Source organism: Cucumis melo, chromosome 3, assembly GCF_025177605.1.
Source record: "Cucumis melo cultivar AY chromosome 3, USDA_Cmelo_AY_1.0, whole genome shotgun sequence".
Lineage (NCBI taxonomy): Eukaryota > Viridiplantae > Streptophyta > Magnoliopsida > Cucurbitales > Cucurbitaceae > Cucumis > Cucumis melo.
The window spans coordinates 2192850-2260798 of NC_066859.1; the positions used below are offsets into that span (position 1 = coordinate 2192850).

The 67949-nt window shown below is 33.0% G+C and overlaps 5 protein-coding genes and 2 long non-coding RNA genes across 12 annotated transcripts; 3 read left to right on the top strand and 4 right to left on the bottom strand.

The window, feature by feature from the left end:
• Positions 1-2159: 2159 nt before the first annotated feature.
• LOC103485509 (serine/threonine protein phosphatase 2A 57 kDa regulatory subunit B' theta isoform-like) lies at positions 2160-7090 on the bottom strand. Its single transcript, XM_008443152.3, has 4 exons — positions 6778-7090; positions 6517-6652; positions 4724-6047; positions 2160-2934 (listed from the first exon to the last, which is right to left on the bottom strand). The coding sequence occupies exons 3-4, from the start codon at positions 5936-5938 to the stop codon at positions 2575-2577; spliced, it is 1575 nt and encodes a 524-aa protein (XP_008441374.1). The 5' UTR covers positions 5939-6047; positions 6517-6652; positions 6778-7090; the 3' UTR covers positions 2160-2574.
• Positions 7091-20921: 13831 nt separating this feature from the next.
• On the top strand, positions 20922-23955 carry LOC103485510 (peptidyl-prolyl cis-trans isomerase FKBP20-1). Of its 4 annotated transcripts, none has more exons than XM_008443154.3 (7): positions 20925-21087; positions 21659-21735; positions 22219-22348; positions 22800-22933; positions 23012-23091; positions 23392-23484; positions 23566-23955. In XM_008443154.3, the coding sequence occupies exons 3-7, from the start codon at positions 22240-22242 to the stop codon at positions 23711-23713; spliced, it is 564 nt and encodes a 187-aa protein (XP_008441376.1). In that variant the 5' UTR covers positions 20925-21087; positions 21659-21735; positions 22219-22239; the 3' UTR covers positions 23714-23955. The 4 variants fall into 4 exon arrangements, with proteins under 4 accessions (XP_008441378.1, XP_008441376.1, XP_008441379.1 ...); XM_008443155.3 differs by lacking the exon at positions 20925-21087 and adding an exon at positions 21131-21228; XM_008443156.3 differs by lacking the exon at positions 21659-21735 and having other exon boundaries at positions 20922-21087.
• Positions 23956-24017: 62 nt separating this feature from the next.
• LOC103485511 (E3 ubiquitin-protein ligase SDIR1) lies at positions 24018-28012 on the bottom strand. Of its 2 annotated transcripts, none has more exons than XM_008443158.3 (9): positions 27705-28012; positions 26544-26670; positions 26376-26430; positions 26231-26283; positions 25899-26127; positions 25178-25292; positions 24974-25019; positions 24612-24737; positions 24018-24358 (listed from the first exon to the last, which is right to left on the bottom strand). In XM_008443158.3, the coding sequence occupies exons 2-9, from the start codon at positions 26622-26624 to the stop codon at positions 24236-24238; spliced, it is 828 nt and encodes a 275-aa protein (XP_008441380.1). In that variant the 5' UTR covers positions 26625-26670; positions 27705-28012; the 3' UTR covers positions 24018-24235. The 2 variants fall into 2 exon arrangements, with proteins under 2 accessions (XP_008441380.1, XP_050937893.1); XM_051081936.1 differs by having other exon boundaries at positions 27192-28000.
• A 1936-nt stretch (positions 28013-29948) lies between these two features.
• Positions 29949-31982, bottom strand: LOC103485512 (aspartic proteinase PCS1). The gene has a single exon (XM_008443159.3). The coding sequence runs from the start codon at positions 31648-31650 to the stop codon at positions 30367-30369; it is 1284 nt and encodes a 427-aa protein (XP_008441381.1). The 5' UTR covers positions 31651-31982; the 3' UTR covers positions 29949-30366.
• A 13981-nt stretch (positions 31983-45963) lies between these two features.
• On the bottom strand, positions 45964-48077 carry LOC103485513 (glycosyltransferase family 92 protein RCOM_0530710-like). 2 transcript variants are annotated; one of them, XM_051081937.1, is made up of 3 exons: positions 47788-48077; positions 47581-47666; positions 45964-47464 (listed from the first exon to the last, which is right to left on the bottom strand). In XM_051081937.1, exons 2-3 carry the CDS (start codon positions 47619-47621, stop codon positions 46114-46116), a joined length of 1392 nt encoding a protein of 463 aa, XP_050937894.1. In that variant the 5' UTR covers positions 47622-47666; positions 47788-48077; the 3' UTR covers positions 45964-46113. The 2 variants fall into 2 exon arrangements, with proteins under 2 accessions (XP_050937894.1, XP_008441382.1); XM_008443160.3 differs by having other exon boundaries at positions 45964-47666.
• An 11089-nt stretch (positions 48078-59166) lies between these two features.
• Positions 59167-59955, top strand: LOC107990512 (uncharacterized). Its single transcript, XR_001762101.2, has 3 exons — positions 59167-59254; positions 59341-59403; positions 59676-59955. It is a non-coding gene; the product is annotated as an uncharacterized LOC107990512 (long non-coding RNA).
• A 2173-nt stretch (positions 59956-62128) lies between these two features.
• LOC127148393 (uncharacterized) lies at positions 62129-66448 on the top strand. Its single transcript, XR_007819356.1, has 3 exons — positions 62129-64611; positions 64688-65090; positions 65263-66448. It is a non-coding gene; the product is annotated as an uncharacterized LOC127148393 (long non-coding RNA).
• The last annotated feature ends 1501 nt before the right edge of the window (positions 66449-67949 follow it).

The window sequence follows — 67949 nt, forward strand, 5'->3', positions numbered from 1 at the left end:
TCATTATTACATTATTTTTCATCTTGTTTTTTTATTCTATGAAAGAAAATTAAATTATATTATCTAAAATTATTTTAGAATATCAACATAAAATAATAAATCCATTAACAACTATATTTTTAAAAAAAAAATTAAGTATAGAGTAAATTAATTGTAGATTTAATTTGGTTGAATTTAATACTTTGTTATTGTATAAAATTATTGAAAGTAATCACACAATTTAAAAAAAAATATATCATCAGTGTAAGTCAAATATGATAATACACCAAAATCCAACCTTACTTATCCTTAATGGTAATGCGAGTGTGAGAGATGGATACTTATAAACTTTGGTTCTACCCAATTAATTCATTTAGCACTTACTCTAATTAAACCTCCTAATTAATGACTAAATTAGTACTTGTATGATTTTGATAATTGCTTTTAGTGCATGTCCAATAAACAACTGAAGTACTAGTGGGTGGATATCAATGTCTAACTAAGTTAGACACATTTCTCATTCTACAACTCAATTTCAATTCTCTCTTATGTTATTTACATCAATCTTGCAAAGCAAACACACAACCCCCCCTTATTAATTAATTGCCTTAACTTTGATAATTAATTACACTAAAACACAATATTTATTTCATGTAGATCCATTCAACCCTACTAATACTATAGTTTTGGTTAGATTTGGATACAATTATAACTCTATTTGGTGGTTGGAAAGGATTCGGCGTTTGCTTCTTCTTCATTATTAATGACACAACACCCAGCCTTCTAATACTACAATGTTAATTATAAATTTATTCCACTGTTATTAACTCAATTTTAGATATTAATTAAGATTGTTGCTAATGTAATTTAGTAGTTACCAACTTAATTTAGTCATTACAAATACTTATTAATTAGGAGTTTGAAATTTAGGACAAGAGCATTGTAAAGTAGCAAGATAGAGATATATAAGATGACTTTGTGAAAATAAGTTGGTTTGAAAAAAAAAATTTGAGTGTTTAAGAGAGAGTTTAAGACGTTGAGTTGGTTATTATAGCGAATGAATATTATAATATACAGGTTACAAAAGTTTGTATTTATGGTGAAAATATTTTAGTCTAAATAAATAATAATAAACACAATAACGAGGAAAAAAAAAGAATTAATAGGAAACAGTAAACATTGTAATAAAAAGGATTTAAATTAATAATATCATAGATAATCATAAGTTAGAATAGTTGGATACAACAAATATTATAACTGGAACCTCAAACAAATATGGGATGGACTATAATACTCTTTCAATTCACCCACTTGTAGTTGGGGCCGATCACACTTTAAGTGATCCTTTACAATTTTAAATAATATATGAAGAATTATCGAAACACCCTTGCACTACTCCTATGCCATAGTCGATGTGCAACCAATTCTAACAACTATTGCTACCGACTAGCTTCATTGCCAATCATTTTCTATGACTATGTGACTATGGACAAGTCACTTCTGCAACCAACTCCAATGAAAATCATTGTCAACTACCAATTGTGACCGTCAACTTTGTCAACCATTTATGTTAATCAAAGTGACATGTAATGTTTAATTGTTGTCTTTAATTTGACATAAGTATAAGTATTTTCAATGTATAGCAAACTAACGACAACTTCTACAACCAAAAGATAAGAATTCAAATCCCGTTAACTAAATTATATTTATAAAAATATAAAATGTTAAATGTTAAAGAAAACTTAAAATAAATAGATAAACCCAATTCCAGGTAGGTTAGATGGTACAACAGTAAACTATAATTATGTTCCAAATATTTTGTAATATTTATTAGAATTTGAACATTTTGATGTACAAAACCCTGATGGCCTAAAAGAAGGAAAAGGAAAAAGGAACTGAATAATGGGTTATCACCTCCCCTAATCATCATCAAGAATCTCACAACCAGATCTGACATAGGTGCCTTTTAAGCAAAGGGATATGAAAAGCCTTCTTCTGTGTTTCTGCCAACATAGTCCAAACTCCATACTAAAACATAAAGGGGCAGATGATAAATATATTATATTTATAATATATATACCTCCCACTTGAATATCCTTTAGATTCTAAGAGTATATATTCTTTGCTCAACCAAATTGAAATCCAAAGGTATCAGAAAGAGACACAAGAAGAAAAAAAAGGAAAGAAAGAAAAAACTTCAATTACAGAAGCAGGAAACTACAAGGGACCATCATCCAGATACTGATGAGCACAATTATGAAAAAATTGAACTTCGTTCTTGCTTTTCACCCATTCAACAACAAAAAAGGAATTTCCCAAGGATACCCGGCTCGGCAAACCCGAATCCTTCTCTCCCAATCACATATACACAGAAAATGCATGCAAAATAGAAAATTTGAGCTTTTATCATGAAATGCATTGCAGCAGCAATGTCAACTTTCTTGACTGCACCTCAATCCAATTTTGTCCAAAATGAGACCATGAATTTAACTGCTGCTGCTGCTGCTTTTGATCCTATGGTGAGGTGATTTATGCCCACATACCCAATTTGGAATATCAAATCTGCTCAACACCCATTTGAAGATCTCTTGTTAGCTAGCCAGATGGTGCTCGTAAGGCTACTTTGGGAGCGACAAGGACCGCTTCGATACTCGCAGCTTTCCTGGCAGCTATCTCTTCTAAACGTTTCCACTTTGCCTCACGCTTCGATTTCATATCCTTCTCTTGTGTCTCCTCTTCTTGAAATTTGAGTAAACACTCGTCAAACAGCTCAGGGTCAGCATCGGAGAAGATCTTTCGGACATTTTGCGTCAAGTTTTGTACGGCCTGGTTCCAGTGATTTCTTGAATTTCTCTCCAGCGCAGGAAATATAATCGGCAAAATGACTTTGCGGTTCTGTTTGATTAGGTTCTCAATGTGATTATTGTTCCACAAAAACAGAGTTCTTTCAGCTACCTGAAAACAAACAACACAAACATGGAACAGTCTAAGACAAGGAATCTAAAATATTGATTTCTTTCTACTTGGAATCAAAAAAATCCTCGGACTATTTTGACAATCAAAATAGTTCCAATAATAGCTATCTTTAAATGGTACTGGCGAGTCCACAAGGATAATCTCACTAATCTAACAAGGATGAATCTCTAGATTCACAGGATATCAAAATATTTGCCAGCAACAATCGCTGTTTCAGAAACGTAGGCAACCACAAGGTGAAGCAAGCTTTGTGCACACTGATCACCTGTCTACCCAAGTCTTAGCCATTTAGAAGGAAGTAAAAGAACCAAGGGAGAAAACTGTAACTGTTATGATGAATATAGTATATATAATAACTCTGTTACTAAAATTAAAGCTTTAAACAAAGCCTTCATTTCTTTTGGTCCTTCAGCCATAATACTTCTTCCATTTTTATCCATAACTTTCAAATCTTTTAGCCCCTACATTTTGAGTAAAAAATTATTTTAAGCACTTTTTGTTTACCAAAATGATAAGTAGATGTCTAGGTAAACATTTCAAACTATACGTAGTAAGCCTTATGTGGAATAAGGCTTACTTTATGATCTCATGCTTCATAATATAAGATTTTTATGATTTTCACACAGTCTACATCATCTTATTTAAGCTCACGTTTTTTCCATTCACACCTTGCAGCTACACTCAGGCTATTGTTCCCTAGAGTACCTTGTGCTTTAGAAGAGATTACCAGGATGAAAAAAATAAACAAGAGTGCAGCTGTGAGCTAGGAGGTACCCCATCGTTTGATTAAGTATGAAATAACTATAGCTCAAGACATATAAATTCAAAACTCGGATCCTGAAGTTCTGAAATATGATATTACAGGTCAACTAGCCAACCAAAGAACCTATCCATATCATAATTTTGTTAATTTCTGTAAAGCCACAACAAACATTCCGTCTCTTAAAAGATCTCTAGTCAATTGAAAATTGGGATAACAATTAAGTAATAATTTGGCCAAGCATATGGAAATCAGCCCAAAAGAAAAGTGCATATTGCACTGTAGAAAATTCTCTCAACTTTTTATATCCATTCATTTATGTATAATAAACACAAATCGATTTTCTGGTTTCTTTTTAAGAATTTTCTGAACATTGGGCCTAAACAAATCTCAAACATTATTTAAACACTCAAAGGAAGTCTAATGCTGACTTTAATTTCAAGCAAAACCATGCCATTCTAGGGAAAAGTAGATCAATCATCATAATTCAAGGAAAAAGGCACTATTGAAGTAGACCTTAAAAAGCCTGTCATGGAATTTAGTCCAAGAAAATATGGAATGATTTAGTGCATTAATTTGTTCTTTGAAAAGCAATTCTAATTACCATTATAGCACACTGATTAAAAAAAATTGCAATAGAATATGCATAAATTTATATAAAGCCCCTTTGACTCAAAAGCATAAATCCACCACTGGATAGGAGACCATGCAAATAATTGAAACAGCATAAAGTTTTTTCGACCTCGGCAACTTTAATAGTCAAGACCATTGTTCTTACACTCAAATCCCAGATATTGGTTAAAAACTAAATGCGTGCAAGTAAAATCGTTTTTGGACAAACTACCAAATTTTAGATGTGCAAAAAATTGAGAGAATAATAATAATAATAATAAGCATCAAATTTTGACTATTTAATACCTATTCTACAACTTCCTAGGGTAGAAACATGTTTGGAATTAAAAACCATCATAAGGCTAAGCAAAAGCAAAATGGATCCACACAGTCTACCTGAAAATGTGAACTGCTCAAGCAACGTCCAATCTGACGAAACAAGGGTACCATGCAACGCTGAAACTCAGCAGGCTGAGTTGCTTCCAACACTTCTTCAAGTTCACCTAAGAACATCACCTCCTTAGAACTATTTGTAATTGGCCAATACTTCAGTAAGCCCCTTATGATTGTATCAGCAAGCTTGCAATCTTTCTCCACAAATTGTGTTATACAGTAAGATAACTGCTGGTGATACATGGGTATGCATTTAGGTTTGTGAAGAGGAATAAGTGCTCGAACCAGAAAAAGTTTATGCTCTTCTTTTAGAGGAAGAGCAAATCCATTGATTATACTTCCCAGAATCTCTAAAAGCTCTGCAATCCCATTATGCTTCTCAGTTTCAAAAACAAATCGATAGAAAATGTTGTTGATTGATTTCCTGATGAATGGTCTATGCACCATAAATTTCCCATAGATGCGGTGCAGAACTGTTTTCAAGTAATCCCTCTCTCTGGGGTCCTCAGAATCAAAAAGATCTAACAGCCTAAGAACAAATGAGTGATCAATGTACCTCTTTGCCAACTTTGCATCTGTTTCAGGTGATGCCACAAACCTGAGCAGAAACTCATAGACAACTTGTAAGTGTGGCCATGCAGGGTCCATTGAGGGTTCCTCTTCTTCAAGATCAAAGGCTTCTAAAGCTTTGTTATCTCGTGATGGAATGGTAGGTGTTCTAAATAAATTTGAGGACACCATCTTTACAATTTCTTGTATGACATTTTCTGACAGCTTTCCATTGGCAGATGCAACATAATCAACAAGTTCTATTAGTGTTTGTCTTTTGATATCTTTTTCCTTTAGATTCTTTGATGGGTCGGTGAAGTCAAACACCACACAACACATGTTCAGCTTTTTAATGAACAAACTCTGCTTCTCAGAATTTGGAACATCTTTGAAACCTGGCAGTGCTTCATAAGAAACTTGCGAGTTACCATTTGACTTTGAATTGAGCCCTTGTGATGGCTTACTTCCATGATTTAGTCCAACACTCAATGTAGAATTGGGGCCAGAAAAAGACCCAGTTCCAGTGTTAGCGTGGTGGTTAGCTGCTAAATCATTACTCCTCAAACTTGTAGAGGCATTCGAAGAAGAGATGGTCGTGCCTGCTCCTTCACGATGCTCAGTTGACTTGGAAGGTTTTCGTGGAAGCCTATTAAGTATTTGTTTAATCATGACTTCAATGGAAAAACAAAAGATTTTCCTTGTTCACTTCAAAACACTCACTAATTCTCAAGTTGCTTCAAGGCAGATACAGCTTCTTTTACATGGAACAATGAACAACCTACAACAAAACAAGAAACTCCCAAATGCAGTCAACCAAATTCCATCTTCAAAAAGATAGAAAGAGAGAATAACCATAAGATTTAACATCATTTCAATAACAATAACAGTGACGCTTAGTCCGACAGTAAATGGTGCAATCAAATGAGGAAAACCTCCTGATTGAGAAACTGAATCTACTCAACACTTCAGTTATAAAATCTTAAAATTTTCGTTTCCTTATTGTCATTGACTTCAAAAAGGAAAAGAAGTAAACAAAAAATGCCTAGTCTACCATCGATGATATAACAGCAAATTTTCTCCTCCGGACTTATACCAAGAAGCCCAGATGACCAGATGCATAGGAAAATCAAATCAAATCAAAGAAAAATATTCAAAGATCGTTTTAAGCAGAATCACAAGACCAAACTCCATAAACATTGACTTCCACCTTGAACCACATAAAGAAGGGAAGGGCAGTAGATAATCACCTCGTTCTCTTCGTCTCTCTCTTCCTCCTCTATTCTCCTTCACTTTATTAAGGTGGAGAAGATAAGCAAGTGGATCAAGATAGAACAAGATCTGGGCATGATCTATTGACCCACGTAAATCTCCAGCAAAAGCAACCTGCAAAATTCCCAAAAAGCAAAGGGATGAAAAAAGTAAGGCACATTCAAAATAGATTCAAAATCAAAAACTGGAAGATGGGGTTTGGGAGAAAAACGGAAAAAGTGGGGTGCTAAGGAACTTACATGTGAGGAAGCAAGATTAAAGAAGAAATTGTGAATTACATATTTAAAGAAGACATGGATGTGGATTTAGGCTGTGAAAGGAAAAACCCAGCTGCGCCTGTAATTAGAAGAAAGAAACAGAGAGACGAAGGATAAAGAAGATGAGAAAACAAGGGAGATTGGAACCCAACCCAGTCAGTAGCAAAAAGGTTAGGTTAGAGAGAACAGCAATCCATGGCTGCTCTTCTGATCGTTGTTCCAATGCTTTGTTTAGCAAAAGAACAGTTTTTTGATAATGCCCTTTCCCATTTTCTTCCTTACTTTCCCTTCCTACTATCTTTGGAATTTCAACCTCAATCTTTTTTTCTTTTCTTTTCTTTTTTTTTTTTTTACTTTTTTTTTTCCTTGTCAAATTTATTCATTTAATGACATATTTCATTTGGGTTTAATTAAACCTTGGAAGAATTTCTTTGTTGAGTTTGAGATTATTACCTTGGCAAAACATAATGGCAGATAGTTGCTTCCCTCTATTTTTGACTAATATCTCTATTCCTCAAAAAAGTTTCATAGAGTTGGGGTGGAAAATGGACACCAAATGCAAACATTTATGAGATAAATTAAGCTCTCCGAAACTAATAAATTAGCCTTACAGGTATATTTGAAAATATATTAATAACAAAGAAAAAAGTTTATGATTTTATTTTGACACTCGTTTGTCTAACTTACACATTCAAAAGAAGAATCAGTAGTTCTTCGAACTTTCATAGTTATCCTTGTGACAAAATTTGGTCAAGAAAATTCATATAACTTTCATGTGTTAGCATCATTGAGGAAAGAATATCAATGTGGTGTTTATCATAGAAACTCGATGCAAGGATTAAAACAAGCTTTTGGGGAAGAAGATTATAACACTTTCATATTAAGAGGATCAACATCAATCTAGGGTTCCTCTTAACAACTTGTTCCAAATTGAGGTTGGTTCGGGTTTCGTCGTGTGAAATAAGGTTGTTGTCCCTGATGGGGAGGATTGGCATCAACCTTGCCTTCGAGGTGAAGGTGAGCCCATAGAGCCTCTCAACCCAACGTCATTTCTCTCCACTTGTCTGCTTTTCTATTAGCTTGTTTGATATACTCTTTTAATCTTGGCATGATTGTTGGATTTCACGTTTACCATTGGTTTTATACCCTTTAAGGCTAGTAACTCTTATCCAAATTAACCATAAATTGTGAGACCCATACCTAAATTAATAGGTTAAATTTTTGGTTAAGTATGAAATGTAGGCGTTTGGATGAAAGAATGAGGAGAGAAATTAATACTTGGCAATGAAGCAAGACTACGCGAATAAGAAGTTGGCAATTGAGTAGTTCGCGAGAAAGGTTATGTGACAAGACTTTTGAAGGTTAAGTGTTAATATGCGATTAAGAATTCTTTGCGAGATGGAAGACTAGGCAAGAAGGAGTAAGAAAATTTCCCTAAGCTTACTTAATGGGTCACGTGTAGGATTTTCAGCTAAGCATGTTTAAGTTAAGCATAAGATTCACACATATACCACTAAGAGTAGGAGCTGGCAAGTTATTGAGGATTTAAGGATGACTAAGCAGATTTAAGACTAGTATAATAGGGGTCTTCAATCTGACTATTAAGAGTTGATTTTCTGAAAGTTTGAAGAGAAAAGCTAAATGTTGAAGTCCTGCTGAAGAAGAAGAAGGAGAGAATCATTTGGAGTCTGAGATTTCAAGTTTGTGAGTGTTTTCTTTCAAAATATTTATATGATAAAAAAAAACTTTTTTATAAAAGTTATTCTGATTTGAAATGATGATTTCAATACAAGTGTTTCCAAAGAGATTTTGAATAAAAGCTTATGTTATGTTTAAAGAATGATATATGTGTTTAAATGATTTATGAAATGATATTCAAATCATTATTTTTCTTCTTACCGATGAGCTAACTGTTATGTGCACATAAAGAGTAAAGGTAGTCATGTATAAAAGATTTGCATGGTGAAATAAGGCGGGACAATGCATAAAAGATGTGTATTATGCTTCAGCATGAGCAACAAGAAACGAATTAGGATATTGTTGGATGCTGGTGATGAGAAGGTCATCTCAGTAGTCTTAACGCGAGATGATGAGTATTTGCATAGAGAATGATTCAGGTTCTTGGCGAAAGGAATGACTATTGACTAATGTGTGGTTATGTGAAATGTATGTTTGTGTAATTTGATTTGTTTATGTGAAAAGATATGTTTAAGCGATTTGATGTGAATAATGATGTTTACGAAAGGTATTTCGCAAAAAAGATTTCTTAAAACCTCACTAAGTCTTGTGACTTATGTTTTAAAGTTTTACCTTTCAAGTGTCAAGCGTTAAGGCCAAAGTAAGGAAAGGTTGAAAAGCTTGCTAGGCGAGAAGAGTTGTCAGACATTTAGCTTTAAAGTTTAAGTGTTGTTTTATGTATTCTTATAAAGTGTTGTAATTTCATAACTTAAGTAATAAAAGTTTGAGTGCGGTTACTTCTGATTATGTTAAGTTTGTATATTGCCCAAGGTATATTTTTTAAAATTAAATCAAGGTAAAAATACTAAAAGCGATTAAGCAGAGCTTAAGGACCTCAAGCTGAGTGTTTTTGCGTTTAACGCGTCAAAGATACTCAAAGTCACATCGCGTCTCGTAAGTGCTTGTAGGACAGGGTGTGACATAAATAGAGATATTTCATTAAAAAAAACAATAAGTTCGGTTCCTTTCATTTTTGTGTTTAATAAATTTCTTTTTGGAAAAATTAAAATAAAAATAATAATTTTGAACTTTGGAAGTTGTATCAACTTTAGACCATGAACTAACAATTATATCGATTTAAATCCTAAACTTTCATAATTATAAAACTCTCCTCCATACTTAGTTTAAAAAAATATTGTGTGAAACATATGATTGTTTGAAATCAAACTTCTAATTTGTTGTAAATGAAAACAATTTTGATATCTTATTAAGATCACATTTTATCTACGTAGACTTATTCAAATGTTAGATTAATAAAACCCACATTTAAAATTGAAGCAAGGACAATTCAAGGTAAACTATAATTGATCAAAGGTTATATTGATTCACATAAAGTTTAGAAACATAACTGATTTATTGATTAGTCTTACGTGATATTATCCAAGAACATAATGGAGTGTGTAAATTAACACACTCACAAAAGTTACCCGTTTAAATTGATACGATTGTTAGTCTATGGTTTAAATTGACAACTCCAACCTTTAACGGCGTAAATCGACAGTCTTCTTTTCTTATTTCATTCCCATCTTGAATTCAGCAAGGGAAGCATGTGGGAGATTAAGAACTTAATTGGAATATTGACTGAGAAAAAGAGTATTTTTTGCCAAATAAAAAAAAAGGAGGCATTTTCATGGAAACGAAATCTATTTAAAATAAAAATATCATGTGTTTGGTTACACGTTCTCAAAAGTGTTTTCAAATATGAGTTTGTGTCATTTTTTATAGACTAGAAGTGTTTACATTAATGTCAAATTACTATATAAAAAAAAAGACTGCTAAACACTAGCTATGAATTAAAAATTTAAAAACAATTGTATTATTGGAGTTGACCACAAGTAATGGTCGCTAAAGTTAGTGGTCGGAGATGGCTGCAATAATCGTAGGTGATGGTTGATGTAGTAGCTTAGCATTGGTGGTCACTAGAAATGGTGAGGGGATTGGTGGTGGTAACTAGTGGTAACCAACAACAACTATGGTGAAATGGTAGAGAAGACCAGCGAGAATATGGAGATTAATTACTAGACACTCGAACATTATTTTTCTAAAAGTTGTATCAAGTGTTACCTTTGCCCTTGGGATTTAGGTTGCAATGGTAATATCAAAAATGATAAAATAATAAAAGATGGAGAAAAAGGAACGAGTAAGCAATGTAAAATGGAAAAAAAAACGGTTTGGGTCATATGTAATCGTAACGAGGAATATTGCATATCTTGGAGTCAATCATAATTGAGCATAATAAAAATGGTAGTTCCACTTTTGATTCTCATTAGCAGTTTAGATAAACAACTCCAAACTTAATTGAGTGAGAACCATATTTGCTTGATTACAATTGTACGTAGCTAAAGAGTAGTTACACTCTTAGTTTAATAAACTTACTTTCTTAAAAGCTACTTTAAGCGAAAAATTAAACAAATCAAGCCTTGTGTTTATAGAAATATTCTTAAGTTATATATATAGTTTCATTTGGGGAACTTTGTCTATCTAACTCATCTATTCAAGAGAAAATTATTTGATTTTTCGAACTTTCGTGATTATCCCAATGCATTTACTCTTTTCAAATTTGTTCCCCCAGAGCATTTTTGTTTCTTGTTATTTCAATAACATGAGTACATCCTAATCATTCAAGTGATACTCAATTTTGATCATAAACTTATATTGAACTAACTAAATATAATAATAATGTGACGCACTCACAAATACTCAATTTCATCAAAAGTACCATAATCTAACGGTCTTCATTAACTATAAATTGTGGTTAGTATTTATATTTAATTAATAATACTATTTTGTCACATGTGCATCCAATTAGATATGCTTATGTTGGACTCAAAATTATCAAAGATCTGTTAGGAAAGTAGTAGTTAAATTTTAAGATCGATAGTATAATCACAGTATCAGTTAAATAATAATAATAATAATGGGAGAGAAGTAAACGAGGGTTGAAATAGTGAAGGTATGATGTTTGGCACGCGTTCGGATTGCTGATTTGGCAAAGTGTAATGATGATTCCTAAACATACATTCATGGAAATTTAGATTTACAAATCTCTTCCTCTTTTCATCCCATAAATATTCACTCCCACTTTTCAAACCTCTATTTATATATATATATATATATATTCTATTTTTCTCTTCAAGTTTGACACTCGTAATTAATGTCAAAAATCAACCAAAATCCCAATGGTTTACCATTCTAACATCAATCTCTAGGGGTGTCTTTTAAAGTGGTTAACAAAACCACTTTTTGTTGTATTTAAAATAATAAACATTGTGGCCATGTGTCTGAGACGACAATGCAGTCGATGAAGTCTTCAAACAAATATTAATTTTAAAATAAAATTAAAAAAAAAAAAAAAAAAAAAAAGAACAGTAGCTAAGCAATTTCTTTTACAGTGGGATCCAAGGCCAAAATAAAATAAATTGTTTCTTAAATAAAATCAATAAAAAAAATTATCTTCAAACCCGTTTAGAAAAAAGTGGCAAAATTTTATATTTTGAGTTGAAATCATTATTTAAAGAAAAATAATTTGAAAAAATAAAATCTTTTTAAAAAAATTATTTAACCACCCATCCCTCCGATTCCCTAAAAAGGAAGGCGGAGAGTATTCCATTCATTAGAAATTTTACTCGAAATTAGAAATTTTTATAATTTCTCAAAATCCATTTTAAATAAATAATTTTTGTTAAAATATTGATTAAATCATTTTTTTTCTTAAATCTAAAATTTACTCCTAAAGAGGTCGTTCACCTTAAAAATTTAGAAATAACGGATTTTAAAATAATTCTAGAATCAATCGCTAGACTTTCTTAAGATAAAAGAAAATAGTAGTTAAAAATAATGATTAGAATACCTTACGAAATGATCGATAATTTTGAACGTTTGAAAATATAAAAATTATAATTTGAAAGCAAAATTTTCTAAAAAAGAGTTTTATGAAAGATTTCAAAATTAGTTAAAGAAAATTAAACTAAAACATTTTTTTTAAAACTCTAAGTAGAAATCAAACAAAACAAACCATAATCAAATATACAATATAGCAAATTTTAAAAAAATAAAAAATAAAATTTTTTAAAATAGAAAATTTGAATATCCATCTCGGACTTCGAATAAATCAACTCCCTCACCGGTGAGAACGGAATCGTAAATATTTCTAAATTTCGTTGTCCGACATTTTTTTAAGAAAAAAGGGTAAAGAGAAAAATACTAAAAAAAATTAAATTACTACTGAGAGCATATAGGTTAGATGGAATAATAAGAATACAAATAAAAATGTATTGTTTATTAAAATAAAATAAAATAGGATTTAAACTAAATAAGCAAAAGGAAAAAATGTAAATTAACATAAAAAAAAAAAAAACTTTTAGACTAACAAATTGTCATATATAACTATAAAGTTTAAAGAAACAATAACAATAAGTTTACTCATAATTATAATAATACTAATAAAAATAGGTTATTTTTCATAAATATAATAAAATATCAAAATATTTGTAGGTGATATAATAAAATAAAGTCCATAAAATCGGTCATTTTTTCAAATATTTTAAGTTTGGCTTTGTCGTTTTTGAATTTTACGAGACTTCAATTTCTTCATTCTTTCTTTCCATCTTCTTCACAGCGGTGGTCTCTCCTTCTCTTCTTATGCAATTATTCTTTTATATGTTTTTGAAACCAGAATCATTGTTCTATAACTATTATTATTCTTTTTCATTATACTTCTAATATTAAATCTTTGTTTTCAATCCATTATCAATCTTGTATTATTTTTTTCAATGTGTCATGGACAAAGATGAACTATATGATCGTCGTTTTCTATAGGGCTTTTCAAAACCATCGTTCATCATGTACTATACAATCGTGTATCATAAACTATATGATCGTGTATTATAAACTATACAATCGTGTATCATAAACTATACGGTCGGGTATCATGATCTATACGATCGTTTACTAAAACTTTTCAGAACCATCGTTTACCATAAACTACTTGATCATGTATTATAAACTATACATGATCATGTAAAAATACACGATCATATATCATGATCGTTTAAAAGAAGAATTACAAGCGTGCGTGTGGTCGGTGTTGATACTACCTATACGATCGTGTATCATTTCCTACACGATCTTATTTAGAAGAATAATTAATTACACGCACGCATGTAACCAATTAATTGCGTGTTAACTAAAGCATTTTTTGTATTTTCCATTGTGGAGCTGTGTATTCTTTTCATTCTCAAAATTGTTCTATATAGTGTAAATATTTTGTCGGTTTTTTATATTTTTTAAAAAACTCCATAAACTTAAAATAAGTAATAATAAACTTTTCCTTATTTCTTTTTCTTCCTCTCTATGTTTTTTAAAAGAGAAGAAAAAATGGTAAAGTTGAGATCATACCTTTTTTTGGGTGGAGGGTAGGTTTTTTTTAAGGAAGAGGGAAAATGTAGAGATTCTCTAACAAAATTTTAATAAAAAATGATGTGTGATTGGTTTTTTTTTTTTAAAAAAAAAAACAATATGTGATTTAGTTTTACCAAAATTGATTAAATTGGTTTTTTCATGAATAAAAGATCTCTTAATTCAAATTTTAAAAATTCCTCCATAAACCATTTTATTTTACCATTTTATAAGAAAAACATTTAAATATTGATTAATAAAAGTTTTATTTTATTTGTATTATTACTTTGTTTTATTTTTGAAAAATAGCCTTCAAGCAATGAAATTAGGTCGGACAAAAATAGATAGCTTCCCACCTAAACCTATGTATATTTAAGAATTCAATATTACTTTAACGTAAATATAATTCTCATGTAACAATGAGAATATACATTTTAAGTTAGTTAAAACAATATTTATTTATACTTTCAAACGGCTATTCGTTCAAACCTTTTAAATTATGAGAGAGCATAATGGAAAGAAAAATTGAGTCAATCAAACAAACATCAATCAGTGGAAGGAGGGGGAGCTCGATATGCACGAATTTTAAGATATAAAAAACCAACCCGTGGTTGATTGAGATGGAAGACGCTTCTCACCCTAAGTTTTTTCCTTTTTCTCCTTTTTTTTTTCTTCTAATTCCCCATAATATAATTCAATATAAAGATCAACATGAAAAATAAAATTAATTAATAATTAATAACTTTAAAAGGTTTGAATTTTAAATAAAACTGATTTCCATTTTAAAAAGAAGGAAAGAAAACAACATAAAGAATAAAAACTCAACAAAACGTAACTAACTAAACGAACAAATAATTGGTTGGTTGACTTTTAGTTTTTTAATAATTGAAATCGATTTACACATTTTTCAAATATGATGCGTTTGGTGGTGGTTTAGTCGAAAAATCAATTTTGACCGACCGCAATTCACCCGTACTTTAACTATACATACTTTTAAAGTACCATGTATTTGAATTTCTTTTTAATAATTAATTAATTACCGTTCACTTATTCAAGTATGTTTTATTTCCTAGTACCACCGGTTAAAAGTGATGAAGATGAACAATATGATAGAACCTATAATTTAGAGACATTACAAACAATTAAATTAAAACCTAAGCAAAGCATTAAAACAATATGTTTCACAATAAATCAAAATTAGTTCTCTATTACAATTTCTTTAAAAAAACAAGATTATGAGCAAAACAGGTCATTCTAAAAATCTCCATCATAAACACTTAAATTTCGACGCGTTGGGAAGTTGTTAAGAGTAGAGATTGCAGTCTTTGACAAAGACTATGGTAGTATTATCTTAAGTGATCAATAATTTGTACACAAGAGAGTCTAATTGATGTGAGTGCCTAAATTAGATATGCACATTGGGTTTTGAAAGATTATGAATATACTTTGTATTGTCTTACTTATATTTTTCATTGATAAAGGTAAACATTTATACAAATTACAAATGAGTGAATATGGTAAAATTATAATAGAATCAATTTACAATAAATGCCTAAATAATGGGAGAGAATTGTGGATCTTGAAATATTTCATAATATCTTCCCTTAAACGGATGACTCAGGTTGAGTTAATAGTATGTCTCGAAGGTGAAGGAATGTAGGAGATAGCTGAAGTGGCTTTATGAGAATATCTGCAAGTTGATTGTTGGAAGAGATGTAACGAATGGAGATGTCTTTGCAAAGAACTTTTTCCCAAATAAAGTGATAATCAATTTCAATATGTTTGGTGCAAGCATGAAAAATTGGATTATGAGCCAGAGGTATAGCGAAAACATTATCACACCATAATGTTGGTGAGGTCTTAAGAGGAACATGGAGATCACATAGAAACTGTCGCATCTAGTAAAGATCGGCAATAGTAGTGGCAAGTGAACGATATTCTACTTCTGTGGAGGAACGGAAGACTGTATATTGCTTTTTAGAAGACCAAGAGATTGGATTAGAATCGAGGAAGGTGATGAAGTCGGAGGTGGAACGTCGATCAAATGTATCACCTGCCCAATCAGAATCACAAAAGGTTTGTAGAGAGAACGAACCTTTGCGAAAGTTTATTCCAAGGGTTGGAGTGCACAGAGATATTTGAGGATGCGTTTGACGGCTGAAAAGTGAATGACAGTTGGCTTATGCATGAATTGACTAACATAATTTACGTATAATGCAATATCAGGACGAGTGAAGGTAAGATATTGTAAGGAACCAACTAGTCTACAATAGAGTGATGGATCATTAAATGGTGGTGCAGTTGTATAAAGATCAAGAGAAGTAGACATCGATGTGGTACAAAATTTGACAAAGGTCATTCCCGATGTGTAAAGGAGATCATTGAGATATTTGGCCTGGTTAACAAATACGCCATCAATGGAGGATTGGATTTCGAAATCAAGAAAGTACTTTAAAGGACCAGTTATATATTTTGAATTCCAAGGCTAATTGGTTTTTTAGAAGAGAAATGTATGAATAGTCAGGTCCAGTGACAATGATGTCATCTACATACAAAAGTAAGTAAGTGAGAGAAGATCCGACTGATCGAATGAATAATGAGGGATCAGCAGTAGACACAACAAAACCCAAAGTAAATAAATAAGATGTAAAGGGTTCAAACCAAGCGCAGGGGACCTGTTTGAGACCATAAAGACTCTTGTGTAGGAGACAAACGTGATTTAGACATGTTTTGTCTTGGAAGCCAGTAGGTTGAGACATGTACGGTGTTTCCTGAAGAATACCATGAAGCAAGGCATTTTTGACATCTAACTAGGTTAAGGACCAATTGTATTAAGTAGCAAGAGCAAGAATGATGCATATGGTAGGTTTCTTAAGAACAAGACTAAATGTTTCATCAAAATCAAAATCTTGTACCTGATGACAACCTTTAGCAACTAGTCACGCCTTGTGACGAGCAATAGAGCCATCAAGATTATATTTTATCCGAAAAACCCATTTACAACCAACAACATTCATAGATGGAAGTTGAGGTACTAGGGATCAGGTACCTTATGCTTGAGGAGCATTGAATTCCTCATGTATCGTAATTCGCCATTCAGGATATTTGGAGGCTTTTGTGTATGATGTGGGAGTTGGAAGAGCAGTTGTAATGTGAAAGGCCTTTGACTTAAAAATACCTTATTTTCCTCGAGTTTGCATAACATGAGTATTTCGGGGAGGAGGTGGATCAGGTAAGTTAGTTGTGGCAACATTTATCTCATTTCCTATATCGACTATAGATGAAACATTCAAAGACTAACAAGTGGCATTAGTATCCATAAAAGATGAGCAAGTAATGTTAACAGTGGAAAGGTGAATAGGTGGGGATTGAATAGGAACAAAATTTAAGGGTGTATGATGCGTATGATATGAAATCTTTAGTAAGGTGAGTAGTATACTTAGATCAGAGATGGAGAAGAGGTGGTGGAATTTTCATAGGGAAAGATTCTTTCCTGAAAGATAACATGTCGTGAAACTATGATTTGTTTGGTTAATGGGTTGTAACAAATATAGTCTTTGAAATTATGAGTCACCTAAAAATACATGTTAGGAGGTTTTTGTTTGTGTTTGGTGTAAGACTTGAGAAGGGGGTAACATGCACATCGAAAAACTTTTAAATGATGCAAATCAGAAATATAACCAAAAAGCATTTCAAATGGTGACAACATTTCAAGTGAGGAAGAGTGCATTCAATTAATAAGAAAAACTGCAGTGGAGAAGGCGTAAGGCCAAAATTCAAGAGGAATAGAGGAATGGAAAATTAGAGAAATTGCAGTTTCAACTATGTGACAATATTTACGTTCGGCGATACCATTTTGTTCAGGAGTATAAGGATATGATTTTTGGTGAAAAGTACCTTTGGAATCAAAAAAGGATTGTAAAGTGGTGTTGCAAAATTCACCACCATTTGATCAATTGTTTTTTATATAATTTTTTAGATATTTGATTTCAATAAGAGGAACAAATTTTTGAACAATAGATGGAACATTAGATTTGTAAGCAATAGGAAAAAGCCAAGTAAATTTGCTAAAATTGTCAATAAAGCTAACATAATATCGATTTCCATTAGAAGAAATTATTGGAGAGGATCCCCATAAATCGCTGTGAACAAATTCAAGTGGTGTAAGATAAGTGATAAAGACATAGGAAAATATAATTTTGTCATTTTTTTCTTTTAAACAACTGATGCAATTGCAAGTAGAAATAGAAGAAGACATAGATAGACTAATGCAAGATAAAATAGAATTAAGAATTTTGGGAGTAGGATGACTAAGACAAAAATGCCATAATGATGAATCCTCCTATTTTGCATGAAAATTAAAAGATTTGGAATGCATAGTAGATGAGGATAAAGTAGAAGTACTGGGAATAGGATAGAGACCATTGATGCTTTCACCGGTATAGAGAGTTCGACTAGTGACTTTAAATATTGAGGAACCAATCAGTATAAAAAATAAAGATACAATTATTGTCAAGACAAAATTTATGAATAGATAATAGATTTGTAGCAAGTTGAGGAGCATGGAGTATTTTGAAAAGATTAAAGGTATGAGAGGGAGTTGAGAGTTTACCAATGTCGGTATTTTCAATATTTAAAGGTTGACAATTTTCCATTGTGACAGTTTTCTCATCATTATAATTATTGGATAGGTTGAGATTTGCCAACTCATTTGTCATGTGAACGTTGCATCTACTGTCACATAACCAAGATTTGTTAGTATTTTCACCAGAGATTTGAGAATTCATAGAGTTTATCACCATTGCTGCTAATTGGGAGGGTGGGTGTCAGCCTTGATATGAGAAATTCATGCGATTATAGTAATCGAGAACCCATATCCTTGTTTTTGACATATTTGACAAAAAAATACGGCCATTAGATCCATAATTTGTTTTAGGCCCATTTGGACCCATGTGAAGGAGAAGACCCAATATGCCATGCTGATTGGGATGGAATGGGCTGAAGTGGGATGGTGGGCGAAATGGGTCATGGTTGCTATAATTGAGTCAAAGTTGATTAGGCTGTATACCAAAGTTATTACTACTTTCTAAGCCACGCGATCCTGAAGCAAAATTTGTCCTACGATTAGAAGAATTTGGGGAAGAATTAGGGGAAGAATTAAAATTAGGGTTACCAGTAGAGTGGAAACGACGTCTTTGTCCGCGGCTGCCGTGATGTTGAGGTGGGTGAAATGCCACCATGGCTATGGGGATGGCTTTAATGGTTGAAGTTTTGGCCATAGTTGTTTCTTCTGAAATGAAAAGGGTGTGAAGTTCTTCAAGGGAGATATTGTCGCTGCGAGTTCAAATAGAGGTATGAAATGCGCTGAAGGCAGCGGAAAGGCCATTGAGAGTGTGAACGAGGATTTCTTCATCTTCAAGAGAGACGAAGGCGATAGCAAGCTTATCGACAAGGGCTTTAATGCGAGAGGTGTATTGATCAATGCTTTTGGAAGGGGTTTTCTTTATGGTATAGATGGCTAACCTTAAATCAAGAATGTTGGATCGGGTATTGAACGAGTAACGTTTCTCTAGAGAAAGCCACAATGCTTTGCAAGAGATTGAGCCGATAACGTGGGCAAGGGCAGAGGATGATAGAGTGGCGTTTATTAAGGTAAAGAGAGCTTAGTAGCGAGATAGCCATTGAAGATACTCGAGATTGATTTCGGAGTTGGTTCCAGAAGTTGAAGAAGGTAAATATTTTGGAGTACAAGGAAGAGTATCATCAATGTGGCCAAAGAGAGAATAGGCTTTGAGGATGGAGGAAACTTGATATTTCCAGAGAACGTATTTTGTAGAATCCAGTCGAATGGGTACGAGGTTGCAGATGTTGGATAACAAAAATAGAGTAGAGGTAGGAATATATGGGTTTGATGAGGATTCGAGAATGGGATTGGAGGTTTCGAGAAGGTCAGATTGGGAGTTAGAGGCGGCCATTGAAGAAATATGTGTGAGGTATGCAAATTATTTTGAGGAATGCTCTGATACCATGAAAGATTCTGAATATATTTTGTATTTCCTTACTTATATTTTCATTGATAAAGGTAAACATTTATACAAATTACAAATGAGTGAATATGACAAAATTACAATAGAATCAATTTACAATAAATGCCTAAATAATGGGAGAGCATTGTGGATCTTGAAATATCTTCTAATAGGTTTCACTCTAATAAAAATTGTAAGCCCATTAAGTAAGGAGTTGACGACACTAGACCGTTTGCTTGTGTAAACATTCTTCACCATTCACACCCGTAGTTAACTGTTGTCTTTGGGGCTTTAACAAGTTACTCACAAAAATAAACACATTGATATCATCTTTCACAAATAGTCAAACAATTGGAGGGTGGTTGGAAAATCTAGAACTTGATTAAAATGGTTAGGGTTTTGTGAACCAAATACCAAAAATGAATTGGAAAGTCATCAAAATGACTTTATTAGGCGGAGTTCTTATGTATGAACCATAAAAAACGAAAACCCTAAAAATTGAAAATTACGAATCTAATAGTTGAACTTCCAATATCAAACTTCAAAACTACTCAAAGTCAATTAATGTCAATTCAAAAGAAGAATTGGAATTGAATTACCTTATCAGTGAAGACCAAGATATAAGGAGAATTGACTCTTGCTCCATGTTCAAACACTAGACAAGAAAGATGATTATACTTACTTGAATATTCTTGCATGAAACCCGGATTCAAGAATTGCAAAAAGATGATTTTTTTTTTTAAAAATTAATACTTAATTTTTTTTTAAGAATTAAAGATTTAATTAAAACCCTTAAAAGAAATTTTTCAAAGACATTTTTTTTTATCATTTAGAAAAAAACAAATTTTTCGTATTAAAGAAATAACCTACATATTCTAAAAGCTTTATGTACTATAAACATTTATTTTGTTATTAAATTTGTTTCAATGTACTTAAACTGCGTCGTATTAAAGCAAAATGTTACACGTACGTTCACACGTGCGGTGTGACATTGGGGTTAAACCATAGACATCGCAATTCTTCCAAACGAGCGCTCAATCCCGCCGCTTATGGCCAACAGCCGCGACGATCCGACCCGCACCCGATATTTCGTCTCAGAATCGGCCCGATTTTTCCCCATTCCCCCTTCTGGGTTCGTGATTTTCCAACTTTTCTTCACTCTAAACTAACTCCATCTTTTCAATCTGGGTTTCTGGGTAGTTGCAAGTTTTCATTTATATAAGTAGTAAGATTATCGAAATGAATGGAGTGGAGTATAGAGCTTTGAAGTTTGGTAAAGGGAAAATTTTCTCTATTTCTTCAAGTTGTTTCTTTTCTTGGTCTTGCATCTTTCTGTGTACTATTATCTTGCTTTTGCATCTGTTACTTGATGCAGGTTGTTTTGCATTTATGTTTATCAAATTACTGTTTGTTCCCCTTCTTTTGATGTTAGGGTTCGATTTTATGAATTATGCTCTCATTTCAATTGTATAATATCAAATTTCCCTCGTTTTGTTTTTGTGAAGTACAGCTTCTGGTTCTGGCACATTGGTTTTCTTTTTCTTTTTTGGTTCTTTTGTTTTTGGTTTTTTTTTTAAAGAATAAGAATTAGGAAAAGTATTTGATTTCTTTCCTTTCTTTCTTGATTTTGGGGCTCTATTATGTGGACTCATTTGGTTTCTTTTCTGTTGGAGACTGATCTTTTTTCACAATTTCAACTGTAGATAAGAAAAAGAAGAAACTCATAGGTGGAAGTAATTCTTGGATCTCAATTTTCAAAAGTAAAGAACCAAAAACTGAGGTACGTTTAAGAACCATTTTGTTTTTGGTTTTGTGCTTTTGAAAATTATTTTCGTTTCCATACGGTTTTTTGGTATATGTTTCCCCCCTTCCTTGAACACGCATTTGAATTTTAAGCAAAATTTCAATTACAAAGTCTAAGTTTTCAAATTTTACTTTTTATTCGTCTTTAAAATTTGACTGGGTTTTTTATTACATGATTTTAAAAGTAGGTAATAAATCAAGAAAGCTAGAGGCAGAGAAGTAATGATTATAAGCTTTGGTTATCAAATAAAGCTTAAGCTTTTGGGTGTCCGTTGTGCGGTTAATATTTAAACAGTTTAGAGTATCAAACACTGAACTTTGTTTGTGGTATGGTTTGGACTGCTTTCCTTGATTGTGTTTGATCTAATAAACTTGAAATGGTTGAAAACAAATGGAGTCTTGCTGTCTTGCTTGAAACGTTGTCTAGTTCTGATAAACTTTGTTTATTTATTTGATCCAGTATATTCACACTTGGTGAGCAATGGGCGATACGATAGACTTAACAGGGAATGGAGGTGTTCTGAAGACGATTGTAAAGCATGCCAAAGCCGACGCTGATGGTCCAACCGATGACCTTCCTCTTGTTGATGGTACTATTTCATTGACATAACATTTACCAACTCTGAGACTGATAGTGTATATCAATAAAATTCAAGAGGAAGACTTGAATAAGTTACCTTTGAGCTTTGGTCTCGAAGTGTGTTTCTGCATGTCTTGCGTGTTTCTGCCTGTCTTGCGAGTAGTCAATGGATAGATAGAAGCTTCCCTCTTTGTCATTTAATTTGAGGTTCTTCCTGTGGGGATATAAGTTATAATTATCTGATTGTTTAATTATGCTTTCGTTCACACTACTACTTTTTGGTTGATTTGTGATTGACGTATTCTTGAGTTCAGATATAGAACAGGTTACCCTGCCTCTCAGTCTTTTTACCAATCTCCATTCATCCCGTTCTGTCCTCTTCACACTTGTTCTGATCCTTTTCTATAAGTTCTTTAAACTTCTTGTTCCTCTTAACTCTTGTCATATGTTGAATCGAGCAGTACATTATGAAGGAACTCTAGCAGAATCTGGCGTAGTATTTGATTCAACTCGCGAAGACAATACTGTTTTCTCTTTTGAGCTTGGAAAAGGATCCGTGATCCAGGCATGGGAAATTGCCGTCAAGACAATGAAGGTAAAAAGAAACTTGCTTTCCAAAGCATTTTAGGCTGTTTTGTTTTCTCATGACTACTGTTCTGTATCGTTCCAATAGGTCGGAGAGGTTGCAAAAATCACATGCAAGCCAGAATATGCTTATGGAGTTGCTGGTTCTCCACCGGACATCCCACCAGAGTAATGTCCTTACTCTTTTTTCTCCTACTTATTATTATAAACGAGACACGGGAGTTGGTAGTGGCTTTATGATAATGTCTTGAATTCATTTCAAGGATACTAATGGTTACTGTATTTAAAATAGTATTCTGCTTTGGCTTGGACTGGACCTTATTTCTCTAGGACATTTTCCTCATGAAGTATGTTGGACATTGCAATTGCCATGGATTCCTTTATTCAAATGGCTTTTTGTAGATTGTATATGTGCTTCTCAATTTTTAGGTGATAAATTCATAACCCACTGTGTCACTCTCGTTGCAGAGCAACTCTTATCTTTGAGGTGGAATTAGTGGCCTGCAAGCCCCGGAAAGGTTCAAGTCTAGGCAGCGTTTCTGAGGAAAGGGCTAGGCTGGAGTAAGTAATCCAGTTCTTCAACGATCCACTCTTTTCAAAAATTTATTTACAATTTTTTTTTTTTTGACATTATTGAATCAGAGAGTTGAAAAGGCAAAGGGAGGCTACTGCTGCATTGAAAGAAGAGGAGAAGAAAAAGAGAGATGAAGCCAAAGCAGCGGCAGCTGCTCGGATGCAAGCCAAGTTAGAGTCCAAAAAGGGCGGAAAGGGGAAGAGCAAAGCAAAATAATTTCATGTTACAGTGTTAAAAGATCAGTTAAACAAAATAAATGAGATAGAAACTTTGGAGTCATGGATTTGTAATACATTTGAATTTGCTAAATACATTTGAATTTGCTGTAGCAAATAGGATGATACAGTGAAATTGAGTCACGTTGCTTAGTATTTTCATTGTATTCTGGATATTAACTAAGCATTTTGCTTGTAATTTCACCGATTAGCTGAGAATAAAAAGACCCTTTTTTACCGCCAGATGATTTTCTTTTTGGTATTTAGCTATAGAGGGTTGGAATAATACATTGAAGACAGTGAAAGAACAAAATTCTCCTCACTCACAATGGTCAGAGACTATATCACAAACGATCAACTTCAAGAATACAATTAATGGCTCGTCAGAAGTTCAAAGATATACAAAACGGCAACTCCAATTTCTGTAATCCCTACCCTAAACCTAATTACACCATGTCTGCCCATATCCTTTGCTTTTAATAAGGCATCAAGCATTGTTTGATAACTTGCTGTGCATCCAGGACTAAACCATATAAGCATCGGTTTCGCCTTGCCCCTGTTCTGACCATCCGGATACTGCTCTGAATTTACAGACAGGGCACGTTCCCTGCTGTCGCAGCCACGGATCTATGCAGTTGGCATGGAACTACAAGATTGAATTCAAATTAAAAGAACTCTTGGAATACCAGCAGTTAGAAGATGTATCAAAATTTGAAGGAAAAGGGAATGCAACTGTAGGACAGAGGCCCCCAAAGAAGACAAAAAGAAAAAGAAGACGAACAAAGCGAAAACACTATATGTAATAATAACAAGAAACCAAATTCCTAAATTCTCAACATGAAAAAATAGTAACCATTTGTTTGGAAGGAAAGGAGACTGCCATAGAGATGGAGATTAACCTGATGTAAACATGGCAAACTACGTATGAGTTCACCAACATTTACTTGCTCCAAGCAAACACTGCATGTGAGTTCATCCTCAGAGGTCTTGGTACTGCCAACTGCATTAACTGAATCTTGTCTCTTCTGCAATCAAAATTAAAAATCAGTATGTACTCAGAAAATTGATAACTAATGAGAAGAGTGTGTGGTATACAAATAATAAGGCTAAAAAACAGGAAAATTTTGGCCTTCTGTCTCTTTCAAGAACTATATTTCCTTCTAAAACGAGCAATTATTGTATTTTAAATTTTGTATACACCATTTAAGGCAAAAAAAGAATCAAACATGTAAGGGAAAAAAAGTAAAACCTAATTAGGTACCTCATTAGATTCTGAAGATGAAGCCTGCTGATTCACAGAGGAGTCGCTGCAGATAATTTAATGAAAAATGAAAACTCAATTTTAGTTTTTGGTGACAAGCTGGAGACATATTTCATCGTTGAAAAGTCTCAGCAAAGAGTATGTATTCTTAAAATAAAACATCAGAAGTCATTCTGGAATGTAGACTAATATGACATTGATTACCTTTGAGGACCAGAAACCTTGTATTTATGAACGGGAAGAGCATTTATTTGTTCCTCACTCATTGAAGGTGTTGTCGGAGCATTGTCAGAATCCAAAGCTCTCAAAGTTTCATAATCTGAAGATTAATGATATGTTTAACATAGCATATCAACAATACATATAGATATGAAATTTAAAAGAGATGATGACGGGGTTTAAAAAAAGTTAGAAATCAGAAAAAGAAACCCAACAAATTTGAAGTTTCATGAAGTACTGTCCTTCCCAACCATACTATCAGAAGCAAGTTCAGGACACTTTCTTTTCAACACTTGACGACGAGTTCAGCAAGTTTTAAAGTTTCATAAAAATCACTGCTTCTATCCTATTTGACTTCATGCATTTACTGAAAGCTTATCATGTCAAGCCGTGCCAAAGAAGTCTGATCAACAAAAGAAAAATTGCCCGAAGAAGTGAATTTCTTGCTTTTTCAGAAACCCACATCAAAATGATTAATTTCAGAATCTTGTCAAAGAAATCCGATTGATAAAGTTTCCCCAAATTTTACCACGATGTGGATATTTACCCCCACATATGCACACAAACACACACAAGAGAGTTTGTGCCACTGAAAAATGTTGCTGAAAAATAGGTGAAAGCAATACACTGAGAATGTAAAAGAATTGTGGCCATGTTTGACAAAATTTGAAGCTACGAACTTGCCATTATTAAATTTGAACCATACCTAGATCGTCGAATTCCCGATCTAGCAGAGCAAGTTGAAGCCTTAACCCTTGTAAACGCCCTCTAGTTGCAAGTGCTATTGATGGTGGCATATGTAACCTTAATTCAGTGTGACCAAGAAGACCACTGGCTGCCATAGCTCTCGCTTGGGCTTGAGCCTGAAGTTGCTGACAAGTTGCGTACATCCTTAATGTTGTAGCCATCAAAAAGACACCAAGCACAAGCCAGAGCTAAATATGCATGTTCAAAGCAAGAAAATGTAAAGATTCATATCAAGGGTGAGAGAGTAAGATCAATATACTACTTATTCACAATGTGGAATATGAAACATACCAGAAAGTTTGGTGACATCTGGTGAGAGTTTAATATCATGAATAGCAAAAGGACTGCAACAAAAGTCAGGGATTTAAAAAAAAGTGCAATAAATCAATATTATCACAGGAAACAGATATCAGCCTGCACATAGGTGAAATAGTACCCGTGACAAGAAAGGCAAGTGAGTTTGAGTTAACAGGACGTGCTGCATGAACCCGCTGAGCAAAAAAAAAAGAAGTAATAAATAAAATTAGAATCATAACCAGAGCAATATCTGGAAATTTCCAAGCATTGGTATTAACAGGTCAATAATACAAAATATTGAGCATACCATTGCACGCCTTTCAGGTATAAATCCAGACAGACCATTTTCAATGTCTGGAACTCTCGTTCCACGGAAGACAAAACTCATGTCCGCAATAGTTGCAACAGCTAGTTGATTTCAGAGTAATGTGAACCTACAGAATGAAAGTCTTATGAATTTATAGCAATAATCTGCAGAACTCGTAGAGAAAGAGGCTCCATTATCTTAATGGACAAACAACCCACATATCCTTACTACAATAACACATCATTCATCATTCTCAGCCCCGATGGATTATTCAATGAACAAGTAACATAAGAAGTGAAGTTTGAAGAATCAAAGACTCATAATAGCCTAAACTTTGACGTTCCTTTAACCATATAAATGTGTAGATGTAATGTCCATGGCTACAATAGACCACCTATATAACAAAAATATAATCATAAATAATTTCAAAGATTTTGAAGTTCTTGTAAGTATTGACATGTTCATACATGGTACATCCATCACATGTGTAATTCAACAAGAAGAGCATGGAATTCCCAATTAATCATTCCTTAGTTGTCAAAATCAATGCCTAAGCCTCATTCATGAGCTAATCATCTGCGTCATACAGATTAGATAACTCAAATTCATTGATTCCTTAAGACAACATAAAAAACAATATATCTAAACCTGAAAACCCTCAAGGAAAGGAACAGCATTGTCTGAAAAGTGAAAAGCTATCCAGAAGTACACAAGACATTTCCCCCGCATTTGGGCATCCAAAGAAACCAAAGGACTGTAAGATGAATGCACTCAAACTCCAAGTGCATACAGACACCCAATATCTAAAAGATCGAGGTCTCCACTAAAATGCAAATTGTCAACTTCGAAATCAGAACTACTGGGTACCAGATCAGCTTCGAATTATTTTCATCTAAATCCCCAATTTTCGACATTCACAGCCAAGTCCCACCGATAATCAAATGTAGCGAAAATATCAATCGATGAACAGATTCAGACAACACAACAATTCTACAGCCGTATAACTATAAGCTCCGATGACAGTTAAACAAGTGAAAAAACAATCAGACAGAATTAAAGAACCCCAGAAACCGAATACGAAGAAACAGTAGGTATAAGAGAACAGGGATCAGCAAATAATCTAACAAGAATGATCATTGTTAAGGGAAATCGGAGACTTACGGAACAAAATCGAGTAAATGGGGTTAACTGTGTAGGTCCAAAAACGACAAGGTTTGCTTTGAATCGAAAAGTTCCGATGATGGGGTCTCTTAAAATTATGTGAAGAACGAAAAAAAAAAAAAAAAAAAAAAAAACACTCGGCTTGGGTGTGGCGACGGAGAAGATGAGGGAGCGAGTCGAGTGAGGGAGGTGACTCGGACGCGTTGAGTTGCTTTAAGACCCGTCTTTGGCTTGGCTTCCAACTATGGCAGGCTTTTGGTAAAAGGAAGGAGTTGAATGATCAAAAACGACGTAGTATTCCGTTGGTTTGGTCAAATTCTAACGCCTCCTGTTTTTTCCTTTGCTAATAATCTCTACACATTTCTAAAGCGTTACCCATCCATCAATGCCTCATATCATTTATACCTAACTATAATTTTCTCAATTTAATCATTCATCTTTATAAAGTTTTCATTTTTAAGAATTATTGAAAAAAATATGTCCTATAATTCCACACATTTGACATTTTTATTTAAGCTTCAAATTGAAAGGTGAAAATTCAACCATCCACTATTAAATAGTAATGAGTTTCTTATCTATTGAATCAAGTTAAGATTTTGCATCATTAGACATATTGATAAAGGTTATTTAGCTTAATTTAGTAAAAACGATTTTTTTTAAAATAAAAAAGTTGACAAACTACTTACAAACAAAACTATTAAAAGACAAAATTAATTACACTTGATTTTTTCTATTTTTACAATTCCCTTAATATAAAATAAGCTTTAACATTTGTGTACATTAATTTAATAAAAAGTAGAATTAATAACTTACTAAACATAAAAATTATATAGATTGAATAGATAAATTGTAGAAAGCAAGGTGAAGTTAATTATGATTGGGTTAAACTTATTTTAGCTACAAATAGTTAATTATTAGTTAGTTGCGGCTATCACCACAAATTAACTTTTTAAAATAGAAAAAGAGATGGTGATTGTTAGGGGTGGTTTGAATGTTTTGTTTGTTCATCCAGACTCACAACTTGGTGAGACTTAAAAGAAAAAATAAACTTATTAAATGGGAGTAAATATAAATAGTGAGGTTGATTGGAAGACATAAATCCTTGTTTGTGGCTTCTTGTTTGTTGGGCATAAAACCCAATAAAGTACAAAGAATTCCCTCAATTATAGGGTCCCATGAAAGACACCCAACACAAATATATTACAATCATCCATTTTTCAAATTTCTTTTCAAACATACAAACACATATATATTTTTTTAATTCACACTCAATTAAATTAATTCCCACTTTTCTATGTTTTCGTTTCCCAAAATATATCTTTCTTTGAAACAACTCTTCTAATAACTATATTAAAAAAAAAAAAAAAAACCTTTGTTTCTTTAGTCACTAAGAATGTCATGTATGTAGTACATTGTATAAAATTAAGTTAATTAAGTTTTTATGAGAGAAGTGATTTGGTGAGAATTCTTAAATTTTAATAAGTTTAAATCAACTTAATAATGAGAAGAATAACACGTCTATTTTACAAAGAGTATGACAATTTTTTTTTTCTTTTTGGTAACATATTTTATGAAGATGGTGTTTTTTAGATTCACTAATCTTGATTGGAAATGAATTTTAAGATACCCATTTGGGTTTTATGAAATGGGTTACCATTTAAGCTTGCAGAGAAAGACAAATGTGATAACAAGAATTTTTTTTTCATTTTTTTATTTGAGCATTGAGTATTGAGAAATAAGTATATAAAAATTGGTATGGAGTAATTATTGTGGGTGTATAATTTTGTCATCCAAACTTGAAGGCTTATTAAAATGACACGTGTGAATTGATTGAGTCTTATTGGTTGACAACTTTTGCATATTTTGCTTTAAAGCAAACCACACACGTGTGTGTGCTGCCTCCTTTTGATTTTCGTCTCACGTGATACTCATACTACTATTTCATCTACCAACTCCCCCCTCCTCAAACTTGGTTTCAAATTTCAACTCAAACTAATATTTTATTCTAAATATTTTTTTTCAATCAAATAATCAAATCAATTATCATGAAGCATCCTAAAATGATTGTGAATTTGTCGATTTAGAATTTTCTTAAACTAACGATGGTCGAACTCCTCTTTTATCTCATATAATTTTTTTTTATCTATTATGTTTGCCATTTAAGAAACGTAAGATACAAATTGAGCTGAGAAGGACGAAATTAAAAGATTAGAGTGACATAAAGTAGGTATAAATTGACTTACATTTAAACTGATTCTTTGCCTCAAAATTTCATTCCAACTCGTTCCAAGGGGGACAAAATGAATAGACTAAAAACGATGAGCTGGCAAAATTAGCAACTTTATCTTTACAAAAAGTCAGAACAGAACTTGTTTTTTTCCTAATTAATAATAAAAAAAATAGCCACTAAATTTAATATATACAATTCAAAAATGTACTAACTCACTGACCCAACACCAAACCCAATAAAAAGAAGAAAAAAAACATCATTAAAAAAAATTTATAGAAAAGGAAGAAAACCCTGACATGTCCACAATGTTGCTCAGAGAATCTCACAGAGCAATAAAAAAGGCCTTTCCCTGTCCGATCAATGGGCCACCCCCTCCCTTAAGGTGGGCCATGGATTGGACAGTCTTTTGTTCTTTTCAATTGGGCCTAATTTTCAAAGGCCCAATCCTAATCTTTGACCTGCCAAGTCACACCTCGTCTCTACAAATCCAACCCTTGATTTCACCAAATCAAATTCCATCCACACGTTTTGTTGATGATGATGCCCGATCACAAAAGCTTCTATTCCTAACAAATCCGAATTCCCAAACGTCAAGCAATAAACCCATTCCTTTCCCTTCATCATTCCCGGTACTTTGTACAGCAAAACCTCTCCACCCACCACCATCTCCGCCCCACGGAACATCAAACTCACCGCTGGCAACTCTGGTAGTTTCCCTCCCGCTGGTACTCTATAGCACAAGTCCATCGCTCCCTGGAAAACAAAGTTTGGATCACCCAGTGGAGCCAAAACCCCTTTTGTTTGCTCTAGAAACTCGTTTCTTAAAGCTGTGTACACTGGTCCGAGAAGAAACGTGAACTGGGTCCCTGAATCTACCATGGTTTGCCCGGCGCCGGTGTGATCTGGTGCGAAGATTGATTTCGGGAGTGGCAGGATTTTGTTTCCTACTCTGATTCCGTCGAGTTGGACTGTGTAGGCGACTCGGTCGAAATATGGTAATGGGGTTGAGATTTGAACTAAAGGTGTGTAGGTTAAATTCCCAAGCCATGAAAGATGTGAATCGCCGAAAAGAAGAACCCCAGAAGAATCACGACCCGATATGCAATAAGAGAATTTGGGTAAGCCCAATTGGGTAACAAACGAGAGTGATCCTCTGTTCATCCCCATCAATCCAGTGGTTTTCGCGTCCTCCTCTGAATTGGAACTGAAACCCGAATCCATACAGCCGAATAAAGTTCCGGGTAAAGCCGATGACCCGATTCGAAAATTGTCTGATGCGAGATTTCCCTCGAGTGAGGACGCATCGGCGTAAGAGACAATGGCGTGGCAGAGCTTTTTCGGGTCGCAGGTAACCGGGTTGGGTAAATCTCGGGTTCGGGTACGGCAAACGGGGGAAGAACAGGGGATTGGTGAGTAAGAAGAAGAAGAAAGTGGGTTAAAAACAGAGGTCAAATTTGGGGATTTCTTGCAGTGAAGCCATGAAAGTTCACTGCCTGTATCAAGAACCATGGTGACTTGTTGAGGAGGAGAACCAACAGTCAAAGAAACGGTCAAAGTGACATTATGATGAAAACTAAGCTTGTTGGAAGGCTGAGAAATCAAACCCATCTGAGTTTGAAGAGGCAAAACCATGGTGGTAGGAGTTGCAGAAAAACAGAGACTCTGTTTCATAGAGAGAGAGACGACGAGGAAGAAGAAAAAGAAGAAGAAGGACATGATTTAGCAAAAGGAATGGAATCTAAAAATCAAAAGAGAAGAGCAAGGAAAAAAGGATTTGGAATGGAATGGTATGGTATGGTATGGGATTTGTTTGTTCGTTGGATTTGGGGAATGAAATAATAAGAGAGGGAAAAACAGTGGGGATTTTGTGGGTCGTTGTTAAATAGTGCGTTTTGAATACGAAAACGTGCATTAAGGAGAAAGGCAAAAATATTGTACGATTAATATAATTTTGGTATTTAAGGCATGTAATTGAGATAATGCAATTATATTTAATTCTTCTACACGAATCACGAGGGATAAGACTCGTGTGGGTTTGAGGGCTGTTTTGATTCGATTTTTGGGTTTCGTAATAATTGTGAAAAAGGAATGCTTTGTTTCTTTTATTATTTCTTTTTTCCTATTTTAATTATATTTTTAAAATTAAGTTAATTTTCAAAATTTAAAGAAAAATGAAATGATTAAAATAAAAACATAAATATAAAAATAGAGAGAAAAAAAAAAAATAGATGCTCATCATAATTTACTTAACTAAGGAAGAAATATATGAATCTAGAAGTTAGATATTTAAATTGAATTTACACCGAAATAAACAAGTTATTGAGTATGATCTTGACATCTAATATGTAGCTAAAGATAAGATTATGACTTAAATGACATTAAATAATTTAATTATGTGTTTGAAGAAATTAATTACTTAGATGTTCAAATTTGCAATTTGCAATCTTATATCGATAACAATAAAATAAATTCTCATAAATAGCAAAAAATAAAAAAAAATATTTATAAAATATAACAATAAAAATGAAATACTTATAAAGTTTGATATTTTGATATTTCGTTATTGCAATTGTTATATTGAAAAAGATTATAATAAAATATGATTAGAAAAAAAAGGGGTATAAAATTTAGAAGTACAATTAGAGTAGAAGTAAAGAAAGAAAAGCGAACAAAAAGAGAAGGTGCATCATGAAGAGTAGTAGAGGGCAACCAAATTTGGCAAAAAGAAAAAAAAGAAAAAAAACTTTATTCCAACCATTATTTCAATTTTCCAGCATGGATGATAGAGAAAATAAATCTTAAATCTAAGAGTAAAAACATTTCATCATAAAAAGAATATAAGTTTATAACTATGGATAATCGACATGTAAAAAAAAAAAATCATAAAAATAATATTTTGATATTTCTATTGATATCAAATTTTAAAGATTGGGTATAAAGTTTTAAGATGTATACATGAAAGATGGTATTAATTTTTAGTTAATGAGTAGATATTAGATATTATTTAAACTCAATTAAACTGAATTAAGTAAAGTGATTTGAATTAAATAATTAGATACAAAGGTGTATATGATGTATTGATTAAAAGGGTGGGTTTGATTGGGAAGTTGAGGTTGATGAGTGATTGGCGGATGCAGCCTACACATATACCTCTCCTCTTAATTATTTTTTGTCCTTTTTTAAACCAATTTGTTATATAATTTTTTCAACTTCTTCTATTTCCCTTTTTCTTTTCTTTTTAGAAAATGAAAAAAAGAAGAAAAAAAAAAGTGTTAAAAGTATTTTTGCGTGGAAATTGAAAATGGGATCCAACTGTTCATTTATTTTAATTTCCATATTGGTGTTTTTCGATGACCAAACTTGTCCTTTACTATCAAACTTACAGCTGGGACACATTTTTTGCTTATTTATTCTCATCAATATATTACCTCCCCCCCTTCTTTTCTTTTCTTTTCTTTTCTTTTCTTTTCTTAATTAAGAAAATAATAAAATACTACGTTTTCATATCTCACTTTCCACTATTTTGTATAAACATTTTGTCTACTACTTAGACATTGATTTTCTTTATTAATCATTTCTCATAAATCTACTCTTAAAAGAAAAGAAAAAAGTTAAAAGTTGATCGCTAAGTTAGAAAAGTAAATGAGGCATTCTATAGTGTTCCCAAATAAGAACTGCATTTGAATTTGGGAGGTGAGGAATGTAGAAGCTACTACTTGTTGGGGAACATCAACTCCCTCATCAACTCTTTCACTCTGCTGCCCCCCTCCCCCCTCCTCTTTTATTTCCTTTTAAGTCATCATTATATCATCTAAAAAGCTAATAAAACATGAAATTTGAATATATGTTGTTTAATCACGGGCGTCCTAGATGAAAGATATTTGAGATAAACTTATCGAAAATAAAATATAAATCATGAGTATTTTTTAATAGTAAAATGAATAAAAAAATATATCAAAATTCGCGGTGTTTATGAATAGAAATGAGTAATTAAGAATAAATAAATTTTAGTTTAGAAATAAATATGGAGGGGAGGAAGATTGGGACACCGTTGAAAGGATAACAATGTTTTATCTTCCAAACTATTGAAATTGATGTATTTAAGCAATCAATTGAGATTTGGTGTTGTTAAAATATCAGAATGAGTTGGGTCAAATTTGTTTTTGTCATTTTAAACAATAAATTCAAAGCATCTATAAGATGATTGATTTTGATATATATATTCATTTATATATGTGTGAAATTAAAGAGGAAACTGAGAAAGCATCCTCCAACCAAATTCAAGAACAACAACATTTTTTCAAAACCACAATTATTAAACGGAAATTAACTTGATATAAAATTAGTTATTATTTGATTGAAATGCAATATAAATAAATAAATAAAAAAAAATAAATTTAAGGGTATATAAAAGAGAAGAAAAATGTGAAAGTGGAATGAATGGGAAAAAAAGAAGAAAAGAAGAAAAGTGGTGTGTTTGAGTTTGTGTTATGTTTTTGGTGGTGCTTTTCCAATTACAACATTACCAAATAAGTTTGTATGCCGCCTGACAAAGTTGAAACTCTTTTTTTCAATTTTAAAAAGTTCTTCTCACCTTCTAATTTTATTATTATTTCAATTTCAAAGCTATTGTCGGTTAATCTATTTTTCTTTTTCTTTTTCTTTTTCTTTTTGTCTTGTATAAAATAATATTGGATCTTTATAACCCCTTTTTATTTTACTCATCTAATTATTTTATTATTTTCAAATATTGGACAGCCTATAAATGTAACTTGTTCTTTAAATATAAATATTAGAAAAATTCTACACTTTTTTCTTTTCATTCTTTAGTATCACCTTTTTGACTTGGTTGGAAGTTTCCTTCAAAAAAAGAAAAAACAGAATTATCTAGGTGCTGCTTAATCTAGGCTATAACAGGAGAAAAATTAATTAGAGGTATTGAAAGTAAAGGTGAAAAGAGAGTGGTCTATAGTATAAGTGAAAAGTTAGTTATATTTGCATGAGAGTCTTTTGCATTAATGCATGAATACATTTATCTTAAGTTTATAATTGTTAGTATCTTTCAAATTGGCTACAAATATTTGGTTAGTTTTCTAGAATGCTGTTAAGCTACATTTTCATAATTCTCCCATCATAATGTTCCTATCTCAGAAGTTGCAAATTCTCTGTAATATTTATCTCTTTATTATTTATTTTATTATGCGATTCGATTGGGTTGGATGTTTTCTTTTTCCAGAGCTTTGTCGATTCTTTATGTAAATTGTTTTCTCGCTCTGTTGTGCTATTTGAACTCGTGTTGCATTTACTGCTAGGGTTGTTGCATATGTTTTGAATTGCTCTTCATTGTTAATTAGCCTATGAGAAGTCTTATATTTGAAGCATTCATCTGTCTACGTATGTAATTGTTGTACTTGTGGGTACACTACAAGAAAATGGAGCATTCCCGACGCCAAAAAAGACGTCGGCATAACGGACGTCGGGAAAAAGGGTATTCCCGACGCAGTTGAGACAGCGCCGGAAGAAGCGTCGGGGAAAACCTTTTTCCCAACGCATACAGCAGGCGTCGGCCACGAGACGTCGGGAAAAGGTTCAATTAATTTTAAAAAACACATTATGCTCGACGCTGTACACAGTGCGTCGGGAAAGGCGTCAGGAATAGGGGGTTTTCCCGACGCACTTTGAGGCGTCGGGAAAACCGTTTAATAAGTGTCGGGAATGACCTTTTTCCCGACGCCATTTGGGGGATTTCCCGACGCGTCGACACGGCGTCGGGAAATCCCTTTTTTATTCGAATAAGTCTGTAATTTACAGAATTGAAAGCCGAGAGGAAAAAAAGAGAGGAAGAGAGGGAAAAAGAGAGGTCGAAGCCGAGAGGAAGAAACCGTTCCGCCGCCGTCCCTCGTCGTCGTCCCTCGCCGCCGTTCCACCGCCGTCTGCCACTTTAGGTAAGTGGAAAATTAAAATTTGTTTAGTTTAAAGTTATGTTTTAGGGTTTTTTTAGGAAAATTGTTTTAGAATGTGTGTATCTTTGTACCTATTGAATACATTTTGAAATGATGTACCTATTAAATACATTTTGAAAGTAATTAAACTTTATGCACAAATGGTGAAAGTCATGTAAATTGTAAGGATTGTATAAGATTGTTTAGAGGGAGAGAGTACTTAATATGCTTTTCACTTTTGGGGTGTGTGTTGAGGGAGGGAATTGTAAGGATTGTAAGGATTGTAAGGGTGAAAGTCATGTAAATTGTAAGGATTGCCTTCCACTTTTGTGGAATGATAAAGAAAGCATCAAGATATTGAAGAAATGTAAAGAAGCAATTCCAAGTAGAGGTGAAGGAGGGAAAAGTAATAATAATAGAGATGGTGTTGGAAAAAGAGTTGGAACAAATAAAGAAATCATCAGTTGAAACTCAACTTTCTTGTGATGTGTTAATGATGACAACTTTCAGTGGTAGAGAAAGGAATGAGAAAGAATGGAACCCTCTTTTCTTATCCAATATGTATAATGTCAAATCTCTATATTGTAACAAAAGATTGTGAAACAATGAGACAACTTTTTGTTTTGTTTTGTTGTTTTTTAATACTCTTTCCCCACTCCTTTAACAATCATGTGGAATTAATATAACAATAGTTGTGGATATGTGTGTTGTTGTTAAAGAAGAAAGAGAATAACCCTTTTTTTATATATAGATATAATAAGTGACTTCACCATCATCTAATCTAAAACTATAACATGCCTTTATTCATTTGAAACTAATTTTAATCGTATAAAAATTGTACTATCCTATATATAAAACATAATGTAAAACATAATGTAACACTCAAATTGTACTAGTCATTATGTCATATCGGCGATCAAATTTTATGGAGACGGACGATATGTTCCTCCAGTTTGAGGACGATTTAGATAACATCGCGGGAGGGTCGTCATCTGTGGGCGACAATACGGGTGAGTCTAAGAATTTTTTTCATTTTAACTTACAAATATTTCATGTTCTTTTTTCTAACTTTATATGTCATTATCGATTTATTGAGCAGAGTCTTCTTCTCAACAAGCGACTCCGACTCCTAGGAGACGTGCGCAGTCTCGACTCTTAGAGTTAGAGCGCCACGTTGCAATAAATGGGTGCATTCCGATGACGATCGCCCCTGGAGCGGAGAAGCCTATTTCTCCATACGCCGTTCACTTCAGTCAGGCGATAGGCGTATGCGTGCGAAAGACATTTCCCGTCCGCTGTCTTAAGTGGGTGGACGTTGGGAGAGAATATATTGAGGTCGTCAAGGGCGATCTCCAGGTAATTAAATGCACTACACATTTATGTATGATTTCATTTGAAACATATCTAACTTTAACCAATCTAATGTGTTATGTTTGTAATGTGTAGCGATTCTTTGTGCTTGATTTCAATGATCAAGCAATGAACAGGTTTGTTGAGCATCAGATGGTCACGACCTTTAAAGAGTTTCAGGTCGACTGTCATAGACATTTCAAAAAGTACAGCGACCCGGAGGAGGCTCGTGCCAACCCACCAAACGCATTGGTTGGACGTGATGAGGATTGGCACTTCCTCTACGACCATTATATCAGACGTGCATTCCAGGTATTTGTCATGATTAATTATGATAACAAGTTTTAATATAAGAAATAAATAATATAAATAAACAGTATAATTGTTTTAATGCAGGAGCAATCATGGACGAACAAGGCTGCTAGACAGAAGCAGCCTTACAATCATAGTAGCGGGTCCAAGTCATTTCTACAACGACAGTATGAACTCGCTGAGAGAAAAGGGGAGCCGGTCGATTGTGTGGAATTGTTCCGGGAAACACACGTTCGAGCTGGGACATTCATGTCGCAGGCCGCCGAGGATGCGCATGTAAGTTTAGCCCTTATTAATTATCCACTTTCATTATATATTTTGCGCATTACCTAACATAGTTTTTAAATTTGTTGCAGAATCAAATGTTGGAACTCCAATCCCAGCCTACCCTAGAGGGTAGTCAGCCACTCTCTGAGGATGAGATATGCGATTAGGTGTTGGGTAGACGACTAGGCTACTCAAAAGGCCTTGGTTGGGGACCCAAGCCGAAGGCCCGCAGAACGGCGAGTGCAAGCAGTTTATCGACATCTTGTTCGCAGTCCACAGAAAAAGAGATTGAATTACAAGCTAAACTTCAAGAAGCTTTGGAACGGATTGAAGTACAAGATAGAAATCACCAAGCATTAGCTTCACAAGTGGAAAGTATGAAAAAAATGATAGAAGAATTTACTCGTACACAACAGGGACCACCACATGATCCCTAGCTCTGCGGTACGTATATGTCTCTATTATTCTTAAGTTTTTGCAAATATATGATTATGTACTAAATTTAGTTATTTTTATATCATTTTTAGGACCGAAGGTGTAGAATGACGCGCATACGCACCTCGTTGGAAGACTTTTTCTTATGTTTATGTTTTTTCTATTTTGAGAACTATATTTATTGTAGTGAACTTATTCGTATTATTAATTTTAATTCTATTTTTTTAATTTGTGTTTGTATATTTCTTAATTTATTTTAATTTATATTCAATTTGTTTTAATTTAATCCAAAACGTCAAAAACTTTTTTTGAGCAATTTGAACATCATTGTGAATGTTTGAGCAAAATATTAAAAGGAAAAAAGTAAAAATAAAATATTAAAAAAATATATAAAAAGGAATTCCCGACGTAACGAAACGTCGGGAAAAAAAACGTCGGGAAAGAGGATTTCCCGACGCCGGAAAGAGGATTTCCCGACGCCGGAAAGTGCGCCGGCATAGTCTGCGTCGGGAAAGAGGCATTCCCGACGCAGGCTATGCCGACGGTTAGTTAGGCGTCGGGAGAGGCTTTTCCGACGCCGCGTTGGTATGGTGTCGGGAAAGCCTCTCCCGACGTATTTCTCCCGACGTTCTTCCCGACGCCGTTTTGTACGTCGGAAAAGGTTATCCCGACGTACTTTTCATTTTCGCCCACGTTTTGTGGCATCGGGAGTACCCCAGTCTCTTGTAGTGGTAGTTTGTTGAATACTGTATGAAATCTGATCATATTTCGCTACTTTAGGGGAGCCTAAAGTCTACTCATTTGAGAAGGGAGTCCTCGTTAACTTAGAGGAACCTAAGTTTCATATGTGAAGGGAGTTTGCAAGTGAATAAGGAAGATAACTTCAAGTGAGAGGAAGTTTCACACATTCAGGGGAAGCTTAAGTCATCTACCACTAGTCAAGAACAAAGAAATTTGTTGGAATGTTTTATGTATATTTTTCAATGCATAATATGAGAGACCAAATATTTATATTACAGATACCCTTTACAATTAGGGCAAAACAATAAGAAGAAGACCATAAACTAGAGGGACACATACATTTTTACAGGCACAAAATCTGCCATAATAACATAAATGTAACAAATAAAGGAATCTAAATACCTTCCTACGCGGTCATCTTGCCTGATAATTTTGTGCACATTAGACTGCTGATTGAGCTATTTTTTACTGTTGACTTGGCTGCTGTTGCTAATGGGCCTTGAAGAGATTGGGGTAGCATACTTACAAGAGGAAAAAGTATGGGTTGAGTTGGAGTTTGGGTCGTGGGTTGAGGTGAAAATTGATGTACAAATGGAAATTCTTCTTCATTAAACTATTCGACTGGTGGAACTCAAGCATCTATATCCTTTGTGATTCAAGCTCGGTCTTAAATAAACACATCAGAATGAAAATTGAACTTGTGAGTTTGATAAGAGCGTAAACATGGAAAGTAAGCACATCCAAATATTTGTAATAATTTAATATCAAGTTGTTTATTAACGCTACAAGAGACGGGGGTACTCCGACGGACAAAAACGTTGCGAAAAGTGAAAAAACGTCGGGAAAGGATATGCCGACGTTTTTCACAGCGTCGAAAATAACGTCGGAAGAAATGAGTCGGGAGAGGCATTCCCGATGCCGTACTAACACGGCGTCGAGAATGCCTCTCTCGACGGACCTTATGCCGACGCATGACGTGGCATCGGGAATGCCTCTTCCGACGTTTTTTTCCGACGTCTTTTGTTCGTCGGGAATTCCTTTTTATATATTTTTTAAATATATATTTTTTAATTTTTTTCCCTAAAATATTTTGCTCAAACATTCACAACAACATTCAGATTGCTCAAATATTTTTCCCGACGTTTTGAATTAAATTAAAACAAATTCAATACAAATTAATAAATTAAGAAATACAAATACAAATTAAAAAAAAAGATTTAAAATTAATAATACAATAAGTTCAAAAAATATTAGTAAGTTTAATACAAAAAATGTAGTTCTCATAATACAAAAAAACGCAAACATAACAAAAAGTCTCCAAACGAGGCGCGTACGCATCATTCTACACCTTCGGTCCTACAATGATATAAAAGTAACTAAGTTTAGTACATATATTCATATGTTCACTGTATGCTATCATTGCAAAAACTTAAGAATAATGGAGACATATATACGTACCGTGGAACATAGCGTCCGTCTTCGTAAAATTATTACGTGGGTATGACGATGACATAATAGCTATAGACATAGAAAACAAACATTCAATAAGCTATTCAACACAAACAGGCTACCATAACTGCAGAATAGCCAAAACAAAATATTAACACACATATTACACTTTCAATTTAAAACATAAACCCCCTTCAACAAGTCGACTTACATACATCGGAGGGCATAGTATGTGTCCCAACATGTATCATTCAATCTAATATCCTCTCAGAATTGGAAGAGCAAGATGTTTCCAAAGAAAAAAATTACTTCGATCTAGCTTGGTGGTTGTGACTTGATTGAGTAATTGATTGACACATGGGTTGGTGATGTTGAGGTTTCCAAGACTTCCATTGGCGTTGGCCATTCCACTCTGGTACCAGATCAAGAACAAAGAAACTTATGAAAATGTTTTCCAGTATATTTTTCACTGTACAATGTGAGAGACCTTTGGTCTTACAAATACCCTTTACAATTAGGGCAAAACAATGAGAAGAAGACGTTAAATAGAGGGACACACGACACATTTTTATAGGCACATAATCTACCATAATAACAGAAATATAACAAATAAAGGAATCTAAATATCTTCCTACGTGGTCATCTTGCCTGATAATTTTTTACACATTGGACTACTGATTAGGCTATTTTTGACTGTTGACTTGGCTGCTATTTCTTCCTTGACACCACTAATAACAACATACTTAGAAGATGTCTAAGTACTAAAGAGAGGAAGTCTTACATCTAAGGAGAGTCAAGCTTTATGATTGTTCCTGTAATCCCAAGAATATTCAAATAAGTACAACGTTGTAATTGCTTGACTCTATTATATTAGTGGATTATCTTTTTCGGGCACTCTGTCCCAAACGTAGGTGCTGTTGTATCATCGAATTACGTTACCAATTCATATGTGTTTCCTTTGTCTCTCTCTCTCTCTCTCTCTATTGTTTTACCACTATCTTTCTACTTGCTAGGACGTGTTGTGTAACAATTGTGTCTTTGAAATATTCATTTTCCAAACGACTAATTTCAATAATGAATGATACCGTATTATTGTAGGGATACGTGGAATGTCGTATTTTTTTTGTTAAACTTTTGTGTTTGGGTTTGAAAACTTGTTACTCAAGAAGAATATGGAGTAAGAAAGAAAAATATAGTTTGTAAAATTAAATACAAAAAGTGTCATGGTTGGATATACTAATAACAACTTTGTGTTTGAGGCAAAACCAAACAACATTTGAGCTAAAAGAATTTGTGTGTACACATAGTAATTAATACCACAACACATGAATATTTCCCCCACCTAGTTTTCTCTTAGCTGAACACATCATATATTCAAATCCAAAGCTTTCATCCTAATTCCCATGCATATGCATATGCATATACATATATATACCCCAAGTTCGCCATTCATGCTTATCCATAAATTTTAATGAATACTATTTCGAAAACAATTTAACTAGGAGCTATACAAATTGTATTGGACGATAGTTGTTTTTTTTTTCTTCTTTTGACTAATTAAAACTTAATGTTGGTTAGACTGGTTAAATAAAAGATATGAATTTAATTATACACAACACATAACTAATTACCAAAATTTCCTGCATTAAATATTCATGATTGTTGTTAGTTAGTGTGAGCCAAACATTAAACAAAAATAAATGAATATATTTTTTCATTAATATTCATATACAATTTGGGTAATTTGAACACTTTGTAATCGAGTAAAAATCATTCTCTTCAAACTAAAAGTAGATCCATACGATACGATGTTGATTAGGACCAAATTTCAATAATATATTATTAGAACACTTTGAAAAACTGTTGTGATTAAAGCTATTTGAAAGTTGAACAACAACGAGAGAGAAGTTTAAATTTAAACTTGGTTAGCCAACTACCCCATGATAACGTGGAAATGGAAAAATCAAACTTATAATGTTAAAAAATCATTCACATACAAAATATAAATAAACAAACAAAACTTAGAAATATTTATATCAAAGTCTCAAAAAAAAAAAAAAAAAAAAAAAAGAAACAAATTAAAACAACATATATCATCATCCCATGAATTGATAAAACACAAAGAACCGATCATTGTCTATACATTCACCAGAATAATCATAATTCATATAAAACAATAATTTTCATAAATAATTATACTTTAGAAGAATAGAAAAAAAAAAAAAAAAAAAAAATATATATATATATATATATATATATATATATATATATATATATATAACCATTTTATTTTGTAGCCTTTAGTTTACTTTTGAAAATTAAATTTATAAACCCTCTTTGGATATAGCACTTAAAAGTTTCTTACTGTGTGATCTAATTTTTACCAATATGTTCATTTCAAAAAATAAAAAGTAGTTTTTAGAAACTTGAATAAGAAGGGTTATATATCTCAGTAGTTAACCTATAGTTTGTCACAAGTTTCACAAAATGTTACAACAAAGCATATAACAATGAACAATGAAATAAACATTAAATATTATAATAGAAAGCGACACAAGAGTCCGAGTCCGATAGCCTAGTTGGGTGCAATAAAGTTAGACAATTATAATTTTGTACTTATTTGCTAGTAGAAGACATCTACTATAACTTAGACTCCCTCTAAATTTCCTTTTACTTGATAAACTTATATTCTCTTTTAAAGTATGAGAATCTCTACTCGTATATATATATATATATGATTGAGCCATTTCAAGAATATAGTCTAAGGAAAAATCTTTGACTAGCAAAAACATAGGTTTTTTTAAACAACTCAAACAAAAACAAACTATTTAATTCAGCACACGCCTTATATGAGTGACATAAAAAAACCTTTGTTTATACTGACAACACGTAAGTATAATCAAATCGATATTTTTAAAAAGTGACAACCCTAATAAGAACAAAATTTTATATTCTTAAAAAGCTTTAGAAAATTAGCATCAAACATCCAAGCCCATAGAACCAAAGAAATTAAATATAGGTGTACTAACTTGTTTTTATTTTTAGAATTTGACTAAAATTTCAACTATTTCGTAACTTTAAAGAAAGAGATGTGCAAGAGAATGTAAAGTAAACTAACAAACAAAATAGTTACGAAACAAAAGATATGAGAATTGAATGGGTTGTTTTAGGGTAGGATTGATGGGGGAAGTTGAATTAGTTTGATAATTTGATAAATGATTTGTGTTATTATATGGTTTGTTTTTTCCTGCATGTACCCAAATAATGGATTTTTGGTTAAAGTTAAAGGCAGAATAATGGAAGAATATAAGCAGAAGGGGGGATTGGGATTTTTGCTTTAAAAAGTTGAAAACAAACCAGAGGACAAGCACTTTGGTTGAGCTTTCACCATCAAAGTCCCTTCACATATTGCTGCATCCCCCATGCAAAAACTTTCATTCAATCTCTCTCTCTTTTTCTATTTACACAAAATAAAATAAAAAACACATAAGTAATAATAAATATTCTATGTATAGATATACATATTCATGATTCTTAAAAATGAAAATGAGATATTGATAATCAAAATATGCATAGTTCAACATCCATATAAAATTTGTATCATATCATGTATGTTAACATCATCTAAAATATTATAAAGAAAAAATAACTATTTATTATTTTTTTTTTGTGATAAAGAAAGACAACTAATTGAAAACGTAAGAATTTGTTTTAAAGAACAAACATTATTTGCTCTATGATAATTAAACAAACACCTAACTAAGAAAAAAAAAGAAAAGAAAATCAATTATGAAGTTGACCAATTGACAAATGATATTGATCCACCAATCATTATTTTGTTTTCCTTTTCACATATTTATAATTTTATATGGTGGAGTTGTTAAATTGGATAACCCTTCCCTACCCTACATCACTAATTTCATATTAGCTTTTGCATTATATAATAAGTGTTTCTATAGACTAATGTCTTTTTAATGAAACATATAGTCATAGTTTAATGTCATGTAGCTGGTTTGTATGAGTTGGTTTCCCTAATTTAGTTTCTTTAATTGTTTGTAATCATTTTTTAAATTAATATTTCGGCTCAAATTTATTCTTCAAATATTTCAAAACTTACTTATTATTTTAGGGGAATGACTAGTACGTGGATATCAACCACACGCCTCTTAAAAACATACACTAATTATATATTTTGGTATGTTTAGGTCAGTTTACTCAAATTGTTGTATTGAAAAGATATGTTTAACCTAATTTTAGTTTTAAAGATGGTTTTGGACAATCAAATTCATTTTTTTTAAAATAAAAATCAAATATATCTTTTTGCTAATAACTTAGAATGTAGATTTAAAGGAACCTAATAATTAATTAGCTTAATTATTATTATTTTTAAATATAGCCATTTTAAATTTTCAATTCATGAGCTGGGTTGCACCTTTTGGTTGCATTAGTTGCCACAAAAAAAAAAAAAAAGTCTCAAATATATTGATAATCGATATAAGAGATTAATTGATTTACAGTATATTTAGTAAAATTTCCTTTACTGTGAGACCCAAAAAAATAGTATTTGTGTTGTTTTCTGAAACACTGTTCGTAAGGTTTGATTTGAGTTCTATCATTCATCGATTATATTGTAAAGTTTATCGTTGATAGACAATCAAAATACAACTCTAATTTAAGAGTCTATCAACAAGAAAAGGTTTAGATTGTGACAAATTTTATTATATCTATAATTTTTTTTAAGATGTTATATACTTAATTATTATTTTAACATAAATGGTAAAGTCCAAATGATGAATTAATGGAGATTAACACATGCTACAACCCACAATTTCACTCGATAACGAACCATGGGCTTTGCCATTTGATTGGGCTTCAACTTCACAACAATTTTGTCCATCTTTAGTTAACTAATACTAATTAAAATTGTGTCTCACATACTCATGGAACTGATTTAAAAAAATTCTTTTTGTTCTGTATTATATTTGTTATGATGTTCAGTTGAGATAAGATAAGCTAGTTAACATGTAGTACAATCACTTATATGAAAAAAAAAGTCATAAACTATAAAGATAAGGTAGATGTTGTTCTTATTTTTACTAATATCCAAATTCATGGAAGATTACATTCACAAAACTCTTCCCCTTTTAAATCCATAATTTCACCTTTTCTATTCTCTCTTAAAGTTGACACTTGACAGTAATCATTTATCCCAAAAATCAAGCAAAATTGACTGCTTTACCACTGTTAATAAAGCCATTTATATTATATTTGAAGTCACATATAAGTACTTTTAATTATTAACAGTTAACGTAGTTTTCACCTATTGATCGAATGTGCATGTTTAAGATCATACATGACTCCTTTAGAGTAGGATATATTTGAATTTTACCAATTCGTAGTCGCTCAATCAATTTATGATATTAAAATTAAATCAAAAGTGATTCTCTAACACAAATGTGCACCTCTATTAACAGTTGAGTTACAAGTTAGAAAGGTATAAGCAAAGTTATTGTAGAACAAATTGCACAATCTGTTGTATAAAAACTCTTTAACTTCGTTATTAATTAAAGTAAAACTATACCGCTACTAAAAAATTTTGTCATCTATGGATTATCATCCCCTAACAAAAAATACATTGTATCATATCAAACAGAGAAACAAAGAAGAGATGAAAAGAAAATCACTATCCTTTGTGCATACCCTTCTTCCTAGACCTCCTCCTCCTTCGTCTATGCTCTTCTTGCCATGGCAAAAGATGGGTTCTTCGGTTAGCCAAATTTTGCAGCACCATATCTCGTAGCCCAGTGTCGTTGACCTCGCAGAAACGGCTCGACCAGTCCTCTGGTTCCACTGCCTTAGTCCCTAACCCGGGTGCTCTGTCCTTAGACCCCACATTTTGCTCCTCCTGCCAATCCGCTACGTACGTCGCTACTCGCCTGTAAAACTTCTCCTTAAACACTTCCCAAACTTGGTACTTGTAATGGTTTATAACCATCTCAGATCTCTCCAAATTCATATAATGAAACCCATCTCTCAAGTGGAAATGATGCACCACATTGATCAATGTGGAGTTCAAAACCTCCGGGTTCACAATACTCTTGTGCCTCTCCGCTGTTGCTTTCCTGCAAGTGTAACCGACCGTCACTCCCTGCGGTGGCATCCGTGTTAGCCCGGATGGGCCGAAGCTGTGACAGGACACGCGTATCTCCCCAACAGAGGCGTTTTTGGCTTGGTTTCTAAGCACATCAAGTAGAGACAAGCCAGATGGTAGGAAGAAGAACTCATCGACATCAATGAATCCAACCCACTTGCAAGAATTCCGAGCTCGTAATGCACAATGTGCAAAACCGGCTTCTTGTGTCTTAATCCAGGGCCAAATATGTCGAGAAATGTTGTGTTTGACATTGAATATTGATGCAATTACATCTTCTATGTCATCGTCGCTGTTGTTGTCGTAGACAAACCAACGGCGAACACCGAGATGGGCATGGTAAATGACCCATTCCTTAAGAAATTGCGCTTGGTTTCGAAGCATTGTGCACAAGCACATCTCGTAAGGCTTTCGGTGAGGTGTTATGAGTCTTGGCGAGAGCAACGGGCGGGCTATAGAATTCAAAGTTCCTCCGCCTTTCACTCTAATAGAAACTTTAATTGAATCATGAGTTCTATTGGGATTGCTGAGTACGCTCAGAGGTGTTGTACAACGCGCAATTTCTTGAGCAATCGATATGACATTAGACCTTAGCAGAAACTTAATCTTCCGAAAATCCCAGCCATAGACACACTCAAATTTGGACGCATTTGAGACCCGTTCAGGGCGGAGACCAAGGCCTTTAATAAAGACCACGGTGGTGTTGTCTCGGTCGACCAATGCTTCATACACAAGAAAATCCCACTGGTGCGAGTTCCCACCTTGGAGCTGAGGATTAGATCTCACTCTAATCGAAACGGTGAATCCAGGAGGTGGGAGTGGGCACCGAACCATTTGCTTTTGTAGATGTTCCTCACCATCCACGTCAATTGGGGGGCGCCACCTGTGGGGCACCGAGGAGTTAGCAGCAAAATAAACACAGTTGATGTCCTCTTTGGGAAATGGTCGAACAGTTTGTGGGTGGTTGAGAAAAACAAGAGCTTGATCGGGAAGGGTCACCGTTTCTTGAAGGGAAGAGAGAAAATGAAGAGAGGAATCATCGTAAAGAGCTTTATTCAGAGGATTTGGCAGCGTGTGAACCAACTCTGGATGAAACGTATATGTTTACAAATGTTATTTACATACATGAAATAAAATCACAGAAATCCCAACAATTGGGAAACGGAAATGGAAATGGAAATCGAAGAAAAAAAAAGGAAAACATACCAGAAGAGAAGAAGCGAGAAGTGGTGAAAAGAAGAAAAGCGAGAAGAACGAGGAACAAGGTGCACCAGAAGAGGGCGCTCCAAGAAACGACATTGCGTTTCCTACGATCTCTCATGGCGGGTAGAGTGCATAAAGGGAAAAAGGTGAATTGGGTTCATTCATGCGAGTGGGGGCAAAGGCAGTTTTTGAAATCTTGGGTTCGGCATTGCCAATGGAAAAAAGAGGAAGTGGGAGAGAGAAAGAAGAAGAAGAAGAAGAAGAAGAAGAAGAAGAAAGAGTTATGTTTTGCGTCCGTTAATAGTTTGATGGGACAGAGAAAGGGCTGCCGCTTTTCTTGGCTCATAACAAAGCCAATCTTCTTTAACAAAACTAAACTAAACTAAAACATTCAACTCTCTTCCTATTTCTAGAATTTCTATATTTCTACAATTAAATGTAAAAGAAAAAACCTTTTAACTCATCAAGATTTCACATTATGCATTTAAACTAATGGAAGCGTATTTTTCGTCGGTTAGTATTGATTTATATCTCAAACAAATTTAAGTATGAGAACTATACAAATTTCTATTTATATCTCCATAACAACAACAATAATAATAATAATATTAATAATAATAATAATAATAATATTTTTTTTTTCTTTTCTTTTATTTTTTCTTTTGAAGTAAAAGAGAGAGGAGGGTGTGTGACGGCAGGCTTGAAAAGAAAAGAAGAGAAAAAATTTATATATATTTTTTAATATTTTGAAAAGAGTTCCCTACTTTTTTCCTTCATTTTTTGTGTTTTTTTATTTTTTTTCTATATTTCATTTTTCCTTTCCTTTCTTTTCTGTTTTTTCGTTTTTTTTTTCTTTTTTTTTCCTTCTTCGTTTTCCCTTCTTTTTTAAAAAGTTCTTTTCTTTTACTCTCTCCCTCTTTTTTTTTTTTCTTTTCTTTTTCACTTTTTTTAGTTTTTTTTTCTTTTTAGTTTTTCTTTTCTTTTTTTTTCTTAACCATTTCCGATTTTGTTTCCTTTTTTTGTACTTTTTTCCTTGTTCTCTTTTTTTTTTTATTACTTTTCTAACTTCTTTTTTTTTTCTTTAACCATCTTTTTTAGGTTCGCACCAATTTGAAGCTTTACCAAATGTTGGCTTTTTTTTTTTGCGATCTCATGCAAGTATATATGAAGTTTCCTCGATGTCCTACTTCTTCGGCTTCTGGGATTTGTTCATGATAGACAATGCAACTCTATCATGACGCCCTTTTATTTCGTCAACGTCTGGAGTTTGTTCATGATAGATGATGCAACTCTATCACGATGCAACGTCTGGAGTTTGTTAATGGCGAAACACTTGAAGTCATCTCAACCGCAACATGATTCGTTTGAGCTACTTCATCAATATCTAGCTCGATCTTCTTTTCACGAGCCAACTTTAAAATCAACTCTTTTAACATGAAACACTTTCCAATAGGGTGACTAATGACCCGATGATACTTGCAGTAGTTAAGATCATCTACTTTTCCTGCTTGTTCTGGTTGTTTGCATACTAGCAACTGAATAAGTTGGTTCTGTAGCAACTGCTCTAACATGTCTGCAACATCAGAGTCAGGAAATGGATAAACTTTTTCCTGCCTTTCTTTAAGAGTTGGGCATCGCTTTTCATCGTCATCATGCTTTCTTTCAATTTTTGTTTCTTTTCTTTTAGTGAAACATTTCAAGGGAGTTGCATGAACAACCATAGACTCTTTTATGACACTATTTGCGATCTTTTCAGTGTCATCGGTTTCATTCTTATCACTTCCCATTTTTGGAACCAAGAAATCTTTTGCTCCTCTATTAGCAATACTCAATTCCATATCATGGGCATGAGTTGCCAACTCTTCAAACGTACGGGGTTTTATTCCCTGCAAAATATAAAGAAGTCCCAAATGCATGCCTTGAGTGCATATTTCCACTGCAGATAGTTCAGTGAGTCGAGCCTTACAGTCAAGACTCAGAGCTCTTCATTAGTTAATGTAGTCGATGACTGGCTCTTCCTCTCGTTGTCTTGTGTTTGTAAGCTCCATCATGCTAATGATATGTCGAGTACTATAGAAGCGGTTGAAAAAGTCCCTTTCAAGCTCCTCCCAACTATCAATGGATTCAAGTTCAAGATCGGTGTACCAGTCGAAGGCATTTCCTTTGAGGGTTCGAATAAACTGTTTGACCAATAAATTTCCTCGTGTACCAGCAGTTTCACATGTCTTAATGAAATGAGCAACGTGTTGCTTTGGGTTGCCATTTCCATCAAATTATTGGAATTTGGGCGGCTGGTATCCATTCGGCATTCTAAGATTGTCGATTCTCTTTGTATATGGTTTGGAATATAAAGAGAAAGTTTCAGTAGGTCCACCATATTGAGTTTTGATGGAGTTTGCAATCATCTCCTATAACTGCTAAACAGACAATGATACAATTGAAGTCGAATTTTGTGGTTGACTTTCTTGCATAACTGCCTTCCCTTTGTGAGTATGTTTATGACTTGATTCAGCAACATCATGACTTTCAATGTGATTCTTCAAAGATGCAATCTCATAAATCTCTTTCTTCAACCGCCTTCATGAGCATGTCCACCTTCTTTTCAAGTTTCGTCATTTTATTTTCACTTGTATCCACGTCAGTTACCATAACTGACATTATATTTGGGTGAGGCATTTCCTCACTTGAGTGTTCAGAGAACGAGTAGTGTTCGTCAATCGCAGGATTTTCTTTGATTACAATTCCACCTTTTGGTGGCTTAGAGATTTGCTCCCAAATATTCTTTGTGACTTCAAAAGGTGGTGTATCTTCGAATGATTGAATCTCCCTTGAGTGCCTACGAGTGTTTGATCGCTTGCCAATGTCATTGAGAGCTTTGGAAGTGTTGCTTTGAGATGTCATGATTTTCTTTGGATGTTCTTCAAAAAGAGAAAGAGATGAAAGGTACAGACGATCCCACTAGGGTGCCAAATAGACTTCAGAAAAAATTTAATTCGTGGAATCGAACTTTGTATTGATTTATGTATTGCGGATACAATCTCTAATATTTAATCCTTTGATGCTTTCTCTCAAATACGATTTAAACTTAGAACTTTTTTATCTTCGATCTTCAGGGAGTTGGAATTGCAAGTCAATTCGAGCTTCAAGGAAAGTTTGATCTTCCAAGTTTTCAATCTTTCAGTTGATAAGAACTTACACATCTTGAGAGCTTTTAGAAGTTTAAATCTTCAATTCTTTTGAGCTCTAGTTCTTCCTTCAATCCAAAGATATCCAAAATGAATAGGAAGATCTCTATTTACATATCCATGGGATTTAGTGGGCTTAGGCCCATTTGCTTATTAGACGGGCTTAGGCTAGGGCCCATTTGCCTGTTGGGTTTGGACTTGGGCTCATCTGCTTGTTGTGCTTGAGCTTGGGCATATTTTCTTGATAGGCTTGGGCTTAGGCCTATTCACTCGGCGGGTTTTGGCTTGGATCCATTTGCTTAGTGGGCTCAAATTTGGGCCCATTTGTTTGTGCAGGCTCGGGTCCATTATTTCTTTGGCCCAATTTTTCTTCATAGGTTTGAACTAGGTTGAATATGAGAAAACTTGACTACCCAAATCCAATCAAATTATAATCATCTCAATTTTGCTGTGATGACGTGGCGTGATTTAATTGGCCAAAATTTCTCGTTCAACAGGAAGTTTTATTGATATGAACAATATTGATATATACCTTTGCCTATGTCCTATAGAATGTGTTAAGAAGGATTTAACTATAACGAATAATGACGATGTTAAATGGGTTTACCATATAATAACCTCAAATGTTGAGCGACATATTGCCTTTATTGTTCATTCTGTTGAGGGTAATATGCTAAAGCGTTTGAGGATCATCTAGAAAGTATAGGTCTATGAGATATGTACATTACGTAACCTAGGGCAAGTGGGAGATGTGTAATGGGTCTGTGGATGCCCTAGTTTATTGTATTTGTATATATACGTTTTATGTAATATACTTGTACATTTTGTCATTTTCAATGTTTGAGGATTACTTTATTATGTACATCCCATAGTGACTAGAGTTTTAGTCTAAGTGAGAGTTTGTTGGGTTTTATGTCATAAAACTCGTAGATGGTAAATATAATCCATTGACCGTTATTAATAAAGTGTTTTATTATTATAATTTCAATAAGTGTTATTGATTATATTATTAGTTTTGTCTTAATAACCTAAATCCAATAAACTAACATCCTAAGTTGTTTAATGAGTCTTGAACAGTATGTAGAGACATACGGGGATCAATGTTCAAGATCAACTTAAAGGGTCTATAGTATAGGGTTAATGTTGGCTACCTTATCCTAGTAACACTATGGATACGACTCACTTTGTATTTGATACAAACATATTGATCCAATGCATTCATGTATGTGACATGCGAGTGAAGGTATCCTATGCAATGAGTTTGCATAAGATCGAACCACGAAATAGTGATCACTAGATGTAACTCCGTTAACTAGTTGGATTTCTATTTCATTAGGATGACCTAGGTAACTTAGTCTTAATCCTGAGTGTATTATGAACTCCTGTTCACGAAGGATTGTCCTTTAATTTGTACAGGTGAGAGTGGCCAGATTGTCGACTCAATATGCTTATCATTTTGGGGACAAGACCGAGTGGGGAGCTGGGAACGTAATCACACAAGATGAAATTCACTCCTTCCCGACTTTAGGGTAAGTAAATAAGTATTCTCTTAAATGGTGTCTCCGAGACTTGAACAAAGGGTCCTACCGTCTATATGGCATGGGAGAGGTTTCTGTTTAGTGGTTGGATCATAAAAAGGTTGATCATTAGAGGAGCACTGGTATTTAAGGACTAGAAATAACCCAGGGGTAAATCGGTAATTTGACTCATCTGGTGTTACAAACACTTGTGAAGGACTAACTTACTGGTATTGGTCTATATCCGTGGATACATAAATAAATCTACAGTGAGAAGAGTTCAACTGTGAGTCTTTAGTGGAGCGTACATAGTTAACGAATATTGATTAATGTGGTTAATGAGTTTAGCCAATTAATCTCTTATCGTTGTAGCTTCTAATATGTAGATTCATTAGGTCCCCTTCCTAGCTCCTAAAAGGTATGAGATTTATTTATATTGGTTGTAATTTGAATTGTTCAAATTTACTTTGAAAATTAATATAATGTATGGTGATACATTATAATATAAAGTTTATATTTTAATTAGACTTTAATATATAAATTTAATTTTGGATATGATTCAAAATTATTTTATGAGAGAATAAAATATTTGAATAAGTTCAAATGTTAATTTAATATGAATTAGATTCATACTAAAACTATAGGTTAAAATTTAATGTGAATATGATACATATTAAAGTTATAGGTTATGAGAGAAATTAATATTTGAATATGATTCAAATTTGGATTAAATTAAATATAAGATATGTAATTTAAAAATTAATTAATTGAATTAATTAATAATTTAGTTTATTTTAATTAAATTAAATTAATTAAATTAAAACTATAGGTTATGCGAGAGATATTCATTTAAATATGATTTAAATGAAATATTAATTAAATATGATTTAATTAATTATTTTAATTTTAATACTAATTTATTAAATTAATAGGGAACATGGGTGGTTTTCCTACGTCCCCATTTTTCTCTCAACTTCTGGAGTTACTGGTATCTACATTCACAAAACTCTTCTGTGATTTTTACGTATGTCAGTTTCTCTCATTCTCATTGAAAGATTTTTTTTCTCTAAATTCCCTTTTCCAATTTGGTTCCCACAAACCCTCTCAATGTAGAGAATAGAAAGGTTTCCAAGTGTTGGTGCCCCAAATTGGTGTTTGGTAGATTCAGAGTCGTCAACGCGCGTAAGTTCTTCTTTTCCGTAATTTTTCTTTTAAACATGTTTAACCATAATTAAATTAGGTTTTACCAATGTATTGATATTTTTAGGTTCCAATTAAAATTGGGTTAAGGTTTCTGTAATTCTTCTGCCGTGCAAGGGCTTTTATCCCTTCAACGTATTCATTCCCAATCAACAAGCTTCTTATCAAATTCCATTCATCTTCCAGAACCTTATAAATGCTGCTACATCCCAAACATACATTTCATACATTACAACCATGTTCCTTAAGAGAAATTAATCATTCAATTTATAAAACAAAATATACATCATATAAAACTAACCAAATTAGAAAAAAATTATCCAGATAACTAACCAAATCACAATAACATAATCCGAACATAACTAACCAAATCACAATAACATAATAAAACCTTCAATGTACTACTGTTTTTAGGAGAGCAATTTAAAAGTTGGTCCTACAAATCCTTTACTATTGAACTCTGATTTTTCCTTTTTCGACTCCATCGATCCAAATTTTGTTGTGAAGGGAGATCTCATTACCCTTGAAGGTAAAGTTCCTCTCCTCATGCTCCTCTTCACAGCCTGTTGATAAGCAAATATATCTCTACCTCGAGCCTGTTATTCCAATCAAGAATTAAATTTGTACATTTCCCATATTATGCTATACATATTCTCAACATATAAAATATACATACACTCTTTATAGCATTCTTAACAGCTACAAGTTTCTGCATAGGTGCTTTTTCCATTTTTTTCTTCTACATAAAGTACATTAAACATAATTTATAATCGTTTCAAACTACGTATAAATTCAAAAATAATAACTATATTTATCACCATATTTACCTTCATTTTGATTGCTTCCAAAATCTTATCTACTTCATTCAGTAGAGCTATGCTATATACTACATCATCAACACAATCATTTTGTCCATCTTGATCATCTTGATAGTTAGTATGTAATTTACAGAGCAATACAAAATTATCAAGTATTATCACATATACTTCAATTGATAATCTACCTACTGTCCTTTATTTTTCTTTTCCATTTTTTCCATCATGATCATCATTAAAGTTATAATGTATATGTATAATATACAGATATGTATATGTATAATATACAGAGCAATACAGAATCTACCTACTTTCCTTCACTTTCATTTGTAATTTTTCCATCCTAATCATCAATAAATTGAGTATGTAAAATATACAGTTATGATAGAAGTACAACCACATATATGTATATGTGTAAAGTACCTGTTGTCCTTGATCCCTCGTTCCACTTTCTTCACCATTATTTCTCACACCTTGACCTCCATCATTCCCATCATTGTCATCCCTCTGTAAACACTTTCCTTCTCTTTCAACGAATTTTTGAGTTCTTCAACCTCTAGAATCAGTTTGTCCAATTTCACGTTCAAAGCTTCATTCCTGGCCATAATTAGTTCTTAAAATTCGAGGAAGTATTCAGAAACTTTCACATTGGTATGCTTAGCTTGTTGTGAGCATTCTCCTTTCTCAAATCTTTTTTGAGTTTCCTCTATACTTTGCCTTTCATGGAATGTGCTTCGTTCCAAAAAATCATCGTCAAGAAACATGGCCTTGTATTGAAACTGTTGCAGAAATGACATTGAGAAGTCAGTTTATACTATTTGTATGTACATATATAATATTCACATAGTTATACAATATACAGTTTATATCATCAAACCTGCTCATCGTCGAAGACCTTTTCTACAAGATCCTTTCATTCTGGGTGGCTATCAACTACCCAGTTAAGCTTGCATATTTTTTTCTCATCAATTCTTTGCGCACAGAATATTAAAGGTCCTTTCAACAGTAGAATGCATTCATACACCCATTCTAAAATAGAGAAGGCAAATTCAAAGATACCAATAGCTAGGGTAGAAGGATTTTTTTTATCGATTTCTTGATAGAGTCTATTAGAACATTATACCCTATCCTGCCCCATGGATATGCATCAAATTGGTTTTCATCATCCATCAATTTGATGTGTTCCAAATATATACCCGTTGTGAATTGTTTACCCAATAGGAAATTCTCGAGGGAGTATATTTTCTCCATTTTCACTTTATCTTTCTCCTTCAAAATTTTTGAGTCATTAAATAAAAATGAGACCCTTGACCTCGGGATATGGTCTTCATTCTTGAAGTACTTTGACAAAAAAATTTCCTTTACCTTTAAAATATCTATTGTTGGCAAGGGACTGCAATTTAGATCCGTTATTGCCTCGAATTCCCTAATGTCAGATTTAGTTATAGTTTCTTCGAAGTTAAACCACAATTCATTCGTATATTGACATCTTATAATGTGGTATAGAAGTTGGCTTTGGAATTTAGACAATTTAATGTCTAGGAAACTACCAAAAGACGATTTTCTAAATGTTTCTAATTCTGCAGTATTTAGTTTCTTTTGTATATTTCTGATGACCTCTAGTCTTGCATAAATCTTTTAGTTTCTATATCCTTGACCATTTACTCCTTTTCAGGATCAATGGTGCACCCTGCAAACATAATTTATAAGAGAATATCATTTTATGTATACTTAATATATACTATTACATCATATGACATTAAGTATATTTCAATAACATAATCACTACCTCATAAACATCATCTACGTTAGTGTTTTTTTTTTTCTTTTTTTCTTCTCAGTAGATTTCTGAGAGCATATTAATAATATAGTTTTTAAATTATAATAACAATTTCCAATGAAAAATGAGTGTAGTTTACTGTTTACAGTTTACTGTTTACAAATCTTATATACATATATTTCATATACCTTTTCGTTTGAGTTCCTTCCTCCTTTCTTCATATGTTTTGTTCCTTCTTTTTCCATCTATGGTTTCTTATCATTTTTTTAAGCTGCTCAGTATGATCCTTCTTCTCTTCCCTTCCTTTAACCACACTCTCTCTTTCTCTTCTTAGATACCTACATTTTATATAAACATTTAAACGTTATATTAATGTAACGTTAGTTTCTTAAAAACAAATACAACTAAATTTGATATCACACGTACATTTTGAGTTTCACTCGCCCTTCCCTTTCCCCTTCAATACAAATTCAAACAATCTCCTTTTCGCAATGTGTAGATTATCTTGCAGAAAACAGAATACCATTAACGTGCAATTTATGGATTCATTAATAGTATAATAAACCATTTTCAATCCATACTAAACATAAGTAAACCTCATCAAACTCTAATAAATCGTTAAGCGGTACGTCATATGATGTTTCTTCTTCATTTATCTACAAACAAATATAATAAAAGCATCAGCACATATAAGATGAAATATATACTTCATTAAATTTCTAATATACTCACTAGTTCTCATTGTTTCCTTTTGTCATGTGTTGGCATCTTTGCCTCCGATGTTTCAAAGATAACATCTGGTTTCACAAATTTTTTATCTTGGTACAGCACAATCTGTGTACCTGTAGGTCCTCTTAATTCTTGTTCATCATCGTCTAGATATACAGTTTGCAATGGTTCATATTGAATTGGTTCTTCATATCTATCTTCCTCCTATCATATATATACATATTATATCTTGTTAACGATTTATACCATTTCAAATACACTTTCATAAGCTTTAAAATATACATCTGCATCGTGATTAGAATTGGATCATCCTTGTTCGATTTAATATGTTTCAACATTGATCCTAGACATCTTTCGCTTCGACACACCATTTTTTTTCAACTGCATGTACAGATTAGTATACAATATAAACTACCATTTACGATATTACGATTTTGATAGAAACAACATCCATTATTAAGAGAAAACATAGTCGAACTTTAAAAACATCATAGCCAGACACTTCTTGTTTCTTTTCGAAGTTGCATTTTAAGATTAGAAACATCATAACAAAATATATACAACATGCATTACTTAATTTGTGGTTTTAAGAGTAAAACAACACTTTACATCTATCGATTTCACAGTACAAAGGATGATTGTTAATAAACCCTAAATGCTTCTTTAGTCTCATTTTCTAAATAAAATAGTCTGAAGAAGACGGTTCTAGACTGAAAAGAAATACGATCTCCATCAAATATACTCCATTTTATTTTATATACAAAGTTTAAAAATAGACTAACCTAATGGAAGATGGCTTCGCAACATAGTGATGGAAATTGGGTTACATCCGGAGCTTAGAACTGCTGCAGAGGACGAAGGAAAACCCTACTGTGAGCTCGAACTTGAAGATGGTGAACGACTGGGAGCGTTATTTAAAAATTATAGTAGTTTTCGCCAGATATATTGAAATTTCCATAAACGTGCAAATAACCCCCCTTTTCATCTTTCAACATCTACAAGCCTTCCTTTTTCAATTGTTTTTCATATACATTAATGAAATTTGGGTAATAAGGTAAATTGACCCATCCTTTTGTGAAAAATGTTAGCCATTTAGGACTTTTATGAAATATATTAGAAAGAAGGGCTAACTAGGTATATAGCAACTTTGAAATTGTGATTTTGAAAAATAGCAAGATCACTGTTTTTTTAATGGAAAATCAAAAAATAATAAGAAATATAAGAATTATGAAACACCAACAATACCCCTACATTAGCCATACACCCTATGTTTAGAAGTAAGAAGAAAAAAAAGTTACACTTTCATCAAACCCTTTTTCCTTTTTGTAACTTCTTCATTATTTTTACTTCTTCTTTTGTCTTTTCTCCTTCATTTTTTCTGTTTTTTTATCTTCCTCTTTGCCTTCAAACCCTTTTTCTGTCCTCTCCCTCAAGAACTCTTTTCTCATTTTTTTTCCTTTTTCCTTCTTTCTTCTTCGTTTTTTTCATTCTTCCTTTTTTTATTCCTTTTTCCTTCTTCAGTCTTTTAGTTCATCGTTCATCCTTCTTCTTCCGTCTTTTAGTTCTTCCTTCTTCCTTCTTCTTCTGTCTTTTGGTTCTTCCTTCTTCAATCTTTTTTTGTCTTTTAGTTGAAGGAAGAAGAAGTTGAAAGAAGCTTAAGAATAACTGAGAAACGTCGACGGTATTTATCTATTTTTGTTCCCGTTTTTCATTTGTATCAACGGTATTTATGCTTTTTAGGAGAGATTTTGGTTCTATTTTCTAATAATTTTTATTATTGAATAATTAAATTACACGAGATTTATGGTATGTTTTATTTTAAAAATAAACACAATAATCTAGCCTATTTTGTTGGAGAAAAACTAAATCAAAGATATTATATATCCTTTTAAAATGATTATTTTCCCATTATTAAAAGGTAGAAAATAGAAGAATATCATGATGAGACGAAGTAATCGATTGAGAGCTTCAGGGATTACTGGAAGAGGACTAGATATTCTGACGAGATATATGAAAGTTTATATAGTTCGAAAGAGGTATTCTGTTTTTAATTGAAAATGTTTGTTCATACATGAACCAAACAATGTAAAAAAAAGTAGTTCTAAATTTCATCCTCTTATGTTATTTATGTTTGGTTATACAGGAAACAAGCACCAAAATGGAAGTGGGGTCAGTTGAAAGAATGAAATTAAAAGAAATGAAGAAGCGAGAAAGATCTGAATTAAAAAAAGATCGAAGACGAAGGTAAAAAAAATTATGATTTAAAATCTAAATCACATTTATCCGACAAAAAATACTATATAGTTTAATATACATACACTATTTTACAGAGGATAAAACAACCAGAAGAAGTTAAAAGAAAGGGAAAAGAAGTTATGGATCAAGAAGACAAGGTACTAGTATTTTTTATTATGTTTTAACTATACCTTGAGCTCATAAGCCAATTATCAAAACTAAAATGATTTGGAGGAGATTTTCCAGCAAAATTCCAAGTAGCTACAAAGATTTTATTAATTTAGGGCCTGGAAACAACAAATTAGAGCATACATACCTGTAATTGTTCACATCATTGGTCTGTGGAGAGTCAAATTCAAAATTATAATTCCTCTTGCTTGATCCCTCTGGAAATTTATTTGATGTGAATGTGGGGATATTTAAAATGTAGGATCATAGTAACGAGATGGAAGATACTGAAAATAATATAGAAGAAAAAGAGCAAAAAGAAAGCAAGAAAGAGATTGGGAACAACCAGAAAGCCATGGAGAAATCATTTCAAAACCAACCTTGAAGGCAAGAGTTAAAAAAGACCTTGAAAGATCAAGGAAGACTAAACATGGTTCAAAAAAAGTTATCAGTATTGGAGAAAGAATTGAGGTTTGTAATAACCCTCTATTATAAGTAATATTTTTTGGAAATATTTTTTAGTTAATTGTATTGAGGGTGGTTGGCTGAATAACTAATATTACGTTCGGATAAATTTAATTATAGATTACTTATTATTGAATTACATATATTTATGTTTGAACTGACCGGATGCATGAGAACTGATTATGTTGTTTATGTTGTGACTGACTGCATAATTATAGATTACCTATTATTGAATATGTTGCTTGCATTGTGATTGGCTGAATAGTTATAGGTTAATTATTCTTGAACTGCATATATTTTTGTTGTGAATAGTTGCATAAATAGAAGAACTACAAATGTTTGTACTGTGACTGGCTGTATAATTATAAATTAATTATTCGAAGTGCATATATTTTTGTTGTGACTGGCTGCATATTCATTATGTCTTTTATTGTTTTAGGATGGATTATACCTTATTCCAATCCAAAAGAGAAATGGACCATTGAGGATAAACCTTGAAACTAAGAAGTAATTGAAAACATCAAGCAAAACCTAGGTGATAGTCTCTTAGAAAAATTTAGGGAAACACCTTTTGGACACTTCCTTGACTTTGCAATTACAAATCAATCCTCCCAATTGTTGATGCATCTTATACAAAAACAATGTAAACCAAAATCTTCCAAAGAATTGAACTTCTCAATAGGAGGAAGAGTGATAAGATTTGATCTTAGAGAATTTGCTTTAATAACATGGCTTAATTGTGGACCTTTACCAAAGATAACCAAGGATGATATCAAGGGAGGGGGTCATATAAAAGACATGTATTTTGATGGAGAAAGCAAAATAATGAGGGTGTATATCAATGTAGGCTTCAAGGTTAGTAAGACTGGAACTGACATTGATAGATTAAAAATGACTCAACTATATTTCTTGGAGAGTTTCCTTTTGCCTAAACGGGATAGTGTATATGTAGACATTGACAATGTGTTGATGGTCGATGATGAAGAACTTTTTAGAACATATCCTTGGGGTAGGTTAGCCTTTGACCTTTTAGTTGATGCAATGCACAAAGCAGCATCTAGTAAGTGTGCTACAGGCATGACATTAGGTGGTTTTGTCTTTCCAATCCTTGCATGGGCTTATAAAGTAATTCCCACTTTGACCTCACGACATAACTGTTTTGCAAAAAGAGTCAGAATGAAGATACCAAGAATAATAAATTGGGCAATTGATAGTCAACCAAAATGGACGGACTTGCAGAAGAAAGGATTTGGATCACCTGAGGTAATGTCTTTTAAGTATTACACTATAATTATTTTTAATAATCAACATCATTTAAATAGTACACAATAATAAACAATTTTTATATATTTTTTTTTATCCTATAGCTTGAAATATGTCCACTTATAACAACAAAAGAAGAACAAACAATGTCATGGTTTGAACCATTCTTGGAGGAAGAAAAAAATTACATCCTTGAAGTTAAAGCAAAACTTCAAAAAAGTAGATCACAGTCGCATGTAGTGGACCTAACAATTAATAGAGGGGGACATTATTCAATTGACAATGATCTTACATTGGAATGGCTAGAAATAATAGAGAAAATCCAAGCGATGAATGAAATATTGAATGAAAATCAACAAGTTTTGATGAAGAACCAAGCCTTACTGAAAATCAAATGGAACAATTGATGGAGAAAATGAATCTGATAGTGAGTAAGATCGAAAAAATAGAAGCGCATGTAGAGGATCAAGTTAACAGCCAACAATTTATGGTATGTAGTATAATTACATCTTAATTACATGATTTATTACATATAAATACTCAATAAAAATGATTACATACTAATGCCTTTAAAATCTAGATAGATAGCCACTGAATTTCAAAAGAGGCTTGATGGTATAGAACAAAAAGAATACGAGAATAAAGAAAATCCAGATGTTAGTACATCTTGTAGGGTGTGAAAATTTCAACCAAGAAAGGATGATGAAATTGAAGGGGATGAAAGGGATAGAAATAAACAACACCAGGCAGTAGCTTCTAATCTAGTCAACAAGGAAATACAACAACCTAATGAAGAAAAAGAATAAAAAACAAAAGGATGTAGAAATACAAGCGAAGAGGTAATAAAATGCAGCATGATCTTGTTTAAATTAATTAGTCAATGATATCTTATAATTTTATGTCATGAAATAGCATGCTATTTTTTATATATCTTGAGCCTATATAAGGCCTATTTAAAATAGAATTTACAAGCAAAGTTTTTCCATCACTAGCACTTTTCACTAGTTCTCTCTATTTTTTATCTACAAGTGGTATCAGAGCCAAGTTATGGCATCTTCTTCTTAACCATTAAATCAACTCCCATTCCTTTATCTTCTACAATAGCTAGCAAGCATAAACAATGGCCTCAGACAACTATGTACAACCAGCAATTCTCCTCTTTGATGGTCATTATAATTATTGGAGCATGTTGATGGAGAATTTCTTGTAGTCCAAAGAGTACTAGACCGTTGTTGAAGCAGGAGTGAATGAACCAGTTGCTGGAGTTGTTCTGTCAGAAGCAGACCAAAAGAAGCTAGAGGAATGAAAATTGAAGGATCTCAAGGTAAAGAATTATTTTTTCCAAGCCATTGATTGTGTCATCCTGGAGACTATTTTGCAAAAAGATACATGCAATTGAATTTGGGATTCCATGAAGAAAAAGTATCAAAGCACAACGACGGTGAAAAGACAGCAACTCGAAGCTCTTCGCAAAGAGTTCGAGATTCTTCAAATGAAGCAAGGTGAGTCCGTGGATGAGTATTTCTCACGGACCTTGGCTATAGTAAACAAGATGCGGATCCGTGGAGAGAAGATTGAAGATGTAGCTATGGTTGAGAAGATTCTTCAGTCGAAGGAAATTTGCATATGTGGTTTGTTCAATTGAATTACAAAGTTCTTTACTTGTGCATGAGTAAAGAATGATGTCAAATACAGGTCCAACTGAAGAACAAGCCTTGAAAACTTCAACTCATGGTGAAAACTCTGTAGGGAGAGGATCAAATAGAGGACGTGGTCGAGGTTGTGGAAGGTGGTCAAGAAAAGGACGAGGTGGTGGGCATGACTAACACAAGCAAACATCTAACAACTCAAGATTTGATAAGTCCAACATTCAATGTTATCGTTGCCATAAGTTTGGTCATTACAAGTCTGAATGCACAACCAAGTCTCAACCATGAAAAAGGAGAGCATTCCAATTTTATAAAGAAACAGGAGCAAGAAACACTATTGATGACGTGCCACCATAACAAGGAGATTAAACCTAACATGTAGCACATAGACACTGGTTGCAGCAATCATATGTGTGGTAACAAATCTCTCTTTTCTCATTTGGATGAAAGTTATCATTCTATCGTGACATTTGGTGATAATTCTAAAGTAAATGTGGTAGGTAAAGGAAATATTCAAATCAAGACCAAAAGAGGCAAAGTTGAAACCATATCAAATGTTTTTTATATTCCTGATTTGAAAAGCAATTTATAGAGTGTTAGACAGCTACAAGAGAAGGGTTATGTCACAACTATTAAAGAAGGTGTCTGTGAGATATATGATCCAAGAAGAGGATTGATAGCTCGTGTTGAAATGGCCATGAACAAGTTGTTCCCACTCAAACTAGAAGGTTTGGAGTTATGTTTCAAGACCAATGTAGATGAAGACCCCACGTGGCTTTGGCATTTGCAACATGCCCACTTGAATTTCAAAGGTTTGCAAGTCTTTTTTAAAAAGCTAATGATGAATGGTCTTCCCCAAATTTCTCCTCCCACAAAAGTATGTGAAGATTGTGTTGTTGGCAAAATCGTGAGAGCTTTCCAAAAGGCAAAGCATGGAGAGCACATAAATCCATGAAGTTGATTCATTCTGACATATGTGGTCCATTAAACCCAATATCAAATGGGAAGAAAAAATATTTTATATCTTTCATTGATGATTTTTTCAGAAAAACTTGGGTTTATTTCTTGTAGAAAAAATCTGAAGCATTCTCAATTTTCAAGAGCTTTAATGCAGTTGTTGAAAATGAAATTGGGAGAAAAATCAAAACCCTTCGAATAGATCGTGGGAGGAGAATACATGTCACATGAATTTGTGATATTTTGTGCTCAGCATCGAATTCAGCATCAGTTGACAGCAGCCTACACACCTCAACAAAATGGTGTTGCTGAAAGGAAAAACCGTACTATCCTCAACATGGTTCGAAGTATGATTGCAAATGGGAGAGTTCCAAAAGATTTCTGGTTAGAAGCAGTAAATTGGGGTGTTCATGTTTTGAATCAAAGTCCCACTTTTTTGGTTAAAAACATGACTCCTCAAAAAGCTTGGGATGGGCATAAAAACCATCAGTTGATCACTTTAAAGTGTTCGGGTGCATTCAATATGCACATGTTCCTCACAAGAAAAGAAGGAAGCTAGATGACAAAGGCATTAGTGAGCAATCAAAGGCTTAAAAACTGTTCAATCCAATCATAGGTAAAATTGTAATTAGCCGAGATGTTATATTTGATGAACTAAACACTTGGAATTGGACGATAGATACTTTAAAGCAACAAATAGTACCTGTGAACCTTGAAGATAGTGATGAATCTTTGTCACCTCAACTTGAAGATTCAGTACAACAATCAGTTGAGCTTAAGGCTATTGAGTCTCAAATAGGAGGTGCATGTTCTTCAAGATCACAACGAGTTAGAAGGAGACCAGCTTGGATGGAAGATTATGAGGTTAGTAGTGATATTTCTGATGAGGCATTTGTCCATTATGCTTTATTATCACAATTTAATCCATTAACTTTTGAAGAAGCTGTAAAAGATATAAAATGGAAGCATGCCATGGATGAAGAGATTAAGTTAATTGAGAAAAACAACACTTGGGAGCTATCAGAACTCCCTAGAGGGCAAAAATCCATTGGTGTTAAATGGGTTTACAAAACGAAGCTGAATAAAAATGGCCAAGTAGACAAATACAAGACTCATCTTGTCGCAAAGGGGTACAAACAAAAAATTGGCATTGAATATACAATGAAGTTTTCGCTCCAGTTGGAAGACATTATACGATTCGAATGGTGGTAGCATTGGCAGTATAAAGCAATTGGAAAAATTTTCAAATGGACGTAAAATCAGCCTTTCTGCATGGCAACTTGAATGAAGAAGTTTACGTAGATCAACCCCCTGGATATGTTCAACAGAGTAATGCAAGAAAGGTATATCACTTGAAGAAGGCTTTGTATGGATTGAAGCAAGCTCCTAGGGCTTGGTACAGTCGAATTGAGGCCTACTTTATTAAAGTTGGATCTGAAAAATGTCTACATGAACATACTCTATTTATTAAATTCCAACATCCAAACAAGATTTTGATAGTATGTTTGTATGTAGATGATCTGATTTACACAGGAAATGACTTGATTATGTTTGAAGAATTCAAGCAGTCCATGATGGCAGAGTTTGAAATGATAGATCTAGGGATGATGCATTACTTTCTCGGCATTGAAGTAATACAATCAGTAGCAGGAATTTTCATCAATCAGAAGAAATATGCATTAGAGATCTTGGACAGGTTTCAAATGGAGAATTGCAACTCAGCCACAACTCCAGTTGAACCTAATTTGAAGCTCACAAAGGACCATGAAGGAAAGAAGGTCAACAGTACTCTTTATAAGCAAATGATTGGAAACTTGATGTACTTAACAGCTACAACGCCTGTATTATGTATGCAATAAGTTTAATTAGCAGGTTTATGGAATCTCTAACTGAGTTTCATCTCCTTGCTGCCAAAAGAATCTTACATTACATAAAAGGGACTTCTGATCTTGGCATACTTTATCAAAGAAGAAGAAAACTAAACCTTGTTGGTTTTAGTGATAGTGATTATGCAGGAGATTTAAATGATAGAAAGAGTACTTCAGGCTACGTTTTCATGCTTGGTTCAGGAGCTATACTTCAGGCTATGTTTTCATGCTTGGTTCAGGAGCTTCATGGTCTTCCAAAAAGCAACCAATTGTCACATTATCTACAACTGAAGCTAAACTTGTAGCAGCAACATCATGTGCATGTCAAGCCATTTGGTTGAGGAACATTCTTGAAAACTTGCACTATAAGCAAGAAGAAGCATATATCACTCATTGTGATAACACAACAACAATCAAGCTCTCAAGGAATCCTGTCTTGCATCGACAAGCAAACATGTTGATGTAAGATACCATTACTTAAGGGATCTTATAAATGATGGAATTATCAACCTAAGCTACCGTAAAAGTGAAGATCAAGTGCCAGATATTTTAACCAAGCCTCTCAAATTATCAACATTCTTAAAGCTTTGAAGCTTACATGGATTTCCTCTACTTCTTTAAACTAAATACTAAATTGCATAGTTTTAGTTTAAGGGAGGGTGTTAAAAATAGGATTGATTGTAATTAGTTTTTTAGTTGGTCGTCTTTAGGTTTCTATTCTTTAGGCTAGTCTTATGGTATTTGTTTGGGTGGTTAGCATGCTATTTTTTATGTATCTTGAGCCTATATAAGACCTATTTAAAATTGAATTTACAAGCAGAGTTTTTCCATCACTAGCACTCTTCACTAGTTCTCTCTATTTTTTATCTACAATATGCACCATCGTTTGATCTTCACTTGAGTCAAGCATAAAGGGATGTGATCAGTAAATATATATTTCCTTTATGATGAAGTCAGTTTGACTTTGGAAACATTAATCTATTTTTTTCTTGGTTTTCATTGATACTTTAGAAAACGTATTAGTGTTTTATTTCTTTATCGGATCACAAAACTTGTTTCTTTTTTATGTAGTTGTTTAGCTTTAAAACCTTTGTATACAATTAATGCAACAAATTTTTAATTTTAATTTCTTTGAACCATTGTTATCAATATGTATGTATATACGTGTGTGTGTGTGTATATATATATATATATATATAGACACACACACACACAAAGTTATCTTTCTACCATAAATTAATTTGAAATTAATAACAAATGTTGAGAAACAGATTATGCATGAAACAAATAACATTGACAAAGTAGTATACATTTAAACAACGTAACCGTTATTACCTAAAACTACACAAAAAGTAAACACATAGAAACATTATTCCACTATAATTATAGTGTAACTATTGTTGTAAATATAAAAGGAAATAAAATTTCAAGTATATATATAATCAGCATAATAAAATTTATAAGAAAAAATGTTCATAAGTACTTAATGTTTCAAACAAATAACAATAGCTGAAAGTGCAAAAAAGAAAAAATCAAACTCAAAATTCATAAGAAAAAAAATTTCATAAGTACTTAATAAATGTTCCAAAAGAATAACAATAGTTGAATGTGCAAATTAAAAAAATAATAATAATAATCAACCTCAACGAGGTATTGGATTTGTACATACTCTTAAATTGTGACCACTGCCCCCACATTAAGGTACTGTCTTCTTATTCTCTAAGCAAGATTTGATCCTCTTTTTTCTTGGCCTCTCAGATGGACATTTGACTTTGGGAGGAAGTATAGGGTCATCATTTGAACTATATAGATTGGAAATTTGTTGCACATTACCAATAGATCGGGTCTTCTTGCTATATAATAAAATTGAATTGGAAATGTGATAAAAATTATGTGTATATGATTCCAGTCCAAGGTTCTGAAAAGATAAGGCACTGTAAGCATGGGAACATGGTATATCATCAAAATCCCAACGACGACAGGAACAATTTCGGGTGAGAATGTTGACCAAATATTGTTTGGTACCACTATGAACTTCAAACTCATGTTGGTTAATGAGATATCTCTGAATAAAAATACCAAAAATTTAAACAAGTGAAATATAAGCATGAAATAAATTAATTAAGTATGTAAACAACTAGTAAATCACTCTCATCCATTGACCTACTATCCTTTAATGCCTATCGTATCATACATTCAACATAAGAGGTTAATGCTGAACGTTGGAAACTAGAATTACTACGACGTTTATAAAACCATCGTTGAATCAAACTTCAAATAAATTCAAGAAGGCCAACAACAGTTAGCTCACTAGCATCCTTAAGAACGTTGTTC

Coding starts and splice junctions, on each gene's coding strand:
- LOC103485509 (XM_008443152.3), bottom strand. CDS start 5,938: ATGATTAAACAAATACTTAATAGGCTTCCACGAAAACCTTCCAAGTCA. Junction 2,935..4,723: donor TGAGCAGTTCACATTTTCAG/GTAGACTGTGTG, acceptor GTTTGTTTTCAG/GTAGCTGAAAGAACTCTGTT.
- LOC103485510 (XM_008443156.3), top strand. CDS start 22,240: ATGGGCGATACGATAGACTTAACAGGGAATGGAGGTGTTCTGAAGACG. Junction 22,349..22,799: donor TGACCTTCCTCTTGTTGATG/GTACTATTTCAT, acceptor TGAATCGAGCAG/TACATTATGAAGGAACTCTA. Junction 22,934..23,011: donor TTGCCGTCAAGACAATGAAG/GTAAAAAGAAAC, acceptor TCGTTCCAATAG/GTCGGAGAGGTTGCAAAAAT.
- LOC103485511 (XM_008443158.3), bottom strand. CDS start 26,624: ATGAGTTTTGTCTTCCGTGGAACGAGAGTTCCAGACATTGAAAATGGT. Junction 26,128..26,230: donor AGATGTCACCAAACTTTCTG/GTATGTTTCATA, acceptor ATGCATATTTAG/CTCTGGCTTGTGCTTGGTGT. Junction 24,738..24,973: donor CATCTTCAGAATCTAATGAG/GTACCTAATTAG, acceptor TTTTGATTGCAG/AAGAGACAAGATTCAGTTAA.
- LOC103485512 (XM_008443159.3), bottom strand. CDS start 31,650: ATGTCCTTCTTCTTCTTTTTCTTCTTCCTCGTCGTCTCTCTCTCTATG.
- LOC103485513 (XM_008443160.3), bottom strand. CDS start 47,902: ATGAGAGATCGTAGGAAACGCAATGTCGTTTCTTGGAGCGCCCTCTTC. Junction 47,667..47,787: donor TTCTCGCTTCTTCTCTTCTG/GTATGTTTTCCT, acceptor CGTTTCATCCAG/AGTTGGTTCACACGCTGCCA.